The 72089-nt window shown below is 42.3% G+C and overlaps 1 protein-coding gene and 1 long non-coding RNA gene across 4 annotated transcripts in view; both read right to left on the bottom strand.

Moving 5' to 3' along the window:
- LOC311253796 (uncharacterized protein) overlaps window positions 1-1169 on the bottom strand; it is a 3824-nt gene extending 2655 nt beyond the window's left edge. For both annotated transcript variants that reach the window (XM_084384271.1, XM_084384270.1), the window contains exons 1-4: window positions 660-1169; window positions 366-524; window positions 141-185; window positions 1-31 (exon numbers count right to left, since the gene is read on the bottom strand). The exon at window positions 1-31 is cut by the window's left edge and continues 62 nt beyond it. In XM_084384271.1, coding sequence (XP_084240397.1) covers window positions 1-31; window positions 141-185; window positions 366-524; window positions 660-788 — 364 coding nt within the window. In that variant the 5' untranslated portion in view covers window positions 789-1169. The remainder of the gene's footprint in view (window positions 32-140; window positions 186-365; window positions 525-659) is intronic.
- Window positions 1170-8176: 7007 nt separating this feature from the next.
- On the bottom strand, window positions 8177-55968 carry LOC311253801. 2 transcript variants are annotated; one of them, XR_014621919.1, is made up of 7 exons: window positions 55875-55968; window positions 51799-51961; window positions 50468-50575; window positions 31772-31928; window positions 24516-25171; window positions 23871-23999; window positions 8177-8958 (listed from the first exon to the last, which is right to left on the bottom strand). It is a non-coding gene; the product is annotated as an uncharacterized lncRNA (long non-coding RNA). The 2 variants fall into 2 exon arrangements; XR_014621920.1 differs by lacking the exon at window positions 8177-8958 and adding an exon at window positions 19139-21240.
- Window positions 55969-72089: the final 16121 nt, after the last annotated feature.

Genomic DNA, 72089 nt, shown 5'->3' on the forward strand with positions numbered 1-72089 from the left:
GAATGTTGTCAAAGTGAGCCAAACTCACAGACTGTGCAGTGGGGATAAAGATTTATAAGTGTTACTGTCTCCTACCTTTGCTGAGGATGTTGTGTTTGTTCAGAATTGACAAAAGCATACACACAAGTACTTCATATTACCTTACTGCAGGCCCGTGTAATCTGTGCCACTCTGAAATTGACAGCCTGAATAAAAAAGATGGTGATATCAGTTTTTGCAGGATTTAGCACATAAAAATTGTCACCACACACTTGAGTGCACACTGACATGAGCCACAGCATTTATCTTTAGTCAGACTGCATGTCTGACTGTAAACATATACGTCTTAATAGATTTAATAATGTTAACAGTACTGTCATACTCACATCATCTGTCAGCCACGGCATCGTCCATGAGGTGTCGTCCAGTAAATCCAGAGGGCAAACACTCTTAATGTCTTTTATTGAAATCTGGAACTTTCTCCCGATTTTAGTCAAAACTTGATTTTCGTCCCGAGATCCAGTTAGAAGACTTTTCAAAGTGCTCTACAAACAGCAGTGTTTTCTATTAGCTTATACAATTCATAATCATTATGGAAGTACAAAATGAGAAAAGTTATGTTCACATTGTACGATTTTCAAACTGTTTTTATGTGAAAAACATCAGATGCAGCTACTAACCTTGTCCTCTTCAGATATGCTGTAGTTGCTGGCCTGAAAAGTGATGTCTTGGACCTTGTCTGCTGGAACAGCAATAGGTGGCGGTGGAAGTGGCAGTGTCCCACTGCGGTGGAAGTGGCAGTGTCCCATATATTGTTATTTGGTCTTTACACATGTATAAAGGCACTATTCCTTAACAGCGGTGTTATTTATAATGTAAGGGTGTATTGCATGTCCTCGGTTGTTAAATAATGGAAGAGCAATGCAATAGGTTGCATCCTGTGTGCTGTGATCACAGAAATACAGAATTTTAGTTTTTCACTGTCATAGTTGTGCGGGTGGTTCATAGTGTCACAATGTTTTTTATAATACAACTCCTATATTTCTACTCCCATATACTAAACACACCACTTGAGTCTCCAGCTGGTCCAGAATGCTGCAGCACGTGTACTGACAGGAACTAAGAAAAGAGATCATATTACTCCTGTATTGGCCTCTCTGCACTGGCTCCCTGTGAAATCAAGAATAGAGTTTAAAATCCTTCTCCTCACTTACAAAGCTGTTAATGGTCAGGCACCATCATATCTCCAGGAGCTCATACTACCCTATTACCCAACTAGAGCATTAAGCTCCCAGAACGCAAGCTTACTTGTAGTTCCTAAAGTCTCCAAAAGCAGAATGGGAGCCAGAGCCTTCAGTTATCAAGCTCCTCTTCTGTGGAACCATCTTCCTGTTTTGGTCCGGGAGGCGGACACCCTCTCTACCTTTAAGAGTAGACTTAAGACCTTCCTTTTCGATAGAGCTTATAGTTAGGGCTGGCCCAGGCCTGTCTTGGACCAGCTCTTAGTTATGCTGCTATAGGCCTAGTCCGGGGGACAAATGACACACTGAGCTTCTCTCTCCTCCTCTCCTCTCCATCTGTATACATTATGCCTGTATACATGCCCCATCTCTGCATGTCACTGACTTCACTTCTTCCCCGGAGTCCTTGTGCTCTCTAGTCCTACAGGCTCCCATGGATCCTGGCCGCGCCCGGTTCGTGGATCGTGGATGCGCCTACTGCTATGGCCCTGCCTGATTATGGATGCGCCTACTGCCATGGCCCTGCCTGACACCCACCACTACTGTCGCTAATATTAGTCATATCTCTGTTACATACGTTCCACTACTATTATTGTAATGCAATACTACATACTATCCTTACCGTTAACCACTACTACTGTTATCACTAGTAATCACATTTCCATGTGCATTTCATTGTTGTTGCTGTGATGCCTCTTTATGTGCTTTCATTCCTGTCAACCATCCATTATAATTGTATACATCGTGATCTCGTTGATCTGCTCTGTACATGCGACATCTATTGCACGTCTGTCCGTCCTGGGAAAGGGATCCCTTCTCTGTGGCTCTTCCTGAGGTTTCTTCCGCATTTTTTTTTTCCCCTGTTAAAAGGGCTTTTTTTTGGGGCAAGTTTTTCCTCACTCGAATCGAGGGTCGAAGGACAGAGGGTGTCGTCTCTGTACAGATTGTAAAGCCCTCTGAGGCAAACTGTGATTTGTGAATTTGGGCTATACAAATAAAATTTGATTTGATTTGATTTGACCACTGTTGAAAACATGTAAACAAACCTGAAGACCTGAAGGCCAGTGTGCCCAGCGGACCCAATGTCAGGGGCACGGATGACAGTTTTCTGATGTCATCAAGGAATTTGTTGTTAATGCAGCAGTTGTGCATCTCCAACAAAATCCTCACTGTCTGCTTGAAATGTACCTCGTTCATTTGGGTGAGCGAGTACCTGGTAGCTGCTAACTCGCGATTCAGCTGTTCTGCTACAGATGAATTTATTTTGGAGCGTAAATTGGGGCACAAGTTCAAACTCCTTAAACTTTCCTCTGGTCTCTTCTGGTGGAAACGGTCGTACAATGCGTACCTCTCAGTGGTTTTGGTAACTGGATGGGGCAGTATCCATCGGTCATCGTTTTTTGTTGGTGGTTGTAAGGGGGAATGTGTACTGAGGTTTTTTACCCAGGCCATTTCAATTTGGAGTTTCTTTTCTGCTGCACTTGCCAAATTGTCTGTGGTTGGTGGACACAATCGCCCTGCTTCGATTGTTCATGTGTCTGGCAACTTGGCCAGACACATCTGAGATATAGCATGTTGGGAATGCTTTAAAACTAAGCAAACCATCAACATGGTCCCTAGCGGACTCAGTCCAGAACAAAAAGTTCAAATAGTAGACGAGGGCAAGCGAAATGCAGTACTCCACCTGTAAATAATAAAAGAAAGCATAAACATAGAAAAAAAGACCAACGACACATAATCATTTTAAAGACATCTCATTTTGAAGTCTAACCTCCAGTCTTTTGCAGCTTCAAGAAAAGCTTTGGGTACACTTCCTTGAAGTTGACGAGCTCCTCCAATCTGTTCACGAGGTCAGTGACAGATCCCTCATCACTGACACCAAGTGCATTACAGGCCTCTTGCAGGTCTTTCTTTAGAGGCTGTGGGTGTTTTGGACAGTAGTAGTTTTTTTGTATTACATTGTTTAGACAATATAAATGATGAAAATAACTACTGACATTTTCAATATAACACACCTTCTTCAATTCAAGCAGGGACAGAATCGTGTCTTCATCCAACTGCTTTGCTGGCACTTTTGAATCTTCTTTTCTTTTTTTCATGCCTTTCTTTGCCTCTGTTTTTGGCAGCATGTCCCCCTTTCTAACATCCTCCCCCATCCAAGGAGCCAATGTTGAGTATGATGTCTTGGTCTCATATGGGTTTCTAGTTGATGTACCTGGGGATATTTTTAAATGATAAAAATAACTTTCATTAACATTAACAACATACTCTATGTAATTTATAGATATGCAGGCCTGTGTACTGCGTGTGATATGTATGTCCAATTATACTGTTTTCCGGTTACTCTGAATAACGTGTTTTTTCTTTAGCTCACTCACAGTCCTGGCTACCTTGACAAAACTTAAAATGCACAATAAGTGACTTTAAATGAGGGAAAACATACAAATCCCCTCAAAGAAATAACAACACAGAAGACAGCACCTTGGTCCCAAAAATAAAATGTAAATCAGTACATGTGCAGTAAGCCAACAGAAAAGTCCTATATTCATTACTACAAAATATGAAATTGGGCTGATTTTAAATGAGCATTTCTAGCAAAAAGTGTACTGGAAGCATTCATGATCGTTGTTGTGGACTGATGGCTGTGATCTGTATGCACTTTTTATATCAAATGAATTATGTGAATAACAGTTTACTCTGGACAGAACTCACTTAAGGGTATACTCCCTCTTGTGGCATAAGCGAGCAACAATGTGGTAAACTTTTATAACAGGTATGTATAGTCCTGTCCAGCTTTGATTATAATTTTGGCCACAGGCAAGTGATGAGAGATCAGTGTGAATTTTCTGTACAGGCCATTCAATTCTTTTGGATGCATACTTAGAAGAAAAATGAGGGTTGTGAGTGATAAAAAAAATTGAGTCTTATTCTACCAAATTCTATTGTATTTTGTGAAAACGCGAGGATATCTCCCTTTTTCAAATTAGATGACAAACCATAATTAAAAGAACACTCTTTTTTCCAGTTTTCGTTTCAGAATAGGCAATTGATTGATATGAAGGTACACAGATAAGCTAATAATTACCTCACAAAAGTTCACTTGGAGCTTATAAAAACAAATCAAAGTTATGCCAAAAGTGTTTTCAATTTTCCGTACAAGAACAATGTAAATCAAATGTTAACAGTTTCTGTTTGACAAACCCATCCCCTTTCCTTGAGCCATTTTTGTCTTGTCATGTAAATGTGGTTATGGGGCCTAGGATAGGAACTTTAAATGTCTAATGCAATAAACTAACCTGATATAAACCCCTCGGCGATCATTTCCTGTCTAGCTGTTCCCATGCGCTGTTGATGTTGATGCTGAGGTCTTCTTCTGTGAGAACCTCTGGATCAGGCCTCTTAAATGTAGAGACTGCAAAAAGTCATCATATTAGCAACAGCAGTGTAGAATGATATAAACAATAGCTGTTATTGATAATTAGCATAATTGCAAACAACACTAAGTTTAGTTAGATGTTCATGTATACACTGCAGGCTCACCTGGTATGTCAAAGGCTACCTTCCAGTTTGCATCTGCGATAATAACTGGAGGGCAGTCCCCACACTGGTAACAACTGAACATGAATCTGAAGTCTGTCAATGACAGAAAGTGGTGAAAAGCTCTTCGAACAGTTTGGTGGTGGAAACGGTTGTCATTGAAGAATGACAGGGTTGACGGCATGCGACCAGGAGCGGTTTTGTTCTGAGAAATGCATAAAAACCTGAGTCAAAAAAATACATCCAATTGCTGTTGTCACACACAACAGTCCTGAGACATAACTTTTCTGTTACCAATAACCTCAACGACTACTTAAAATAGAGAGTTAGTACATTTAATGATGTCATAACACGTAAAGCATTATATAGTGTCTAATTTCAATGAAAAGTAGCTTAAAATAAAGAACAAAGGCCCCTGGCAGTAGTTCATCATTATTTGCATGACAGATGACGTTCAATAAAGATTTTCACTCTAAACATTAACACTTACGGTCAATGCAGAAAGCAGAAGTTCACATAACGGGAGGGTCAGGAAGACACGGTCATTGAAATTGTGGAACCCAGACTTGTAGTCCTGAAAACGCACATGGTTCTTGCATAGGGGACACTGCTTGATGGCCACGGAGATACCTGTAGATCATTTAGGGTCAAATGAAAACAAGATGACAAACAAACACAGATGAAGACTTAATATGTACAGTATATGTAACATAATGACTGATAGACAGACAGACAGACAGACAGTCAGAAAGGACAGACAGAAACAGATGCATGTTTTTTAAACTATCAACATCACTTGCCTTTTTTAATGTATGTGTAGCCATAAACAGTTGCCTGAGTGGTAATAATGTTGTAGGGCAGTAGATCTGGTGGTATGGGTCCCGGACAATATGGGCAAGTGGTCTCTTCTGGAAAGAAAACATTGGGGGGATCCTTCTCTTTACTTCTGAGATCCACTGGTAGCTCCTGGAGTGGTGGGATTTTCTTTTTAGTATACAAATAGTTGGTCATTTGACATACATTTCTGTCATTTTCGGCATACGCTGAAATTTCAGCTTCCAACATGTGTATTTCTGTTTCCAGATCGTCTATGTCATTTATCAGGATGTCTGAATTAGGCAGGAGAAGATCTGGGGATTCCTGAAAGATCCACCACATTGCCAGCATGCGGTGGAGACAACAATGTGATTTCCCAGTCCCTCTACACTGGCAGTTCCACTTACCAGACACTGAGTCAAAGGTTACTCTAGTGCGCCCACATTTGCACCAGTTATCCATCTGGCCAGTGTATATAGAGAAGAACACCCATCTTTTGGAGTATCCCATGTCACCATAAAAGAGGTGTGTCCACTACATTTTCTAAGGCAGCTTTATGCATGCTCTCACACTGGTCAGACCACTCCTGTGATATTAATCCCTTGTCTTTCATTGCCTGCAATGACTGGAAGGTCAGGCTGGCAGGTGGGCTACAGTTGTTAGAAAAAAAAAAGCGTCGTAACCGCCATTACGCGTTTTTTCGATGGCACCATTTCTAAAAATGTTGAGGGGCCACAACAATACAACTGACCACCTATTTTAAGGCTTTTATGAAAAAGTGAACGGTTCACCTCAACTTATTGTAACGTATTATAATTCCAACTCGAACACAGCAACTGCAACTTGGCTGTAAACTTCGGTAATGGCTTCACGTAAGCTTGCTTGTAGAATTATGACAAGGTGATTCGGACTTTTTCAGTTAGAGTAATTCCATTGCCAGTCTAGCATACTACTTAAATATTGTAAGGAATACTGTAAAATCATGGAAACCACTTTTTTTTTTCCTTGTGAGAGCTTGTATGCGAGCAAAACTTACCAGCTATGTCTTCAAGTCATCAGGTAAACACTGTCTCTGGTATCAAAGAGTGGTAGACGTACTGACCTCACGCAACACACTTGAACTATGGGTAATGGCTTAGCGCTGATCTACTTTGCTATTGCCTACATAGCCTATGATTCATATCGTTTGTGGTATGACGTAAGGCAATTGATATTGGGGGTTGTATAGAGGCGGTGGATGAGCTGTATACACTACCCAGCAAGCAACTTTCTGTGTAATAAACATGTAATAGCCGTCAATTGCAAACCTGATGACTAGGCTAGAACAAGGCTAAATTTGGGTATGAGGATGTTGATTAAATCTTCACATATAGACCACATTTCACCAGTATTTGCAATACTGGCTTAGATGTGAGAAATTAGAAAAATGAGGATAAGATCTAATTTGCACATTTTAAAGGATAAAAGGTTTGTTTATGGCACAAAAGAAACAGAAAGTTGCATAAAGCAGCCCCTTTGGATCAGCGGTCTCGTGCTTAGTATTCTCCTGGGCGGGTGGTCACGCTATCTAGTACGCCACTGAGTCGAGAATGGAAAGCATTGTACAATTCTTTCACTCGTGTATTTTGCTTCGCAAGTACGGTCTCTGGCAATAAGTGCTCGTGTTTACAGTGTCTGTGCCTGCGCTTTCCAGCAGGAAGCACAATTGTTGTTTTACATTAATGTATGAAAATACTACCATGATCTCAGGGAAATGTGTGCCGAAGCAGGAGTGGTATATGTAACTATTGTATATATATACATACATCTCTAGTTTCTGACACGATTGAGGTCATTCAACATCTCCCGGACTATACTCAGGATGTTTTATGAGTCTGTGGTGGCCAGTGCTATACTATGCTGTTGTGCGCTGGGGCAGCAGGCTGAGGGTAGCGGACGCAAAAAGGTTGAACAGACTGATCCGCAAGGCCAGTGACGTTGTTGCGAGTGGAGCTGGACTCTCTGACGGCGGTGTCAGCGAGGAGGATGCTGTCCAAGTTACATGTCATCTTGAACAATGGCTCTCATCCACGCCATGACGTGGTGGTCAGCCACAGGAGTACATTCAACACTTTGTTCAACTCCTAATATTATTATTATTATTATTATTATTTCTGCATATTCTGAATTTTGAATGGGAGCAATTTCCCCTCGGGGATTATAAACTATTTCTGAATCTGATTCTAATTCTGAACAAATGCTGCTGCATAGACATGTGTAGAATAGCATGATCCGATAGATGAAAGATAGGAGTAACAATTAAATTGAGACGCTACATTTTCAGCACTTTCTTTATAACAACTAGCCAGACTGTAAACAGGTCTAGGTTCAGTGGCTGTTAGACCATGAATGAAAACAAGTCATCAAATGTCTACAGTGCCACCCTCTGGCAGATATAGGAACCTGCATCTGGACATTGGCAGCAGTGAACTATTCCAGGCGTAGTCAATACATTTACACATTCTCATTTCTTAAGCTCATGAGAAAAACACCCCGATGTCTACAACAATCCTCCAGTGAGCATTTTTCTGTTAAACAGAAATCACTAGCAACACAACATTCGACTGGCTCAGAAGTGCAAATGTTTTATTGAGTATATGAAGACAACAATGACAAATTCACATTTAGACAATATTTCCACCAGGATTTGCAATACTGGCTTTCAACTAAGACATTTCAATGTGTTTTCTTAGTCAAGCTCCAAAATTAAGACATGCTCTTATTTGCACATTGTACAGGATAAAGGATGTCTTTATTGCAAAAGAGGAAAAAAAAAACAATGGATAAATAAAGTTCACATGATCAGTTCAAACTCCTTTCACTGCAAGGCCGCTGCACTACTTACTGCATCATAACAATGTTACTTACTACAAAGGTGGAAAGCATCGTATAGCTACATGCATTTAGCTTGTGCCTTGCACACAGTCACTTATAAACATCACGTCTCAGCCTAAACAAATGATCCAAATGAGTAAACAAATTTAATGGTGACTTGTGACACATTCATTTTGTACCCACATCTTCAAAACAATATTGAAATCCCAGTTGGTGGCCACTGGCATAAAAACGACATATTCCTCTGGATCATCAGTGGTATGTCTATAACTAAAGGCTTATACCTTTAATTATGGAGTAGTGGTATGTCCATGCCTAAAGGCTTATACCTCTGGAAGAGTAGTGGTATGTCGATGTTGAAAGGCTTATTCCACTGGATCAGTGTTATGTGATGCAGGACACCATATGGTGCTGAAGCAGGAGTGGTGTGTCGGTAGTAGGGGTGCAGTGTTGGCTGAAGACTTGTGATATTCAAGGACAAGAACATGTGTAGAATAGCATGGTCCGAGACCTAGATGAAACATAGGAGTAACAATTAAATTGAGACACAAAATTTCCAACACTTTATCACAATAAGCCAGAAGTATACAGTAAAAGTAGCATCATGTATTTTGAAGGGTTTGGGATTCAAGGCTTCAGATAATTTAAAATAAATGTAAGCAGACAGACAGAACTGGACTGATCAGAGCCAACACTCACAGCTCTACTACTTTACTCTGCAGACCACACTGTCCATATGACTGCATTAAATCAGTCTGTATGTGTGTGTTTGTATGTGATAGTTTGGTCTATGACAGACGGGGCAGTCATAATATCCACATCAGTTTTATTTATATATATATACACATACATATATATATATATACACACACATATATATACATACATACACACACACATATATATACATATATACATACATATATATATATATACATACATATGCATATATACATATATATACATACATATATATACATATATATACACATACATATATACATACATATATATACATACATACATACATATACACATACACACACACACACATATATATATATATATACATACATATACATACACACACATATGTATATATACATATATATGTGTATATATACATATATATAGCAGTGGTGGCATGTACGCCAGAAGGGTAAATTCACGAGTTGAACCGATAAAAGTTATTTGTCTTCGTTATCAGTGACTTACAGCCGTAGCCTATCTGTTTTGTAGTGGTTTGTAGCATATCGTCGCTGTCAAGCAGAAGCCTCCTATCTTCAATATATGGTATTAAATTTACGTGTCACTGTACAGTGGGTACTAGTTTCATTTGGAGGATTTCACGCGTGAGTCACGGGAGAGTCACACAGATTTTTTTTTTGGAGGAGTAATTGTGTTTTCACCAGAAGCTGCAATGTGCCCAAACAACCGCCAGGTGGCATCTGTGAGCAGCAGGACGCCTCCATAAGACAGCAGCACGGAGCAGTGAACACAAATGGGGAATGCAATATAATAATAATACAGCATGGGCGAGCGGTCTTAATAAGCTATAAATGCAGTGCATGCCCAAGCCCTTCAATAAAAATAATTGAAAATATTAATCTGGCAGTGTGTTCAATTATACAATACCTTAGTTCTACTGTTTTGGTCTTAAATCCGTGCCTAATCTGTCCCGTTTTGCTTGCGAAAAGCTGGAAAGCTGACAGCTTGTTTCGCGCGTGCGCACTGTGACACAGAGTAGTACAGTTACTGCTAGAGGCTGTGTTTACTGTAGAAGAGCATTTTGAATGGCAAAAAAGCTGTCAGTGAAGCAGCTTATCTGCCAACGCGCATGCGCAAAACTGACTTGTTTGAATTGTTCAGCGGGAAACTGTCAGTGGTTCATTTCATCGTGTAGCCCGGTCAAAATGAGTGAAAATATTAATTCTATTCAGTCTTTGCGTTCAGTGCCGTTTTCGCGGAGAACTTTTGAGGAAAAGAAAACTATAATTTCAAGTGGACGGCCTACTCCTGAAGTAAATATCACAAAAACTGGCCGATCCCCCCTCCCGTCAAACGATCCGGTCTGACAGTGACATATTGCCTGTTCATTCATGAAAACCATCTCGAAACACTCTGTCAAACAAGTGTCAGATCTGTCAATCTGCGGCGCTACTAGCCTAGTTCGCTCATTTTAAAAACACACCGGCAGCAGCGCCTACTGATCTGAGACGTGTCACGTGAGTTACTGTAAATGCTGTGTGGAAAACCAGCTGTGGTCTGTGATTGAGGTGCAGAAGGGTGAGTTTGGAGCTGACGAGAGGATCGCGCTGACGACCGTTTCATTACATTTTTCTCATTGAAAAACTATACAACTGGCATTTAGATTATGTTCTGCACAAAAAAATAAGTGAAATAATAACAATTCGGTTTTAGCAATCAACCGCTTATAGTGATCAAATGTACTCTGGACCAACGTGATCACTATAAGCGGTTTCCACTGTAGTAGTTAAAAACCATATTATATTTTTTATTAATAAATAAATACCCCCCTTACGGGCGCGCATGCTATTGACACTTCAGCATGACCACAGTAAAAGGTCACCGCTCGCCACTGTAATACAGTATAGTTTTTCAATGAGACAAATGTAACGACGGCAGCTACAGTATACGTCTCACTCTTTTTCGGTCCTCAGTCTCGTCAGCTCGAAACACACCCGTCTGTATTTTTAAAATGAGCGAACTACTGTACAGTAGTGCCGCAGATTTCTCATTCCCCACCTTGTTTGATTGAGTGTGTTGCTGGATGATTTCTCATGAATGAACGGGCAATAGCCTGTGTCACTTTTTTTAATTTCAAGTCAAGCGGGGAGGGGGGGATCCTTGTACCTGGGTTACTGTTACCAAGGATACGGAAATAAAAGTAGCGAAGCTCCGGACAGAGTTGCGGTGATTGTATCCACTTTATGATAGGCTACTGTAGATTATGAAAACACATGAGTCTATCACAACAAGGGATTTTCCAGATCAAATCCGTTGGATTATCCATATGAGAGGTAGACTGCCGGTTCTCACGGCCCGGACTCCTGCCAATAGTTTTTTTTTGTGTTTTTTTTGAGGGTGTGTGTGTGCCGAGCGGACCCCTTTAGAGAGACACGCGTCTGTATGGGACAGGCTTTTATTTAATTTAGAACAAACCTTATGCTCAGCAAAAAAATTTTAGGTCGCCGGATCTGAACCCGATCGAGTTAGTCTGGGCTTCAATGAAACGCTACATTCGCTGTGAGGCCAAACCCAAAAACAGAGATGAACTGATCTCCGCAATAGAGTCATTTTGGAAATATAAGCTCACCAAAGAGGCCTGCAACAAATACATAGATCACTTGGACAAAGTCATTGAACAGGTCATAGCATTAAAGGGAGGACCGACTGGCATGTGACTGCATGGCAGACGGCGAAAAATGCCCAGGGCCGAAGGATCTCCTGCTGAAAGACTGATGCGCACACTACGCAGATCTGAGGACACACTCTGCTTTAAATTACCTACTGTATATCATACTGCACTGTTCTGTATACCTGTCGATTTTTTAAACAAAAATGTTTTATTTGAAGCACGTAGGCTACCATGTACAGTACAGACCAAAAGTTTGGACACACCTTCTCATTCAAAGAGTTTTCTTTATTTTCATGACTATGAAAATTGTAGATTCACACTGAAGGCATCAAAACTATGAATTAACACATGTGGAATTATATACTTAACAAAAAAGTGTGAAACAACTGAAAATATGTCTTATATTCTAGGTTCTTCAAAGTAGCCACCTTTTGCTTTGATAACTGCTTCGCACACTCTTGGCATTCTCTTGATGAGCTTCAAGAGGTAGTCACCTGAAATGGTCTTCCAACAGTCTTGAAGGAGTTCCCAGAGATGCTTAGCACTTGTTGGCCCTTTTGCCTTCACTCTGCGGTCCAGCTCACCCCAAACCATCTCGATTGGGTTCAGGTCCGGTGACTGTGGAGGCCAGGTCATCTGGCGCAGCACCCCATCACTCTCCTTCTTGGTCAAATAGCCCTTACACAGCCTGGAGGTGTGTTTGGGGTCATTGTCCTGTTGAAAAATAAATGATGGTCCAACTAAACGCAAACCGGATGGAATAGCATGCCGCTGCAAGATGCTGTGGTAGCCATGCTGGTTCAGTATGCCTTCAATTTTGAATAAATCCCCAACAGTGTCACCAGCAAAGCACCCCCACACCATCACACCTCCTCCTCCATGCTTCACGGTGGGAACCAGGCATGTAGAGTCCATCCGTTCACCTTTTCTGCGTCGCACAAAGACACGGTGGTTGGAACCAAAGATCTCAAATTTGGACTCATCAGACCAAAGCACAGATTTCCACTGGTCTAATGTCCATTCCTTGTGTTCTTTAGCCCAAACAAGTCTCTTCTTCTTGTTGCCTGTCCTTAGCAGTGGTTTCCTAGCAGCTATTCTACCATGAAGGCCTGATTCACACAGTCTCCTCTTAACAGTTGTTCTAGAGATGTGTCTGCTGCTAGAACTCTGTGTGGCATTGACCTGGTCTCTAATCTGAGCTGCTGTTAACCTGCGATTTCTGAGGCTGGTGACTCGGATGAACTTATCCTCCGCAGCAGAGGTGACTCTTGGTCTTCCTTTCCTGGGGCGGTCCTCATGTGAGCCAGTTTCTTTGTAGCGCTTGATGGTTTTTGCGACTGCACTTGGGGACACTTTCAAAGTTTTCCCAATTTTTCGGACTGACTGACCTTCATTTCTTAAAGTAATGATGGCCACTCGTTTTTCTTTACTTAGCTGCTTTTTCTTGCCATAATACAAATTCTAACAGTCTATTCAGTAGGACTATCAGCTGTGTATCCACCTGACTTCTGCACAACACAACTGATGGTCCCAACCCCATTTATAAGGCAAGAAATCCCACTTATTAAACCTGACGGGGCACACCTGTGAAGTGAAAACCATTTCAGGTGACTACCTCTTGAAGCTCATCAAGAGAATGCAGAGTGTGTGCAAAGCAGTAATCAGAGCAAAAGGTGGCTACTTTGAAGAAACTAGAATATAAGGCGTATTTTCAGTTGTTTTACACTTTTTTGTTAAGTACATATTTCCACATGTGTTAATTCATAGTTTTGATGCCTTCAGTGTGAATCTACAATGTCAATAGTCATGAAAAGAAAGGAAACTCATTGAATGAGAAGGTGTGTCCAAACTTTTGGTCTGTACTGTATATATCTTATATTTTTGGGAAGTCTGAATTCCAGTCACTACACATCTTATGAACGTGATGTAAAGTAATAACTTTATTTTTTTATATATATTTTTTTTAAATGCAGCCTCTAAAACTAGAATGAAAAATATTTTCCTATGTTCCACCTTCTCGGCTCTATTGAAAGTAATGAGCTTAATAGACATATTAGCGCCTCCATTTATCTCTGACCAATAGGTGTGCTTGTAATAATTGCTGTGACGACAGCTGGACACAATGTAACACATTAGCATCCTCCATTTATCTCTGACTGTTGGAGCCATTTTGTATATTACACATAAGGTGATAAATAATTTAGATTTGTTGGATTTATTCTGATTTTGTATATTTGAGGTTATAAGAGTGCCTATTAGTTAATAACAACTGCGCTCTTCTTATTGGCTGAGATGTGCGTAACGTGATGCGTGCGTACTTTGGTTCAGTGATGATTATGGAGGCGAGGAGAGCACACTAGTTTTTGACCGTGCTAATGATTATTGCCTGATTTTGGATTGCTACAGTTTTATTTTTTGTTGTAACTTGAATAAAGGTTTCAATAAACCCACGTGAGAAAGAAGAACTGTGGAGTTTTTGTGGCCTAAGACACGCGTCAACTACATGCTCACGCTCCATAATTTTAGTGTGTGTTTAAAAAGTAAAAAGAGATGGAGTCACACTTACACTGACCAATGGGTGTGTTTGTGGATACTTCACTCAAGTACATTGTCAGACAAAAGTCCTGCCCCCCACAGTACTTCACACAGCTGTTTGCTTTGAACAGAAAAACCGGTTCCTACAGTAGCTCTCCTCACACTTTTCAGTTCATAAGTGAAGAAATTTCGTCGTGTTTCATGTAATAAATTTCACATGTAAGGGGAGCTGAACATACAGCCTCCATTCAGAACTCCAAGACACATGTGCCAGATGCACAGAGGCATGCGTAAAACACAGATTGAGACCACTTCATGATGTTTAGTTATTTTTTTTAGTTCATTTTCGTTTCTTTTGGATTTTTGTGCGTATTACTGAGCTGTTTTGGTCCATGTTTGTAAGCCTTTTTTCCCCTGGATTATATTTTCTAAAGTTGCAACAATATAGTAATATATATTGTTTTCGTTTCATTTCGTTAAGTATAAATCAATCAATCCATTTTCTTTGAATCTATGAGATTGTAGAGCACCTAAAAACCAAAGCACCAGTTCACTGTAGCGATTTTCATACACACACCCAGTCTCGCTTTCAATAAAACACACTCGCATTCTATTACAATCGGTGAAATATATGAAAACACAATTTTAAAAATGACAGTTGTTGCTCTAGTTTTTTGTTTGGGTAAGCTTCATATTTAAAAGCGCAATGTTCAGCTGTCAGAAACTAAAAGCAGCCTCCTCTTGTTATATTTGCAGCAACACTGTTGCTTCAGGCTGTGATCAGCTTTTTTGTATCGCTCATAGCCTACTTTCCATTAAAACAACCTGCTGCTCTTGGCTGAAATCAGCCCGTTGTGGCTCCATTCTACGATTAAAGTAGTATCAACAAAGTCACTGTTAACAAAATTAACATCTAATCTGTCCCTTCAAATTGTGTGTTTGGAGCAGCTGCAGACAGATGTGCATTAATGCTCCGCTCGTGAGTCCAGCTGCATCGGGTCCAGGCTGCTGGCACGACCGAAGCAGCTTAGAAACTGTTTAAACGAGCGATCGTGGGCTATAAGTGGATTGTTACATTCACGAGAACTTGCAGAAAATAGATATGAGACAATTTGCTCAAACTTGGAGCCAGACCCGGCCAGGCTACAGGAGAGATCAAAAATATGGAGGGGGACAGGACCCCCATGAGAACCACTGATCCTGTTGAACGTAACCACTGTGAAACAATAAAAAACAACATTGATCTGATTTACCGGCGTAGCGCTCCCTCTCTCCATTCACTCTCTAGCTCTCTCGACCACAGCTGCAAATTAAGTAGCCTATGGCCTATGAACAGCGCCACTCTCCATTGCAGCTATGTTGTGGTCAAATGTGGAATTATCCCAAAATCTTTTGAGCTGCATTTCAGTATGATGCTTCCACCTAGTGGCTACAATGTGACCTACAATTTCACGCAACGCGTGAATCACGCTTTCCGTGAGGGAAACCTCTATTTGAAACTAGTACCAACTGTAGGTAGTAAGCTACAAACCTACGAGCAAATAGAACGGAAATGGACATATTCATCCAATAGTGTGCAACCAAAAAGTGATTTATTAAAATTCAAAGTTATTAAAAATGCAACAGATCTCGAATGACAACAACAACTGCGGTTGTTGTGAACCCAAGCTCTGCCGTGTATCATAACATGACAAGAGGCCGGCTGGAGATAAGCTCTTTGAATACATTCATTGGTTAATAATGTATACAGACGTGAAGGGTGGCCAGTAAAATCGATTATAAAAAAATAGTCGAAAAAAGTCAAATTTGCAAATAAGAGGTTTTTGTCTGACAGCAACAATATCAGTAATAATTCATGTGTAGGATATTAAATCAGTACAAAACAGTAATAATATAAATTGGATAAGACACTGAATAGTAAACCTCCACTTAATGCAATGATTTATAACAATAATAATTCATTTGTAAGATATGTAATCAATTAAAAACTGTAATAATTACTATCAGGCATGACAACGTGATGATGCATAGATTTCAGCTTCTTAAATGATACACAATTCTGTTTTGTTCTCTCTTTTAGTAGTTCCAGTGCCAAGAAAAGGCGTGTAGATGACCTTGTTGTCAGAAGAGGCACATGAACCCCTCCAATGGCTCAAGTCTTGACAGAAAGCATCGTCAACATGATAGTCAATGACATCAAATCAAATCAAATTTTATTTGTATAGCCCAAATTCACAAATCACAGTTGCCTCAGAGGGCTTTACAATCTGTACAGAGACGACACCCTCTGTCCTTCGACCCTCGATTCGAGTGAGGAAAAACTTGCCCCAAAAAAAAGGCCCTTTTAACAGGGAAAAAAAAAATGCGGAAGAAACCTCAGGGAGAGCCACAGAGGAGGGATCCCTCTCCCAGGACGGACAGACGTGCAATAGATGTCGCATGTACAGAGCAGATCAACGAGATCACAATGTATTCAATTATAAGCGATGATTGACAGGAGTGAAAGTACATTAAGATGTATTACAGCAATAATAATGAAATGCACATGGAAATGTGATTACTAGTGATAACAGTAGTAGTGATTAATGGTAAGGATGGTATGTAGTAATGCATTACAATAATAGTAGTGGAACGTATGTAACAGAGATGTGACTAATATTAGAGACAGTAGTGGTGGGTGTCAGGCAGGGTCATGGCAGTAGGCGCATCCACGATCAGGCAGGGCCATAGCAGTAGGCGCATCCACGATCAGGCAGGGCCATAGCAGTGGGCGCATCCACGATCCACGACCCGGGCGCGGCCAGGATCCATGGGAGCCTGTAGGACTAGAAAGCACAAGGACTCCGGGGAAGAAGTAAGTCAGTGACATGCAGAGATGGGGCATGTATACAGGCATAATGTATACAGATGGAGAGGAGAGGAGAGGGGAGGAGAGAGAAGCTCAGTGTGTCATTGTCCCCCGGACTAGGCCTATAGCAGCATAACTAAGAGCTGGTCCAAGACAGGCCTGCTGCAGCATTCTGGACCAGCTGGAGACTCTTTAGAGACTTGTTAGGGCAGCCTGATAATAGAGAATTACAATAGTCCAGCCTGGACGTAACAAATGCATGGACTAGCTTTTCTGCGTCTTTTTGAGACAGGATGGGCCTGATTTTTGCAATGTTACATAGATGAAAAAATGCAGACCTTGAAATTTGTTTTATGTGGGAGTTGAAGGACATATCTTGATCAAAGATAACTCCCAGATTCCTGACGGTGGTGCTGGAGGCCAAGTTAATGCCATCCAAACTCGCTATATCATTAGATAATGCATCTCTAAGGTGTTTAGGACCAAGTACTATAACTTCGGTTTTATCTGAGTTTAACAGCAGAAAATTGCAGGTCATCCAGGTCTTAATGTCCTTGAGACATGCATGGAGGTTGGTAAGCTGATTAGTTTCATTTGGCTTTATTGATAGGTATAACTGTGTATCATCTGCATAACAATGAAAGTTTATGGAGTGTTTCCGAATTATATTTCCTAGAGGGAGCGTATATAAGGTGAATAGTATGGGTCCAAGCACGGAGCCTTGAGGAACACCATGACTAACCTTGGTATACAGGGATGACTCATCATTAATTAATTAATTAATTAATTAAATGGGACATAAACCAGTTTAATGCGGGTCCTTTAATGCCAATTAAGTGTTCCAGTCTCTGTAGTAGAATGTGATGATCAATGGTATCAAATGCAGCACTAAGATCTAGTAAGACCAGGACAGAGACAAGTCATTCGTCAGAAGCGATGAGGAGGTCATTTGTAACTTTCACCAGTGCCGTCTCTGTGCTATGATGTGCTCTAAAACCTGATTGAAAATCCTCATATAAACTATTTTTATGAAGAAAGTCACATAGCTGGTTGGCGACCGCTTTCTCAAGGATCTTGGAGAGGAAAGGGAGGTTGGATATAGGTCTATAGTTGGCTAAAGCTTCTGGGTCAAGATTAGGCTTTTTAAGGAGCGGTCTAATTACAGCTAGTTTAAAGGATTGTGGTACGTATCCTGTTAATAGAGACAGGTTGATCATTTCTAGTAGAGATGTGCTAATTAAAGGTAAAGTTTCTTTCAGCAACCTAGTTGGGATGGGGTCTAGGAGACAAGTTGTTGGTCTAGATGAAGAAACCATCGAAGTTAGTTGGTGGAGGTCGATGGGAGAGAAGCAGTCTAAATATAAGTCAGAATTTACAACTGTTTCTGAGGTTCCTGTGTTTAAAGATACAATAGTGCCAGTTGAGGGCAAGCGATGATGGATTTTGTCTCTAATAGTTAAAATTTTATCATTAAAGAAGCTCATGAAGTCATTACTACTGAGCGTTGTAGGAATACATGGTTCAGTAGAGCTGTGACTTTCTGTCAGCCTGGCTACAGTGCTGAAAAGAAACCTGGTGTTGTTTTTGTTTTCCTCTATTAATGACGAGTAATAGCTTGCTCTGGCATTGCGGAGGGCCTTCCTATATATTTTAAGGCTATCTTTCCAGGCTAAGCGGGATTCTTCCAAGTTGGTGGAACGCCATTTCCTTTCAAATTTCCGTGATGTTTGCTTCAATTTGCGGGTATCCGAGTTATACCAGGGTGCTAACCTCCTGTGCTTTATAGGTTTCCTTTTCAGGGGGGCAATAGAGTCCAGTGTTGTTCGCAATGAGCCTGCAGTGCTATCAACAAGATGATCGATTTGTGAGGAACTGAGGTTAGCGGAGGAGTCCTCTATTATATTAAGACATGGCATTGAATTTAGTGCCAGCGGTATAATTTCCTTAAATTTAGCTACAGCACTATCAGATAGACATCTAGTGAAGGAGTTTTTGCCTAATGGTGTGTAGTCCAGTAATAGAACTTCAAAAGTTATTAAGTGATGGTCTGATAAAAGAGGATTCTGTGGAGAAACTGTTAGATTTTCAATCTCGATACCATAAGCTAGAACAAGGTCAAGGGTGTGGTCAAAACAGTGAGTTGGTTTATGTACACACTGAGAGAAGCCAATGGAGTCTAATAATGAGATAAATGCAGTACTAAGGCTATCATTAACGGCATCCACATGAATATTAAAATCACCTACAATAATTACTTTATCTGATTTGAGGACTATACTTGATAAAAACTCAGAGAATTCAGATAAAAACTCTGAGTAAGGACCAGGTGCTCGATACACTACAACAAATAGAACTGGCTGTAAAGTTTTCCACGTTGGATGTGAAAGACTCAGAACAAGGCTTTCAAATGAGTTATAATTTAATTTAGGTTTAGGAATGATTGACAGACTTAAGTCATAAATAGCTGCAACACCACCTCCTCGGCCGGAGCCTCGAGGAATGTGAGTATTAATATGACTGGGTGGAGTGGATTCATTCAGGCTGACATATTCTTCAGGATGCAGCCAAGTTTCAGTAAGACAGAATAAATCAATATTACAGTCTGAAATTAAGTCATTTACTAGTACAGCTTTCGATGACAGGGATCTGATATTTAGGAGTCCGCATTTAATTCTCTTGTCTTGTTTTGAGATTGCAGAGTTGCTGTTAATTTTTATTAGATTTTCATGCACAACTCCTCTTCTGTGGACTTTTGATTTGATTAATTTAATTAATTTAGGTGGTCGGGGGGCAGACACAGTCTCAATGGAGCAACTGATCTAATGGAAGCTCAGAGAAGCGTGTAAGACTGCAGCTCTGCCTCCTGGTCTCAACTCTGGGTTGTCAGGCTGGTTGTTGGCTAATGAAATGGGTTAAATTTCTAGAGATGAGAGCCGCTCCGTCCAAAGTGGGATGGATGCCGTCTCTCCTAATGAGACCAGGTTTTCCCCAGAAAGTCCGCCAATTATCAACAAAGCCCACATCGTTTGCTGGACACCACCTTGACAGCCAGTGGTTGAATGATGACATGCGGCTGAACATGTCATCACTGGTTAGGTTTGGCAGGGGCCCGGAGAAAACTACGGAGTCCGACATTGTTTTGGCATAGCTACACACCGACTCAACATTAATCTATCTTATAGACGTCCTTAAATCAACTAAGAGCAAGATTGCCCTGACAGCTGATGCCTGGACCAGTATTGCCACAGAGGCATATTTTGGCATCACTTGTCACTTTAAGTGATGACTGGGAACTCACTAGCTTCTGCCTCACCACCATGCCACTGGAAGAACGACACACTGGAGTTAACATTGCTGCATGGATTGAGTATGCCATGGCAAGGTTTGAGGTCCCTGCTAGCAAGATTGTGGCTGTTGTCCATGACAATGGCTCCAATGTTGACACAGTGCTGGCTGCAAACATTTTGAAAGAAAAGCATGGGTGGAATTCAGTCCGCTGTGCAGGCCACACTTGGCCACAATAGGTGATCGGTCATGCTCTGAAACATCCTCAGATCACTAAAACACTAGGAGCAGCGAGGTGTCTTGTAGAGCACTTCAAAAGAAGTGAACTAGCCTCAAGCAAGCTGAAGACCAAATAGAAACAAATGGGAATCCCAGAGAAGAAATTTATCCAAGATGTCTCTACTAGGTGGAATAGCACCTTTTACATGGTGACTCGTCTGCTAGAACAGAGATGGCCGCTGACTGCAACATTGTCTAACCCAAACAGTAACACAGAAAGGGAAACAGCATCTCGACCTGAAACCAGACCAGTCGGCCTTGCTTGAGGAACTGGCAAAAGCTCTTCAGGCCTTTGAAAGTGCCACTGTCTACCTGAGTGGTGAAACCTATGCTACCGCCTCTGCCCTGCCTCCTCTGGTCAGAGGGCTTCAGAAGTCCACTCAGACCACCTATGATACAGCTTCTGTTTCTGGCATTCCAGGCAGCTGCTTCACAGGAGACAACTGCACGCTGGTCCAGAGAAGTCACTGTCAAAGATGACAACACAAACACACAGATCATTGCAGCTGCACTGGACCCGCGTTTTCAGAAACTGAACACTGAACCTGGTGTCAGAAATTTCAAAGTAAAGTCCAATCTCTTGCCTTACAGTCCATGCAAGAAGAAACTGCAAAGAGGCAGTGTGCCAGTGAGAATGAGGAAGCCATTACATGTGCTAAGAGAACTTCAAATGGGTCTCTTGATTCACTGTTTGGATGTGACTCCTCAACAGATACTGACAGTGAGACTGCTGAACAGGATGCTCACAACCAAGCTATCACCAACGAGGCAAGATTTATGTGTTTAAATAAGAACAGTTCTTATTAATTAACATTTAACATCAACTGTAACATGCCATACTTTTTCACAAGCCTAATTTTCATCTGTTGTCCCATTGCAGGTACTGATGTACTTTAATCCCCTATCTTGGTGGAAGTCAAATGAAGCAAAATATCCAAGTCTTGCATCATTAGCCTGGTCATTCTTGTGCATTCCTGCCACTTCTACTCCTTCTGAGCGACTGTTCTCAGCTGCTGGGAACATAACCTCCAAGAAGAGAGCCAGCCTCACACCTGAGTATGTTGATATGCTCACATTCCTGCATTGCAATTTGAAGAATTTGTGAATTATACAGTCATTTGTACTGGATTTTTTTAATTTTATTTACATTTACTAGTTTTATTTGAAATTTTGGACTTGGCAGCACTATTTCAAAAAGCTATAGTTATAGTATAGTAAAGTTATTTGTACATTATGTTTTTGTTATCACAACTTGCACTTTAATGTATTATTTTGTCAATTTATGTTTCATTAAAATAACAATTTAAAAATGCAGTTGTTTCAAAATATTATGTTTTCAAATACATGTTTCATGGGTTTTTAATTTGCTCTGAGAATATGAGGTAAAGTCGAAAATAATTGTGACTAATCGAAAAAATAATCGTTAGATTAGTCGACAACCAAAATAATCGTTAGTTGCAGCCCTAGTGTTGGCCTTGTATGGCTATTTCCTGGGTTAAAATCCCAGGTGGCGTTGTTGACGACACACACTACACATACACACGCTCACACAAACACACACTCAGACCCGCTCTCGCCACAGTGGCATTAGCATTAGCATCTAGCTGCTCAGGTGATGGCTGGGGCCTGTCGCAGCCTGTTTTAGAAGCATCATTTCTCCCTCGGCCTGCCATCATAGAGTGTCCGCAAGTAAAAAAATAAGTTTACCTATAGTAAAAGGCTGCAGTATTAAGGCTTAAAGCTGGCAGAAAAAATACAAAAGTGTAATATAAAAGTGTAAAGTAAAAAAAAAAAAATATCATTCCAGCGGAGCCTCTGTGAAACGTGTCTTACATCTTCCTCGTTCCACCAGGGGTCCCCCCCACTGTTGAAATTTAACCGCCGCTGCTAAGGAGAGGAGAGGAGGAGAGGGGAGAGTGCATAGAGGGCTGTGTTTTACCTCAGACATTTATTCTATTAATTATTTTGCATTATGGACGTTTCTGAAGGGGCTATGCCCATAATGAGTCTTAGTGTGATCAGCACTCTACAGAAAATATCAGTTGAACAGGCGGTGCTTCAATCTGGTCCAGGACACATGTGCTTACACAGTGCTAAAAGAATGTGGTCACGTGTGGCCAAGACCACCACTGACTGCGGTCTGAGTCATAAAATCCTAAGGCATTCACACCTGTACTTGGAGCTGTCCACTTATGAACAGGCGCTCACAACAAATAATACCAGGCCTGACCAGCTTGTTTGTTTTAGTGCTGCATCACTAGACTAACAAGAAGCTTCTTTCCACAGGCTGTGAGACTCGATTCATCCTCAGCACTCCACCATGAAAAATAGTTTCCATTTTATGACTAATCTAACCAGATAACAGAAATTCTGACCCGATGACCGGCATTAAGAATGATTACAATAACGTAAAGGTAGGATTTTGTAATATTTTGTTTAGGACAGCAACCGATGGTTATTTTCATGCTGGTTGTTTTCTCCATTAATCCTTTGATCGGTAAAAATATTGAGAACTGTGGTCACAGTAAGCCAGAGGCCCAAGTGACACCTTCACAATGTCCAGTCCAAACCTGAACATTATAAATACAATGAAATGATTTAAAGGAAACGCAGCAAATGTCATACCAGCTGTAAAGCGGCAACCACATGATTTTACTGGAAAAATAACTGAAACCACTATCAAAATTGTTATCAATTAATTTTCTGTCAATCAACTGATTAATCAAATATAAGCAATATATGTAAAAACTGATGAATACTTGAATTTATAACAAACCATATTGTATAAGCCCTTCATTTTTGTGCAAAAAAATAATAATTTCCAGTGTAACTGGTAATAACTATAGCTGTCAGATAAATGTAGTGGAGTAAAAAGTGCAATATTTGCTTCTAAGATGTAGTAAAGTGGAACTTTAAAAGTAATATGAAAAGAAAAGGCTAAATTTAAGTACAAGTATCTCAAATTTGTAATTAAATACATTACTTGACTAAATGTACTAGGGTGCCACCAGACTGAGGCGTGCGTTTTTTAAATTTATTTTACACACCCAGATCTACTTATGTTACTCCAAATAAATGAAAATGTTTCAAAATTCACTTTTGGAAGAAGGTTTCCTGGCACCGACTCCAGATGCTCCATCCTCTGCTGATGGTTGTTTGCGTCTCTTGTGTGTTGGTGGGATGTTATCCCCCTCATCAGCTGCAATAGTTTACTCTGCTGATGGTTCTATGAAATACAAAATATTCAGTCAGACATGTGAGAATGACCACAATTACGGCTGGATGGTACAGCAAAAAATTATCCACAGGCAGGTTTAAGGTGGGTCACAGAGGTGGTTCTTTATTCCTCCACCTCAGCAAACAGCATAACACATCAGTACCACCTCCCCCAGGTTGTTAAAATGGCCCCCATTTATAGGGTGTCACAGCTAATGACCCTGGAAGATTCCATCCACAGGGATCCACTGCCTATCAACATGTTTAACCCACCATTTTTATTCCTATATTTACACCACCTTATCAGTAACAAATACACACCCTCATTTGCCTCCCCTAACAACAAAAATACACATCCCACTTTGTCTTTTTTCCTGGGGGAAGCCTTTTGCCTGCACACCCTGAAGACAAACACTGGTGAGTAAACAATACACTTGACTTCTTCACTGCATGCACTTATTGAGCAACACAATACACATTCTTAGCTTAGCTCCTTGTTGAAGGAATTAACACATTTAATATGCACCTTTAACCCTCTGTCCCGCTGCTCTAGGTGGAGCTGCGTGGCCCACACATCACCCACCTGTAAAACCAAGACCCGACCAAGGACAATAAACGTTCAATAAATACGATAAACATATCCATACAAATGTGCAAAAAACAGTGTTAAAATGTATTGTGCAAATCTCCAATAAAGTGCTGTTGCTCCTCTGCATATGTAGTCACACTCAGTCCATAGTGCGTGGTGCCATGTGTGCAAAGCCTGGTGACGATGTGCTCTTCGTCAGATTTCCTCCTCCCTCTCCCCAAAGAGAACAGTACCTCATTCCTCTGACATTCTGGACAGACAGTCCGCCACCACATTTGACTTCCCTGACCTGTAGTGCACCGTGAAGTCATAGGGCTGCAGGGCCAGGTACCACCTAGCGATGTGCATGTTGGCATCCCTCATGCGATAAAGCCACTGCAAAGACCGATGATCAGTTTCCAGGAAGAAGTGCCGCCCCAGCAGATAATATCTGAGGGTGTCGATGGCCCACTTCATCGCCAAGCACTCCTTTTCCACTGTAGAGTACCTTTGTCTCTCTGTCCAGCAGCTTCCGACTCTCCTTCCACCACCACCTCCTCTCCTTCCACCTCCTGCAGAAACACTGCTCCCAGGCCCACTCCAAAAGTGTCCGTCTGAATGAATGAATGAATGAATGAATGAATGAATGAATCTTTTATTGTCATTATACTGGGTGTACAATGAAACTTTGTTAGACTATTCTCGGTAAAAGACAATTAGTTAGACAATATAAAACATATATTAAAAAAAATTAAAAAACATAAAAGGCACACATGGAGATCAACAGAACAAGACAAGAGCAGCAGTATATATAAAATACAATGTCTGTGCAGCAGAAAGGTATCAGTGCAGCTTCAAATAATGATAATAATAATAATAATAATAATAATAATAAGTGATAGCAGCAGCATGTATAACATGCGTGTGTATAACAGTGACTGTTATGATAGAAGTGGGATGATGTAGGCAACAGCTCTGGGGTAGAAGCTGTTTCTTAGTCTGTTTGTTTTGGTTCTGATTGTCCTGAACCTTCTGCCAGATGGTAACAGCTCAAACATGGAGTGACCGGGTGTGGGGTGTCTCTAAGGATGCTGAGGGCTTTCTTGTTGAGCCTTTTTGTGTAAATGGTGTCCAGTTCGGGGAGCTTCAACCTGATGACGCGCTGAGCCACCTTCACCACACGATAGAGACTGTAGCGTTCCGCGGCTGTACAGCTGGCGTACCACACTGTGGCGCTGGTGGTCAGGATGGACTCGATGGTGCTTCTGTAGAAGTTGAGGAGTAGTTTGGCCCGCTTCAGTTTCCTCAGGAAAAAGTCTCTGTTGAGCTTTATTGACCAGCTGCATGGTGTTGTTCGTCCATGCCAGCTGGTTCGACAGTGTGACTCCCAGAAACTTCAGCTTTTCTACATCCTTCACCGTCTCCCCATTTATGTGGAGGGGTGCGTACGGTTCCACCTTAGTCCTACAGAAGTCAGCGATCATCTCCTTGGTTTTAGAGGTGTTGAGGATGAGGTCGTTTGCTCCGCACCACTGTATGAGATGATCCACCTCATGCCTGTAAGCTGTCTCATCCTCCTCTGAGATCAAGCCAACTACAGTCGTGTCATCGGCAAACTTAATGACAGTGTCTGAGGGGTAGATGGGGGTGCCTCTATTTTCTGCAGCACCTGTTGCAGGTGCACCATATGCTCCTCCCATGATTGGCTGAAAATAACTACATCATCCAAATATGCAGCCACACAGTCAGATAAATCCCTCAAAACATGGTCCATTAGTCTTTAAAACGTGGCTGGCGCCCCCTGGAGACCAAATGGCATGACCTTAAACAGATACATACCAAATGGTGTTCTGAAAGCTGTCATCTCCTTGGCATCTGGTGCTAAGGCAACCTGCCAGTAGCCCTTGCTGAGGTCCAGTGTGGTGATGTACCGAAAGCTGCACACTGTATTCAGGTATCTGAAATCAATACAAAATCTGAGAGTACCATCTTTCTTTGGGACCAATACAATGGGCCTGCCACTCACTGTTATTCCCAGCTCCAACATCAGCCTAATTTCCTTTTGCAGCAGAGGAATCAACCGCTCAGGAATCCTGTAGCTTTTCTACTGCACTGGGGCATCTCCCTTCAGCCGAATCCTGTGCTGCACCAGTCAGGTGAAAGCTGGTGTCTCCCTGAAGAGTTCTGGGTCAAGCAGGGGCTTCGCCTCTGCCTGCTGGGTGAGAGACAGATGTGACAGGTCCACTTCTGGGCCCTCTGCTGTTGTGGTGGTAGCTGGGAAGAACTTGTCAACAGTATCCTCCTCCTGCACCTCACGGACCAAAAGCTGCTGGTGCACAGGCTCTGAACGCACCTGGACCTCCTCAAGCAGGTTAACATGAAAAGTCTGGTATCTTTTAAACCTGTCCGGCATAAAAAGTTCATGTGTGACCTTACCCGCACGTTTGCTGATTTCATATGGTCCATGCCACTTAGTCAGCAACTTGCTTTCACTGGTTGGCAACAACAACAACAGTACTTTTTGGCCTGGATGAAAGACCCGCTCTCTGGCCTTTTGATCATACCACACCTTCTGGTTTTGTTGAGCCGACTCCATGTGTTCATGTACAAGCGCCATCATCTTCTCCAGTCTCTCCCTCATTTTTACCACATATGCTACCACATTTTCTCCTTCTGGCTTCGAACTCTCCCAGTAATCTTTCAGCAGGTCCAGCGGTCCTCTCACCTGGTGCCCATACAACAGTTCAAACGGAGAGAAGCCCGTAGATGCTTATGGGACCTCTCTGTACGCAAACAGCAGGTATGGCAGCCAGCAGTCCCAATCCGAACCTGTGTGAGACACAAACTTGCGCAGCATGTTTTTCAGTGTCTGGTTATAGCGCTCCATCAGCCCATCCGTCCCACAGTCTGTTAAAATCTCCTTGGGTATGCCTACTCTAGAAAAAAGTTGTAAAAGGCAATCTGCTACTTGTCTAGCTTTGAAAGACCTGAGAGGGAAGGCTTCAGGGTGCCGTGTGGCATAGTCGCACATGACCAAAATGTAAAGGTGGCCTGAGGAACTTTTCTCAAATGGGCCTACAATGTCCATGCCTATCCTCTCAAAAGGTGTATCAATGATGGGCAAAGACTGTAATTGGGTACGTGTAACTCCTCTAGCAGAGGTTAGTTGGCAGGTTTCACAGGAAGCACAGCACTGAGAGACTTGAGTGTACATCCCTGGCCAAACAAAGCAGCTTCCAATCCTGTTCAGAGTTTTCTGGAAAGCCAGGTGACCTGCCCATAGAATTGAATGCCCCATCTCCATAACTCTCTGTCTGAACTGTTGTGGCAGTGCTAAAGTCTCATTTTTTTCCCCTTTTCTGATAGAGAAGACCCTCATTCACCATGTAGGTGTCATCATCTAAACAGCTTGGGTTATTTTGTTGAACACCCTCCACATCTGTCACCTTTTCAAACTACTGCTTCAGTGTCACATCTTGTTTTTGCAGTGAGCTCAAATCTGGGGGAAACTCAAAATCAAGCAGTTCTGGTGGTTAAGGAGAGCTTTGTGCTCCTTGTCTAAGTGAACCCTTTAGCTTCTCCCGTCTTCACTGTGCTTGTGACTTGTGAGGTTTAACTGGCCCTGCTTCCCAGTCTACCTCAAAGAAAGGCAGCTCTCTGAGGACTCCCTCTGCACTCTGGTGGTGACACAGGCAATGTGACTGAATCACTCAATGGCTCACTGAAATCGGCTACTGAACTCTGATCCTCCTCACTGCTCCCGTCAGGTTTGCATATTGGCGGGGTCATAAGGTCATAGAGTGTGGGTACATCATCGCCTAGAGCAGCCATTCCTGACCCCAATTGGGGTCGCGAGATGATTTCTGGGGGTCGCCAAATCATTTTGGAAAAATATAAATGCGCAAAATAATGAGCGTCCAACCGGATGTTACAAGGACGACGAGCGGTTGGTCTCAAACAGGCATTTTATTACTCAAAACCAGTTGCATGTCTGCCCTTCTCATTCACACATACAGACACGGCTCTCTCTCTACCCCGCCTCTCACCGTGGGGGGAAATAAAAAAAGAAAAAGAGAGAGAAAAAAGGCGCGTTGTTGTTTTAGCCACAGCTGCAGCAAGTTTGCTAGCTGGAAAAATGGAGCGATGGCTTAAAAGAAAAAGTGTTCCAGCACAAGACAGTCAGCAGCAGCAGCAGGGGTCCCAAGATCAGCCACCAGAACCACCACCTGAGAAACATATGGCACTGAGAGCTTGAAGCCAGCAAAACTAAAAAGACATTTAGAGACAAAACACAGCAGCTTAACTTATAAGCCAATTGATTTTTTTCAGCGCAGGGAGCAAGAACTAAAAAGGCAAAAAACAGTGGTGAGTGAATATTCTACAGTCCCTGCTAAGGCCCTGGCAGCTTCATATGAGGTCGCATATCTGGTGGCTCAATCGAAAAAGGCTCACACGATTGCGGAGAGTCTCATCCGTCCCGCAGCTGTAGCAATCACAAGAGCAATGCATGGCGAGAAAATATCTAACACTCTTTAACCATTCCCCTGTCAAATGACACCGTGGGGCGCCGCATTCAGGACATAGCAAATGACATTAAAGAGCAACTCATTGACAGAGTGAGGAAGAGCAAATTGATGAATGCACAGATGTGTCAGGAGATGCGCAGCTGCTGGCCTTTGTGAGGTACAGCTACGAGGACATGTTGTTTTGCTCATCAATGGAGGGAACATGCACTGGACGGGACATTTTCAACAAGCTCAACAGTAACATACAAAAAGAGAGACTGAGATGGGAGAGCTGTGTCTCTGTGTGCACAGATGGAGCTGGAGCTATGCAGGGGGCAAGAAAAGGTTTGAGGGCCTGCGTGTTAGAGGTAGCCCCCATGTGAAATTTCTGCACTGTATGATCCACAGGGAAGCACTTGCTGGCAGGTGTCCTCCAAACATCAGTTAAGATTGTCAATTTCATTAAATCACGGCCACTGCAAAGCAGACTCTTTGCCACACTCTGTCATGAAATGGGATCAGACCACGAAGGACTTCTCTTTCACACAGAGGTCAGGTGGCTTTCTCACAGCAAAGTTTTAACGAGGCTCTTTGAACTGCGTGAGGAGGTCCGCATATTTTTATCAGACTGTAGTTCTCCCCTTGCTGACTATCTGACTGACCCAAAGTGGGTCACGAGCCTCGCATATTTAGCCAGCATTTTTGACAAACTAAACAGCTTAAACTTGTCCCTACAAGGCCCAAACACAAATGTCCTTATTCTCTCTGATAAGGTCATGGCATTTAAGAGAAAGCTGAAGTGGTGGGCTGTGCGAGTGCAAGGGGGAAGTGTTGAAATGTTCCCTGAGCTTGATGACTTTATGGAGAGTTACGACATAACCATTCAAACTATGAAAGGAATTATTGCCTCTCACCTCAGAAGCCTGCTTGAAAGTTTCAATAAGTACTTCCCAAATGATGACACGCCGGAAAAGTACGACTGGATATGCCAGCCTTTCACCACCTCCACCGCACATCACCTGCCATCAGAGCTGCAGGACGCCCTGCTAGATCTCTCCTCTGACCGCACGTTACAGACTGCTATCTCGGCATGCGCACTGGAAGAGTCCTGGTTGTCAGTAGCAACAAAGTACGCAGCACTGTCAAAAGCTGCAACCGATGTACTATTTCCATTTGCATCCACATATCTGTGTGAAAAGACCTTTTCTGCACTGACAACAAAATACAGATGAATGACAACAAAATACAGATGAATACTGAAAAACAAATACAGATCACGACTCCTCAGAGTTGAGAGTGATCTTCGCGTGGCCGTGTCTAACATAAAGCCAAGAATGCAGCTGCTCTGTTCAAACAAGAGGCAAACAAAAGGCCCAGCCATCACATTACATAGTGGTTGCAGCTATTTGGCTTTGTGAAGAAAAAAAAAAGAAGACAACGTTTATAGAGTTAGGAGTTTGTTTTAACAAAACTTGTTAAGTTGTTGTTATGACACAATGTTATGACGTTCTTTTTCATGTTTAAGCTCTCAGCAACATAGATGTTTAAAATGAAACATGGGCAGTTTTTCTCCCCAGTGTGTTTTGTTAAGGCTTCCTAATTAGCATGTGCTGGTTATCATTTTATTTCATTAAAAAGAAAAAAAGTTTGCGTTAATTGTTTACATTTTAACCGGCTCAACTACCAGCAATATGATGGGATGTAGCGACCATCGTCGGTCTGTAACTCACGTGAAAAGTCAGACTCTTGTTTGAAAATATTCAAAAGTGTTTCAAAATAAAATGATAAAGAAACTAATAGCTGAAGTGTGATCATAAGTGCTTGTCTGATTTGTAAATTCGACGTAGCCTACGGTGTATTGATTGTGTGTGGGTGGGGTGGGGGGGGGTCAAATCAATTCAAATTTTATTTGTATAGCCCAAATTCACAAATCACAGTTTGCCTCAGAGGGCTTTACAATCTGTACAGAGACGACACCCTCTGTCCTTCGACCCTCGATTCGAGTGGGGAAAAACTTGCCCCCAAAAAAAGGCCCTTTTAACAGGGGAAAAAAAATGCGGAAGAAACCTCAGGGAGAGCCACAGAGGAGGGATCCCTCTCCCAGGACGGACAGACGTGCAATAGATGTCGCATGTACAGAGCAGATCAACGAGATCACAATGTATTCAACTGCGGACAGCAGTGCATATTGAATTGGGGGTCGCGACTTAAAAAGGTTGAGAACCACTGGCCTGGAGTGTATGGCAATGTTGGAGCTAATGCCACAGGCAACATTAAAGTCTGCCCCCCCCCACAGTCAGATAAACTTCAGCTGTAGGATAAACATGCTCATCTCCATGAATACAGCTTATCCGTGATCTGTCTTTACTCCATTTATCTCTGGGGACCAAACCGGACAAAACTACAGTCTGAAAACCTGCAGAGTCAAGTAATGCTATTTCACGCTTTCAATTGATCAGAACTGGGGCTGCATGGCCTGCGTCCCTCACTGTACCCACTGTAGCTGGCCTTGGAGCAGAATAAAGGAAAGATGGTTTAGTGTGGCTCAAAGCTGGGCAAAATGGTTTTCTATGCCCTAAACCATTACAGTGGTAACACCTGACATCGACTTTTAGCATAGCTTGTGGCCTGGGGAGTAAACTGCCCATCACTTGAAAACCATCTACCTCGTGACTTGACCAAGCCCCTGTTTACCCCCAGAGGACTTACTTGAATGGACCTGGTGGTTCTCCCAGCCAAAGGTGGCAGCTCAGCTTCCTTTTCTGGCTGATGTGACGATGCCGGCCAGGCGTGCAGCTTCCTCTGCTGTCTTGGGGTCATGCTCTCTGATCCAGATCTCCAGCTCTGCATGGACCATCCTCAGGAACTGTTCAAGAATAATAGTGTCAACTAGTTCTTTAACTGTTGATTTCTCTGGCTTAACCCATTTGCAAAAAAGGTCTTTTAGATGCACATACAGCTCTCTTGGAGTTTCACCAGGCTCAAACTTGAGGGACCGGAATCTTCTGCAGTAAGTATCAGGTGTAATTTAATATTTTGCCAGAATTGCTGCTTTAACTTTGAATAGAATAGAATAGTCTTTATTGTCATTGTCGAGGCAATGACATTTTGTTGGAGTAGCCTTCCAGCTGCCTTGTACATATAAATAAATATAAAAATATAAAGAAAACAATCAACAATATAACAATAATTAAAATGTGTGCAAAGAAGTCCAAGCCTTAAAGGGACCAGTAGTGCAATGTGTGTGTGTAAGTGTGTGTTGATGGGGGGGGGTTTCAGTGTGGGAGGGGGGTGGAGTTCAGTAGTGTAACAGCTCTGTGGTAAAGGCGTTTTTTAGTCTTGTTGTGGGGGCGCTCAGTGTTCTGTAGCGCCTTCCTGAGGGCAGCGGGGCAAAGAAGCAGTGACCAGGGTGTGTGCTGTCTCTGGTAATTCTCTTAGCCTTCCGGATGCAGCGGGTCTGGAAGATGTCCTCTTGTCTGGGGAGCTTTTTCATATCTTTCAGATTCTTTCATGTCCATCAGAACACAAGCACTGCGGGCTTTGCCGGTGAGCAGAGGGACCAGACGCACAGCCCATCCATCTTTAGGCCAGTGACAAACCTGGGCCATTCTCTCAAATGTTGTTAAGAAATGCTCAATGTCATCATCTGGACATAATGGCAGTAGCTTGAGTTCCCTCTGTCTGACAACCCAACTTGCCTGGCTCATCATTTCATCTGGGTCATCAAAATCACCATAATTTTCATCATTTATTTGTGGGCGCTGACTCTCATCCATAGTGTCCGGCTCTGTTCTTTGTTCTTCTCTCCTCATGTTAACTTGTTGCTGCATTTGGGAGACTTGATACTGCATGCGTCTCCATCGCTGTTCTTGAAGTGAGGACTCTTTCTCTCTTTGCTGGTCTCTCTCCGTTTGTGCTCGCATGAGTGATTTCACCATACCTGCTAATTCATCCAGCTTGTCTTCTGTTTTAGCATCCGTCATGGTGTCTGGAGCACCTGCTCCGCAGGGCCCCTCATCTGGTTCTTCTTGGACATTTTTCTTCCCCTGCCTTGGCATCCTTTGCTGTAACGTGGGCCCCAGCTTCTGACACCACTTGTGAGAATGACCACAATTACGGCTGGATGGTGCAGCAAAAAATGATCTACAGGCAGGTTTAAGGTGGGTCACAGAGGTGGTTCTTTATTCCTCCATCTCAGCAAACAGCATAAACACATCAGTACGACAGCTGGTGTCACAGCTAATGACCCTGGAAGATTCCATCCACAGGGATCCACTGCCTATCAACATGTTTAATCCACCATTTTTATTCCTATATTTACACTACCTAATCAGTAACCTATATACACACCCTCATTTGCCTCCCCTAACAAAAAAAATACACATCCCACTTCATATTACATTTACTAAAATACAATACACACATCCACCACCCCCACACCAATTTACGCTTGGTTACCTTTTTACTGGGGGAAGCCTTTTGACTGCACACCCTGAAGACAAGACTGGTGAGTACACAACACACTTGACTTCTTCACTGCATGCACTTATTGAGCAACACAATACAAATTCTTAGCTTAGCTCCTTGTTGAAGCAATTAACAATTATTATGCACTGTTAACCCTCTGTCCCTCTGCTCTAGGTGGAGCTGCGTGGCACACACAGCACCCACCTGCAATACCAAGACCCGACCAAGGACAATAAACGTTCAATAAATACGATAAACATATCCATACAAATGTGCAAAAAATAGTGTTAAAATGTATTGTGCAAATCTCCAATAAAGTGCTGGTGCTCCTCTTAAAGTGTCTGTGCAATTATTAAACTGTAGTCACACTCAGTCCAAAGTGCGTGGTGCCATGTGTGCAAAGCAAGGTGACGATGTCCTCTTCGTCACAAGACAATACTTCAATTGTGCTGTAACAATGCGGACCATAAAAAAAAAAATTGTGTCAAAACATTTCAGTGCTATGAAAGATTCAAGTTTTAAAATTCTGTATTTGCATTCATCATTTGCAAATGCATTTGAATGTTGTAGAACTGATTTACAATCAACTTCTTCACTGTCACTGAATTACATCCAGTATTTACCTGAAAAAAGGCTCAATTAACCAATCTTTTAAACACTGTTTAATCTATTGAAGCTCACAGGGACTCAAGCTCTTATTTAGTCTGACGTGTTAATGTTGCTTACAAAAGGCATGTACATGTACATGCTGCACTGACTTTGGTTTATTACCGCAATACATCAATTTCGCCACCATATCAGACTGGGCAAGACTGGCCTGTAAATGTATATAAGTAAAGCTTACAGAGCTTTTTATGATTAAAAAGCACTATAACATTTGAATTTCTCAACTAATTTCAATGAGCCATTTTTATATTCAATGGTTTATTACTATTTTTTTACTACTCTCAAAACCAGTTGAGAAATTACAATGCTATAGCACTTTTCACCCAGAAAAACCACAGTTCCCTTGTTTATTTGTATTCGTGCACAGGCGAGTCTTTGCCAGGTCAAATATGGCGGCGACGTTGAGGTACAATCCAGCAGCCAATGCAGTGTCTATATTTCTATATTTTTGGTTGAAGTGGTGGGCGTAGTATTCTGATCTTTTACTTTACCTATACTTAAAGTAAAATAAATAATATCACACTTACAAGGAAATATCTTTCACTGCAAATGTTACTGAAGAATTTAAGCAGAATTGGGATAATGTAATTCAAATATTTTCAGTAAAAGTAATGGTTGCAGTAAACTATACCAGGTTGTGACTGTTTTATTCTACCTGATCAGCAACAATGCCTCTGCACCCCCAAACTCAGGGTTGAAAAGATGGAAGGAATCTTTTGTTTATTTTCAAACGCTTTTCATCTACTGATCTTGTGTAAAAATTCACCTTTGCAAGAAGGTCTTACAGCACCATCTCCAGAATATGCGCCATCCTCTGCTGATGGTTGTTTGCGTCTCTTGCGTGTTAGTGGGATGTTATCCCCCTCATTACCTGCAACATTATTTTCTGCTGAAATACATAATTTAGTCAGATATGTTCTTCAGTTGTGCTGTAACAATGCTGACCATAAAGTGTCAAAACACTTCAGTGCCATAAAAGATTAAAGTTTTAAAATTCTATATTTGTGTTAATTTGCAAATGTATTTGAACGTTGTGAGGAAATGTACCATAAAAGACGTCATCTTGAATATGAGACAAAAATAAATGGTACAACAACCTACTTAAAAACTAAATAAAAAATACCATCAATAGAAGGTGAATGGTTTCCTTCCTCTCTGCACCCATCTTTATCAACACTACCCAGAACTTTGTCTGCAGGAGACATACCAAGCTTATAAATCTGGTCAAACAAAAAGAATGGTAGACAAAGGAGAATGGAAATCAAACATACTATTTGGATCAATTGTGATTTCATTCAAATTCTTGTCATGGAACTCGACCAATCTTTCCTGCTCAAGTGCCATAAAAACTTTGCTGATCTTCGCGAGTTGCAGCGTCTTCTCAGCGAGTCGATAGAACTCACGATGTAGTCTGATGTCGTGGAAAGTTGGCCAGTTGGTCCATCTCCGTGTCTGTCTTGTTCAGGACTGTTGAAAGGGTCGCAGAATGCTTTCACAGTTTGGTTGATGTCAATGCCTTGGGACACTTTGCACCACACGCATTTGCAAAGCCACGAATGCAGTCTGAACCATGGAAGTGTGACATAGCTGCAGGTCTCGCAAACATGTAACAATTGTCTTTAAGAACCCCTCAAGCCTCTCAAGGATGTCTAATGCACAGAGCATTTTTTAAGTCAGAAGAATTGGAACTGGTCTGCCTCGCTTTCCTCTGATGATAATCGTTGAGAAATGTCTGAGGTGGAAAAAAGCTCTGCAGACAGTGCCCAGTTCAAATCCTCATGGGGCTCAGATGTGTCCCTTGACAAAAATGCATCCTTCCCTGCATCTGTTGAATAGCAGGGTTTGTTTTAAACAGACCTTTGCCAGATCTATCCAGGCCTTTGTAGAAGGACGTTCGGACAGCGCACCACTGCATTCACCTTGGAAGTCATTTAGAAACCGATGCGTTTTTTGAATTTCTTCAGTAAAGGGAATTACAGTTGGTGCATTCCACTTGGCTTCAACAATGTTCCTCAGTGCTGTTGCAGAAACCATTGCATTCCACTTTTCACTGTGCACTTGCTGGAATTCTGTGGCATGCTTCACAAGTTCCTGATCATTGGATATTAGCGCCTGAGCTTTGATGAGCTTACTGACTTTTACCAGAGAGTTTCCAAGTTTAGTTGCAAGTAACGGAATGGCAAAAGTGTTTGTGCTGCTCTCATAGCCGCATGTCACTTTGACAGCTCTGACCAACTCTAGGTATAATTAATAAAATCCTCCATCTTTGTTATTGTAAATTGTGTAATGTAAATATGTAAATTTCCTGGCATTAGCCAGCAGTCGTCCCAGTTCACACATTTTTTCTCAAGTGCACTGTTGATTTTTTGCTGTCATCCCACCTTTATTGAGCATGTGCTCTCCAAACTCACGCGGCCATTTTTTTGTAATTTCTTTGAAAGGACTGGGATTCATAGCACTGAAAACTTCCCACAAGTGCCTGTTCATATGCAAAAGCACAAGACCTGTGTATGTACACAGAGCCTGAACACGGTTCTTTCCGGGCTTTGGTTTGATTGACCCAGGCTTGAGTTTACAAATTTGCACATGTCGCCACAGAACCTCTCTTGTAAAGAGTCCTTGGCAGTACGCACAGCTCATGATATCAGTTGCCTGCACTTCTTTTGGTGGCTGTTTCAATGGGACAAGTTGCCCCTTCCCTGACTCCATGACAGCAGCATTATGAACATAGTTGCCTCTGTGACGAATATATTCTAGCTGTTGTTTTCTCTCTTTGGATCCCTTTGGAAAGCTAAGAGCTCTTGACACATCCATTTTATCTTGGTGTGCACTTTCAAGATGCCTTGCAATTTTGGCATATGGCTTACTGCAATAGACACAGAAGTGTCTCTTATTGTAGACTCTTTTGCCATTTTTTTTTGGAAAGCACCAACAACTACGCTGCCATTGGGGTCCTGACTTGAGCAGGGTTCTTCTTCAATAGTGGTGACAGATGCGATGTAGTTGATGTCCAAGTCAGGTGTTGTGCCGTCACATATGGTGGGACTCTCCATACCGCAGTCATCCAGTAAAACATAAAGAAAGTATTTTCTTTGTTTGGGATCATGGCTTTCATCACTGTCTTAAGGGGGGGGGTGGATACGGTACGGCACAGTGTCGCTGCACACAGTCTGTCAATCCGTGAGAGCGCGCGCACACACACAGCCTTATGGTACATGTATGTATAATGTGTGATGTGGTTAACACGGTTAAGTCCACTTCTGTGTGGCCCTATGAGCCTATCATGCCACTACAGCTGCAGAATGGTTTAAGCTACAGATTCTGTAGAGAACAACATCAGACCTTATAGAGCAGAAGTGTATTTTCTGTTAAGATTGGTTTCATTTCTTATCAGCAGCAATACACATGAGTTAGTTGGCTGACAGGAGGAGCAGGCATAGTGCTGCAGTTATGCAAAAAGATGAAGTCAAATACAGAGATGATCTGTTAATGTGTCATACTGGATTGGATTTAGGTTTCATAATGCAAAGACCTGATGTTTAGACTTGTGAGAAATTAAATAGTTTTCCATTGAGTAAGAAATATACTGTAAACACCATATCAGGATGTGAGAGCAAAAGGGGAGAAACCCCTTTTGCCGTAAGTGTCAGAGTCAGACGAGAGACAATTGCCTCTCGTCTGGGGTGTTACAGGAAGATAGATGGTAGATGAAATTTACATTCTAATGAAGTATCAAAAGGGTCACTGTCCTGGGAAAGAGACGATCCACCAAACATCAAGGGGTCATTGTTCTGGGAAGAAATGTTGTAACCCCCCACTCTGTTTTGTGTTTAAGTCAGAAACATTTGGAAGACGGGAGAGAACACTTCAGGTCTTCGCTCCATGCTGCATGTATTAAAGAGATCCGATTCATCACGCTGAGTCTACAATTCTTCTGAGATTTAGCAACTCTCAACCTCACAAAGGAGAATTTCCCTTACAGACTGTACACTTAATTTTCATATCACTTGCAAGACAGTTGGTTGTGGTTGAATATGAACAGATGTCTTACAGATGTCTCTTTCCCTATTTTGCAGGTACTTGGAGTACAAAGCAGGACCTGCATCACTGGCAATGGCAGACACCACACAGCAGACAATACCTTCCTTTGCACAAAGAATCCACTTATATGCCCATTCATCCAGGCAACAGGCCATTACACAAGCCATCCTCCAGGACCATGTCATTGGATGCTCTCTGCCCCTGTCTCTAGTAGAAAATCCAAATTTTAGACACTTTCTTTCTGTCATAGACTGCAAATACACTCCTGTGTCTAGGACCAGCTTGACAGAGAAGCAGATACCTTATCTAGTCAGTAAGGTTAAGGATGACATCATCAAAGCGGTGGAAGCTCAGGCAAGTGTTGCGCTTACAACCGACCTCTGGTCTGACAGGAGGCTTCGCTCCTTCCTTGGGGTTACTGCGCATATTGCCTGCGAAGACAAGGACTCCTACAGTTAAAAATCCTTTCTGCTGGATTGTCGGCATTTCACAGGGAAGCACTGTGGTGAACGAATTGTAGTGAGCAGGTTTGGATATGTAATGAGCGCGCATGCGCGAGTGTTCAGATAGGAAGTGATGCTTCAGTAAAGAGTCAACTACACGTCTTGGTCTCTGGTCCGTTTGTTGTATTACGAGGTACAAATAAGTACAAGACATGGTGTCAGAAGTGACCGTCCTCGCCTCTGATAAGAAAGCAACTACCCGACGCAAGTAAACGGAAGGTTCGTTGCAGTTTACCGACGGGAAGAGAACTTTTCGCCAACTCCAGTGAAGTGAGTGAACTAGCAGAGCTAACGTGAAGCTACGTTGACACAACATCGGTCAATGATACAGAGGGGAGCCTTCGGAAAGTAAAACAGAATGGATTCTCTATTTTCGATTAGTCCACCAGAAGCATTTGACTTCGGAGACTTTGGTAGTTGGCCACATTGGAGCCGACGCTTTGAAAGATTCCGCATAGCAGCAGGACTTAATCAAAAAAGTCAAGAGTATCAAGGGAACTCCCTAGTGTACACTATGGGAGATATGGCGGATGATGTTCTGAACACGTTAGCACTGTCGGATGGGGACAAGAAAAACTATGACAAAGTAAAAGAAGCGTTTGACAAGCATTTCATTTGCAAGCATAACGTTATCTACGAGAGAGCTAAATTCAACAAACGTCGCCAGGAGCCCGGAGAAACGGCAGAAGCGTTTATTACAGCTGTGCATAAAATGGCTGAGCATTGCCAGTATGGAGTTCTCAAAGATGAGATGATCAGAGACCGCCTTGTCGTAGGTATCAAAGACCACGCACTTTCAGAGAAATTACAGCTAGATTCTGAGCTAACTCTTGTGAAAGCTACGACGAAAATCCGACAAAGTGAGGAAATTAAAAAGCAACAGCCTGTATTAAGAAGTAGCACTGATGCCACTGAGGCAAACATGGATGCAGTTGGATTCAAGTTCAAACAGAAATTCTCCCCACATGGGAAGAGTGGCTTTAAGCCGAAGGAAAGAACAGTGCAAAATTATGCAAATGATAAATGTGGCAGATGTGGAAGGATACATGAAAACTCATTCAATGCATGTTCCGCCCGCACTGCTGAGTGCAAGAAATGTAAGAAAAAGGGACATTTCGCCGCTGTCTGTAAAACTAAAATGAGAATGGAGGAAATTAAAGAAAGTGACTTGGATGAGAGAGTTGAGTCATTGTTCCTGGGCACAGTGAATTGTACAAAATCCGACACATGTTGGCAGAAGTCAGTTGCAGTGAATGGCCAGCAGATGGTGTTCAAGTTGGACACGGGCGCCGCAGTGACAGCTATCCCAGCACGCTTGTACTCAAAAAAGCTACACGGGGGGCTGTTACCGACAACCAAAAGACTGTGTGGACCAAGCAACGCTCCCATAGAGGTGAACGGACATTTTACTGCAGAGATTAGCCATAATGGAACTGTAGCAAAGCAGCAGGTGTACGTTGTGCCAGGTTTAGTGACTCCTTTGCTGGGATTACCTGCTATACAAGACCTTGACCTGCTCAATCCAGTACAGGCTATCACAACAGCGGAAACAAGCTACAAAGAACAATATCCCAGAGTTTTCACTGGCTTAGGTAAGCTACAGGGAGAATACAAAATTAAACTAAAAGACAATGCCTCTCCCTTTGCCCTCGCTGTGCCACGTCGCGTGCCATTGCCATTAAGGGGAAAAGTCCAAGAAGAGTTAAAAAGGATGGAGGAAATGGGTGTTATTTCTCCCATAGAGGAAGCTACAGAGTGGTGCTCAGGTATGGTTGTAGTACCAAAACCAAATGGAAAAATTAGAATATGCGTTGACCTAACCCGCCTGAATGAAAATGTGTGCAGGGAGCGACATATTCTTCCAGCAGTTGATGAAACACTAGCTAAACTAGCCGGAGCTAGAATTTTTTCCAAACTGGACGCCACTGCTGGTTTTTGGCAGGTGCCTTTGCACAGAGCTTCAGCCCCACTCACCACCTTCATCACGCCCTTTGGTCGTTATTGCTTTAATCGTCTCCCTTTTGGTATATCGTCGGCCCCTGAGCACTTCCAGAAGAGATTGACGCAACTGCTGGACGGCCTGGAGGGAACCTTATGTCATGCAGATGACATCCTGATTTTCGGTGCCACCCCCACAGAACATGATGAGAGAGTGCATAAAGTGTTGCAAAGACTGCAGCAGCATGGCCTCACTCTAAATGACAAATGTCAGTTTGCCGTGAAGCAGGTCAAATTTCTTGGACATGTTGTGAGTGCAGAAGGCACACATGCAGATCCAGAGAAGATCAGAGCGATTAGGGAGATGCCACCACCGACAGACGTGTCCGATGTGAAGCGCTTCATGGGAATGGTCAACTATGTGGGAAAGTTCTCACCTAACATTGCAGAGCTCACAGGACCTATTAGAGAACTCCTGAAAGCAGAAAACATGTGGATGTGGGGAGCAGCGCAGCAGAGTGCATTTGATAGAGTGAAAGACGAGCTCAGTTCATCTGCTGTCCTTGCCCAGTACAGCCCAGACAAACCGACAAGAGTGTCAGCAGACGCCTCTTCGTATGGGTTAGGAGGGGTGCTGTCTCAGCTTCAAGACTCAGGAGATTGGAGGTCAGTGGCTTTCATATCCCGCAGTATGACTGAGACAGAGCGCAGATATGCCCAAATTGAGAAGGAGGCCCTTGCAGTCACCTGGGCTTGCGAAAGATTTCAGACTTACCTCCTGGGTCTGCACTTTGTGATGCGAACAGATCACAAACCGTTGATCAGTCTCCTCAGCTCAAGGCCGCTTGATGACGTCCCACCTCGCATCATGCGATTTAGGTTACGACTTATGCGTTTTTCCTACACGATCATACACGTACCAGGAAAAAACCTAGTGGCAGCCGACGCTTTATCAAGAGCGCCACTACAGTCGACAGCAACAGAGGATGACCTTGTGCTTCAGAATGACGTGAACGCTCATATCCAGGAGGTCATTCAGCAGCTCCCAGCCTCACCTGAGAAGTTGCTACAAATAAGGAGAGCTCAGGAGGAAGACCCCGTGTGTAAGCAGCTGTCCTCCCTGATCCACACAGGGTGGGAAAGAAACAGTTCGGCACCACAGTTAAAGCCCTTCTGGCAATACAGAAATGACCTGCTGATGGTAGATGGCCTGCTAATGAAAGGAAACAGGATACTGATCCCATTAAGCATGCAAAACGACATCTTGGACAAACTACACCAGGGTCATCAAGGCATGGTGAAATGCATGGCCAGGGCGCATGAATCAGTGTGGTGGCCAGGGCTGACCACACAAATCAGAGAGAAAGTACGTCAGTGTGAAATTTGCGCTAAAGAGTGTCAAAATGCCACAGAACCTCTGATAACCACACCCTTGCCTTCACGCCCTTGGGAGCGGCTAGCAGCTGACTTATTTGAGTGGAAGAAGGGTCAGTACTTAGTTGTCATTGATTATTATTCACGTTACATTGAAGTTGTCAATCTTACACGCACTTCAGCAACAGCTGTGATCGAGAAGATGAAAGCCATCTTTAGCCGCCACGGAGTGCCGGATACACTCGTCACAGACAACGGACCACAGTTTGCTGCCACTGAGTTTGCAGATTTTGCTAAGGATTACAACTTTCAACACGTAACCAGTAGCCCCCGTTACCCACAAAGCAACGGGGAAGCTGAACGGGCAGTAAAAACTGTCAAAGCCTTGCTGCAGAAGAGTGAGGACCCTCACAAAGCACTCATGACGTACAGAGCAACTCCTCTTGCTCATGGAGTATCACCTGCACAGCTCCTGATGGGGCGAAACATTCAAACACCCCTTCCGGTGAGTCCAAACACCCTCACACCAGCCTGGCCGGACTTAAGGGCTTTTGAGTTGAAAGACCAGGAGCTGAAAAGACAACAGGCTGAGGGATACAACAGACGACACAGAGCACGGGAGACACCACCTCTCAAGCCAGGTCAGAAGGTTTGGATACGGAACACAACACACACAGGAGTCGTCTCTGGCTCAGCAGGGACACCACGCTCTTATGTGGTTCAAACCTCCACCGGCAGTCTCCGGAGAAACCGTTCTCACCTGAGAGTGGTGCCTTCATCGTCTAAGGACCAGCCAGACTCTGCACAACACACCAGGGCTGGCAGGGAAGTCAAGCCTGTGAAAAGACTGAATTTGTAGTTTAGTGTTGTGTGTATACATGGAGCAGAATAAACTCCATACCACAACAGAGAGGATCAGGCAGTCTACCCTACCTCTCAGTTAGGTTATGTACTTACCTTAATGTTCAAAAAAAAAAAAAAAAAAAAGAGAAAATGAGATGTGATAAGTGATGTAACATTGAAATCAACCAGTTAATCTAACCAGTTTACATATATGCTCATGTTTACAGTGATGGTTAACATGTCATCTGTTCCCCTGCGTAGAAGGTAAAATCTGCATTAGGCTTTAATAGCATATGATTTCAGTTTTCTATAAAGAAGTGGAAAGTCTCAGTTTAAAGGGGGAGATGTAGTGAGCAGGTTTGGATATGTAATGAGCGCGCATGCGCAAGTGTTCAGATAGGAAGTGATGCTTCAGTAAAGAGTCAACTACACGTCTTGGTCTCTGGTCCGTTTGTTGTATTACGAGGTACAAATAAGTACAAGACACGAATCACCTCAGAATTTGATGAAATTGTTGAGGAGTATGGCATTAGCAACAAAATAAGCTTCATTCTGACGGATAACATATCCAACATGAAGCGGGCCCTTAAAGTGAGATTGCCAGACTCAGAGCAACCTGAAAGTGACAGTGATGACCTTGATGATGAAATGATGTGGGAGGACGTAGAAGACTTTGAACAGCCGTGGTCATCAGGTGAACGCTTGTCTTGCTTCGCACACTCGCTCCAACTGGTCGTCAGTGATGGCATGAAAGAAGTGAAGGTAATTGCAAGAGCCATTGCTAAGGCCACCAAGTTCACAACCCTGCTTCACAGCAGTTCTAAGGTCAGAGACATGTTTGAGACCCACTTTGGGGCTAATAAATCTATCCCGGCAGCTAGCAATACCACAGGGCTGTCACAGAAATGTGCAGCGAATGTGATACAGAAAATATTGCGTTTTCAGTCCGAGAATGGGCCCAAGCTGAAAGACCTTTGTACTGTGCTTGAGCCTTTTTCTGAGGCAACAGACCTCACAGAAGGAGATATTGTGGTTACCATCAGCATGTTGGTCCCCACCGTCCTGGAACTTACCTCAACAAGATGGAAGTGCAGCTGCCGCAGATTGTGACAATAGTTAGAGCACTAAAAAAGTCTTTAGAGAAGAGGTTCTCAGGGATCTTCAGATGGATCAACATGGAGCAGGGGGATCCCGAGGAGCCATTTAATCATCGGATCTACTTCCTTGCCGCCACCGGCATAACTTTTTTAAATGATGATGACCCTTGCTGCTATTGTGTCACGTGATTTGATTGGCTGGTTTCGCACGCAGACGGCACGTTACATTTGACCTTTTGACGTTGCTTGGCGTAGGCTATTAACCGCTAGCTTGCGAGTTAGCATCATGGACCGATTTACTTTCGTTATCCCAAAAAAATGAGTGAGAGTGGACGATGGCGGTTGCGGCGATTCACACACACATTCCAGCGCCAGCATGGAGGATAGAGTGATGGTGCCAAACGTGGAGAATGAGAATGAAGGGGAGGATGAAGACAAGGAAGAGGCATTAACTGGAACGGCGTCAGCGGAATCAGCGGCGACTGCTGCATCCGCAGAGGGTTTATTTCCAACAACAACAGACTCTGACTCTGAGACCAGAGGTAATGCTAACAGACACGAAAATGAGAACGGTGCCGAGATGGAAGGGCGTGCTTCAACGAGCGGTGAAACTGTGGTCACGGGCGGCAGGAATCTTGGTGGCCCTGTGGATTTGAGCCAAGACCCAGCAGAGGGACCGAGGCGGCCTCAACTCCAGTCATACATGCGTCAGAGATTTGGATCCTATTCCCAGCCAACTTTAAGGAGTTTTAACTACTTGTGGTTCAAACAGTATTCGTGGCTGCAATACTCGCTGTCAATTGATGAGGCCATTTGCCATGCCTGTAGGCATTTTTTCCACCACCTTGGCCATGGGCCGAGTCACACAGAAAAGAGCTTCACCCATGCCGGGTTCACAAACTGGAGAAAAGGAGCAGAGAAACTGGCTCAGCACAATGCAAGTGCTTCTCACAGACTAGCCATGGAAGGATGGTGTGAGTTTAAGGAAAAACAGAAAAGCGGGTCGAGGATTTTGACGCACCTTGATACTGGACATAGCAAGATTGTACAAGAAAACAGGCAGTACATGCAAGCAGTGGTGGAGTCACTGCAGTTTACAGCTTGTCAAACGATTGGACAGAGGGGGCACAGAGAGGATGAGCAGTCCACCAACAGAGGTAATTTCCTTGAACTGTTAAATCTGCTGGGGAAATTTGACAGTACTGTGTCAAAGAAATTATCTAGTGGACCCGGTAATGCTAAATATGTGCACCATGATATTCAAAATGAGCTGATTGATATTATGTCCAGCATGGTGAGAGAACAAGTAAGCAACGAGGTTAAGCTAGGAGAGCACTTTGCTCTAATGGTGGATGAAACAAAAGATGTGAGCAAGAAAGAGCAGATATCTGTTGTTCTGCGTTGCCTAAATAATGACAACATTCATGAGGAGTTTCTGGACTTTATCCCTGCAGATGGCTTGGATGCACAGTCTTTACTCAAGTCAGTTAAACAGACATTGGCTAAGTGCAACATAGACAAAAATGCATGCATTGCACAGTGCTATGACGGGGCATCTGTCATGTCCGGGTGCAACAACGGTGTCCAGGAAAAATTTCGCCAAGAAGTGCCACATGCACTTTACATCCATTGCGAAGCGCACAGACTAAACTTAGTTTTAGTTGACTGTGTGCATAATGTGAAACCAGCTGCAGAATGCTTTGCAACAGTCCAGATGCTGTACAACTTTTTTTCTGGGGCAGTGACACACAAGGTGTTCATGGAGAAACAGCAAGAACTCGAGCCCACTAAACGAACAGCAGAACTGAAAAGACTATCAGATACCAGATGGGCCTGCCAATATTCTACACTGTGGGCAATAAAAAGAACAATCCCTTATATCTTAGCAACTCTTGTGGATGTGAGCAACCAGACGAATGCTCATAGAGCTACTGAAGCGAAATCACTGATTGGACTTATTGATGCACAGTTTGTTCTGCACATCTATATGCTGGAGAGCATATTTAGTCTCACAAAAACCTTATCTGATCATCTACAGGCCACAGATTTGGAGCTGGCATCTGCCATTGACCTGGTCTTTGCAGTTGTTGATGCCCTCAATGACAAACGCAATGCTGAAACATGGACAAAAATCTGGGACTGTGCCAGTGACATGTGTGAGTCACTTAGCATTGACATGCAGCGCCCACAAGTGAGGAGAAAAAAACAGCCCCGCCACCTGCTGGAGTTTGTGGTGAACAGCCAAACAGGATCAAAAGAGCCACTGGAAACTTCAGATGACTATTGCAAGCACTGCTTTTTCCCCAGTAATCGACAGATTAATCAGTGAATTGAACAGGCGATTTTCTTCTGAAAGCTGCCACATTCTGAAAGGAGCAGCAGCTGTTAACCCCAAACACAAGACATTCATGGACAAAAATGCCCTTTTGCCCATGGCTAAACACTGTAGAGTCTTGGAGGAAAACCTTGGAGCAGAACTTCACCAGGTAAAAAGACTTATTGTGAGGAAAAAACAAAGTGGGGACGTTGTCAGCACCACCCATGATGTGCTGGTGCTATTGAGGACATACAAGGATGCTTTTGTCGACCTGTGCAAACTTGTGTGCATCTCCATGACACTGCCCATCACATCAGCTGCATGTGAGAGGAGTTTTTCCTGCTTACGGCGTTTAAAAACCTACCTCAGGAACAGAAGTGGATATGCCCGAACCAGCAATCTGGGTGTGCTGGCAATCAGCTCCAAAAAGGACCAAAGAACTGGATGTGGATGCAGTCATTGACCGCTTCGCAGCTAATCACAACAACAGGCGGATCATTCTCTTATGACTAGTGAGTACACAATTCTTTTTTGACAGGTCTGAATTATGCTACTTATTGTTTGTTAGTTTCAGTGGAGCCCTAAAAGGAGGGGAGAACAGAGGAGGATGGGAGTGGAGAGGAGTTTATAGGACACACAAGAGGAGTGACACACAAGTTATGTAGCCTGTAACAGTTTATTTTGTTAGATGGCTTTGTATATTTAACTATATACTGTGCTACATTTGTTGCTGCTCACAGTTGCACTATTTTGTAAATCTACAGATGTTCTCTGTGGTGCTTGTTAAAATAATTCACAGTGCTTATGATGTTACATGTTACAGCCTGAAACACAAGTCGGACAAGATCTGGAACCCTTTCTATTTAGTTTTGGAGTGATGGTGATCAGCTGCTGTTTTTGTTTTGTGCCGTCATGTTATTTGGTTAGGGGACATAAATACTGGGTTGATTGTATGATTGTTTTGATAATTGAAGTAAAGCAAAACACAAAACCCTTATGTACAGTATATTAATCTGGGATCAATAAATCTTATTATTAAGATTATTTTTTTGGTGTTTGTTGTGTCAGAATTCACTAGCACCTCCTATAAACAATCCGGCCCCCCCCCATGGACCCCCCAGTAATAAATCTCTGGAGCCGCCACTACTTGTCCCCAGTTTGGTTTGAGCTGGGTAGATTTAGATGTCCATAATGGGGACATCTGTCTGGTAGCTGAAGTCCGTGGTATAAAGTGTGACGAGGAAAGGAGAGAGGACAGTCCCTTGTGGAGCCCCGGTGTTGCTGACCACAGCATCTGACACACAGTTCCGCAAGCGCACGTACTGTGGTCGGCCAGTGAGGTAATCCACAATCCAGGACACAAGGGGGGGATCCACCAGCATCGCCGTCAGCTTGTCACCCAGTAGAGCAGGCCTGATGGTATTGAAAGCACTGGAGAAGTCAAAGAAAGTGACCCTCACAGTGCTCCCCGGCATGTCCAGGTGGGCGTGGACACGGTTCAGCAGGAAGATAATGGCATCCCCGACTCCAATCCGGGGCCGGTAGGCGAACTGGAGGGGATCCAGGTGCGGCCTGACCATAGGCCTGAGCTGCTCCAGGACGAGTCTCTCAAGGGTCTTCATGATATGTGACGTCAGTGCCACCGGTCCGAGAAACCACTGGGCTGCGGCGTCTTTGGCACTGGAACGAGGCAGGACGTCTTCCATATCACAGGGACCTTCTGGAGGCTAAGGCTCATGTTGAAGACACGATGAAGCACTCCACACAGCTGTTCGGCGCAGGCTCTGAGAAACCGTGGGCTGAAACCGTCAGGGCCTGCAGCCTTACCGGCGGGGAGTTTGCTCAGCTGTCTCCTGACATGAAGCGGTGTAAACAGTGCAGGTCGAGGAGGGGGAGAGTTGGAGTCCACAATGAGAGGAGGCCAGGTAGCATGGGAGCCAGAGTAGGTGTGAGGAGTGGGGGATGGGTGTGAGGTGCTCAAGAAGTTGGATGGGGTGCTAGCAGGAGGAGGAGGGGGGGTCTGAAGCTGTGGTGGCTGGAGACAGTCAACAGGAGAGCCAGCAGGGGCCAGGGCTGCAGTGTCAAATCTATTGAAGAATAGATTTAACTCATTGGCCCTAGCCACACTACCCTCAGCTCCACTGCTAGTTGGTCTGAAGCCGGTAATGGTCCTCATACCACTCCAGACCTCCCTCATGTTATTCTGCTGGAGTTTCCACTCCAGCTTCCTTCTGTAGCCGTCCTTAGCCTCTTTGATCTTGACATTCAGGTCCCTCTGAATGTCCCTCAGCTCCTCCTCTTTTGTAAGTCAAGGCTTGTTGTTTGGGTAACAGCGCACAGTCCTTGCTGGGACAATGCCCTCCACACAGAAATTAATGTAGTCCGTAATGCACTCAGTAAGGCCATCAATGTCCTCTCTGTGTGGCTCACAGAGTACATTCCAGTCAGTCACCTCAAAGCAGCCCTGCAGTGCCTCATAGCAGTCCTCTGACCATGTCCTCACTGTGTTTGTGGTCACAGGCAGCCTCTTCACTAGAGGCACATAGCAGGGGGTGAGAAGCACCAGGTTGTGATCTGATCTTCCCAGTGGGGGGAGAGACGTGGAGGTGTATGCGTCCTTTACATTAGCATACAGCAGGTCCAGGGTCTTCTCCTCTATGGTTTTACAGGTCACATACTGGGTGAATTTCGGGAGTGTTTTTTTAATGGAGACATGGTCGAAGTCACCCGAGATTATAATGAGAGCACTCGGGTGAGCAGTCTGTAGTCCGGCTATTGTCGAGTGGATGACGTCACATGCCGACATCGGGTTAGCGGACGGTGGAATATACACAGCCACGACAATAGCATGTGAGAATTCATGGGGTACATAGTAGGGACGGAGAGCCACAGCTAACAGTTCAATATCCGAGCTGCAGATGCGGTCTTTGATAGTAATGTGACCAGGATTGCACCACCTGTTGTTCACATAAACAGCAAGCCCCCCTCCTTTGCGCTTACCGCTCATAGTGCAGTCCCTGTCAGCCTGGACAGTGTGGAAACCCTCCATGGAAACATTGTGAAAACATTGTGAAACATTGTGCTTATAATGGCCTTTGAATAAATATATGGCATCATTGGCCTTTGAATAATATTTGCATATCGTTGTGATTGATTAAGCATTAGGCCTATGCCATTTCAGTGATGCTGATATTATACGGTGTAATTTGGCTACTATAATTGGAAATAATGCAATTTCAAGTTGATAATTGTGTGTATCTTTTATATTTAAAATTCACGTTTCATCTACAAATTAAGTACAATTTAAATCATATTTAATTTAAATCATAACATGTTTCCCATAGACTTTTTTTGAGGTGCAGGGTGGTGTTGGAGGCTTGTTATTTTGTTAGATGACTTTGGGACTATAGTCATGTCAGTCCTTAACAGCACTCAAGAAGTCAATCCTCAAATAGTGTAGAAATAGCGGTCATGCAATTGCTACACATATTTGATGCATTATGATACATGCACTGTCTCTGTATTATTGTGCCTGTAGTTGAAATAATACAATCTCATATTTATACTAAGCAGCTGAACCCAATATGGTGCTTATGTTCTACAACTCGTGCAAAATGGCAAAAAAAAATAGTTTTCTTTTGGTCTCGGTCTTGAGCTGAACTAGTCTTGGTCTTGACTTGGTCTGCCTTGGTCTTGGTACTCGATACTCTCTGGTCTTGGTAGTGTCTTGGTCTCGGTTTAGGCAGTCTTGACTAAAAGTCTAGTTGTCACACATCTTGAGAACAAGAAGCTTAGTGGGGACATTTCACACACCCCGTTGTCATCATTTATGGGGACCAGTTGTCTCCAGGTCATCAGAAACCTCACACAAAGTTTGTACTCGTACACCAGAGTAAAAGTGCATTGTGGGGACGTCATGAATTTCCCTGATTAGAGCAATATTTCTGTCCAAGGAAAATGTCTACTAAAGTTCAGATCTATCCTAAATGTCCCTTAAATCATCTGCCTTATGGGTGCAGTAGATCAAACTGTATGGCTCACCTGATTCACAATAGATTTCCCTCATATTGACCTTACTTGTTGCATTTACTTGCTTAAAGATAACAGCACTAAAAGAAGACTCAGAGACTCCAGAAGTTAACATCAACTATGAACGTACCTGTTGATAAGTGTCCTGTGGACAAGAAACATCAGTTATCTCCATCTCTGTAACGACAGCATGGTTGGAGCCTGTGACAGGAGGAACATCCCTTGTGGTTGTGGTCGTCTGCAATGATTTCATGGAAGAAAAAAAATAAAAAATATGTTAAGCAATTGGTCAATTTGATGTTAACACTAATAATATTCAATTAGAGTAATACATTTCCTTAAGGACTTAGCTCTAAAGATAAAGACATGCCTACACACCAGACTTCAGAGGAAAACAAACACCCAATTCTACTGCATTTTTTCCTACAATTACTTCAGCTATTGTGTGCTGTCACACATCTTGAAAACAAGAAGCTTAGTGGGGACATTTCACACACCACGTTGTCATCATTTATGGGGACCAGTTGTCTCCAGGTCATCAGAAACAAAAAAAGTTTGTACTCGTACACCAGAGTAAAAGTGCACTGTGGGGACGTTGTGAATGTCCCCGATTAGAGTAATATTTCTGCCAAAGGAAAACATGTCTATTAAAGTTCAGATCTGTCCTAAATGTCATAAATTCGTGAAAGTATTCATACACAGATTGATTAGATTTCATTTATTTTTCAAATGACGCTACATTCAACCACCATGTTATTCTGAGACAATAAACCCTACACACTTAAACACTGTGCAGTTGTGACACAAACTTGCATTCGCCATGGGCAGTCATCTCCTCCATAGTCATATGTAATTTCCTCACCTTCCTTTATGTCACATAAGTGTGGTCTTCCTTCCACATCAATTTTTTTCATCTTACAATTTGGATGTCTGTGTTCATTTTTATTTATTTATTTATCTATTTGATTAGGACAATGCATATTAATCAACATATCAGCGAAAAGCATCAATGTAAATATGCCGGAGTTAGCACAGTTGCTAAATTTTATCCGTTGTCCTAAGGCAGGATAAAACATGTAGAAATCTTACAAAAAATAAGTCTTGCTTCACATCAAAGTTAAAAGTCCATACACAAAGTAGAAAAGAAGAAGTGGTTACCCATGAGAGCATCATCATTAACTAAACACCCAAATAAACCGTCTTCTCTGGAGGCATCAATACTTAAAAAGGATAAAAAAAACAAGTAAAGGGAGGGGGAAAATATTACAGAAATGAAAATAGTCTCCTACAGGTCCTATACAATTATTTGTTTTAACTTTGATACATTTCGAAATGTATTTCATTTACATTGCAGGATCATATTAGCAGATGGCAAAATGGCGATCACTGATTGTGCAAGCCTGTATGTCAAATTTAACAATGTATATAACTATAAAGCAGTATAGTAACTGAAAATCTTACCACCATGTTTTCCCTCTCCACTTGAATGCAAACAAAAATGCAGAGCATGAGGAGTGGTAAGAGCTTCTTCTCCTCTGGGCTTTGTCATCATCAATCAAATCTCCCCTGTATTCAACTACAAAGTCTCCTTTGCAGAATGAACCTTGGGTGAATAAACCACGTCCTGTAAGAAAAAAATAAGACAAAAAAAAAAATTATGTCCACTACAATTGTTTTTTGATCTGTTGCTTAATGTATTAAAAAATACACACTGTAGATAAAGAGCGAGAATAATGACTAATTTGAATTTATGAAAAAGTGGTAGTGGTGTGCTCATGCCCTGTCTTTATACTGTCAAACTCAAGAAAATGCTGGGGCTCTTAAAGAAAAGGGTCAACATGAGAAAAAAATGTTTTCAGCCACGAAGCTGCTGCTGAGGTGATACATGCAGGCAGTGCATCACCTCAGCAGAGGGAGGAGGACAGGGTGAATGGCTGTTACTGACTGACGTCTGTATTCTTTATCCTTTCTAAACTTCACTCAATATTATGATTTTAAGGAATATGTATTTATGTTTACCTACATTTTGACTCATTTCCAGTGATATATTAGTTTATATAGTGATGTTCCTGCTGTTAGCTTTACTGTTGCTGCTCTAGAAACAATAAATAATAATAGATAAAAAATTCTTATTATCTGTTTAGCACATAAACAAAAACATGAGTTCACTCAAGCAATACAGGCAAAGGCACCGAAGCAACAAACACTCGTGGATACTTTCCAAAGGAAAAAGAAATATCCTCGAGTCAGCGACATGGCAACAAATATTACAGAGGTCATTGAATTCATCGCTCCGGATAACCAGCCCACCTCTGTGGTAGAGGATCAGGGTTTACTTACTGACTTTGTTTACTTGTTGTTTTTGTTAAACTAATGAAAACCAATGTTGCAATAGGGTATGCAGAATAAGAAAGAGCCATATGAAAGTATTTACTTTGTTTCAACAAAATAAAAAAAAGCTATTAAGAACAGCTTGGATGCAGGTGTTTTTTTTCGTAATGCAGCTGTATTATCTAAGAAAATATTGGGCTAAGTATCGGATCGGGACTTGGTATCGGCAGATACTAAATATTAAATGACTCAGATCGGGATCAAACTGCAAAGAAATTAATAAAAAATGAGATAGCTTAGGCATCAGTTCTAGTAAAATAAGGTTACAGGGTTTTAAACAATATGTTACCCAAGTAGCATATGGACTCTTCCCCTTAGCAAACTGAAAAACAGCAAGCGTAAACATTCCATTTTTACCATCTCTTTTTTTTTTTATTGTGCTATTCCAGCTCAATTTCTGTTAAATCCAGTTTGAACTTAGTTGTGAAATATTGAGTTTATTGTGTAATGAAATCAATCAGTACAGTGGGGCCCCCAAATCCTTCATTTAACATATTGTTCATTTATTATTTTCTTCTATGATATATATATATATATACACATATATTCTCTGAATTTGATTTCCACTGGCATGATTTAGGTTACACATCCACTACATTCTTAATTAATATTCTAAGCGAAACCTGGCTTGCTACACTGTTTAATGACTATAACCAACCAACACTAAATCTTCGATATTAACCCGTTTAATCCCAAATTTTTCCCTGCAAAATAAGTGCATGCATTTCACTCCTTAGACCTCCCTAATATATAATATGTATGAATTTTTTCATTTCATGTTGGTTATGTTAGTGAAAATGTAGGTTTTATACTTGGCAACAATTGTTGCCGGTGGGAAACCGCATAGTCCAAATTTACACAAATTCTTCAATTTGACCTATTTACACATGTAAAGATTAAAAATAACATGAACATGAGTAACATATTATAACTAGGCATGGTTACAAATGTGTTTAGAACTTTATTAGATACATTTAGATATCATTTCAATGCATACTGAAGGGAACTAACAAGGACACAACACAATTACTGTATTTCATAGTCTTATAAAAACGGTTAAATAACCGTAGAGCTAAGAGTGTTTGAACTTACAAAATAAGAACTGATATTAGTTTGTAAAAAATGAAATCAATTATCTCGTCAAAGTGGTTCCTTCTTATTGCATTTGAGATGGCTTCATTGTAGACATCAGGGTCATATGGCCAATACATGTGCCTCCGTGGTACTGAACTGTAGCCAGATGCGAGCAGAACCCCATAAAAACGCAGCAACTCATCCATGCTCAGATCAAGTGCCTTCCCTTTGGTTTGCATTGAGTAGAGGTTTGACATCTCAACAGTGAGCTCCCTCAGAGTAGGAGGATATATCAAAAAGGAACAAATCAACAGGGTCAGATTTAGTTTGTTTTATGCAATCTGCTGCAGTTGGACCATAGGTCACAAAATCTGGTATACCGGATGTGGCTGGGCGTTGTGATCTTTTAAAAATCCTGTCCCTATTTTGTTTATTTTGAAGCGTTTTTTTCTGGGTTCTTTTTTTGTTTGGGGATCTCATTTTCCTCAGGGCATCATCTTTTTCTGGTGAGTGTTCTGGGTTTCTGGCTGGACACGGTGGGAGATTCACCAAGGTTACACCCTGCCTTTCCGAAACCCTGCTGTTCCGAAAATAGACTTCCATTCTTCGTAATGGCGTGGTTTCCCATTTTTTCTAAAGACCCCGCTTTTCCGAAAAGGCTATTGGGGTACCCCTGACCCTAACCCCTAACCCTATTGGGAAGTAATTGGAACTTGAAAGTCGGATTCGGAACAGCGTTGTTTCAGAGTGGAGGGGTTTCGAACTGGAAGGCCGTCCCCATTCACCAACTAGCTGCAATGGGTTTTCTTAAACGCCAAATGCTGCCGGAGCGAGAGATGAGGGAGTGGGGGAGTTGTGGGGGCAGGGAGGGTTCTGGGGATAGTTCTGGACTTATCAGGTTAAAAGTTTTCTCATCCTCCAGATGCTTCACCATTCAGCAGTCTAGCAGGCCTGTTTCGCCTTGGTACTCTCTATCTGAACAGTCACTATCACAGTCACTTTCAAATGCATCTTTTTCAACTGTAGGGATGACTGTTATGTAGCACACATCACTTTGGGGTTCTTTTAAGTCTAGAAGATCCAAAACCTCTGATAGTTTCAAGGTGTGTATAGAAAAACATAGAAAAAATAGAATAAACAGATAAAACTTTTGACACCTAGCATAACGTGATGACTATGTGTTATGCTAGCGGCAACAAATGTTGCCGTGGTTACATTTACTCATTTTATGATCAAAAGATTTATGCAGGCATATAATTCTCATTATATATCAGTAGTAGACCCTTTAAATAATATATGTGCAAAATATTTCACTTATATCTGTTAATTAAGGTATTTTAATTACTTCCTCTTGTACAAGTTTGAGGCAGACATTTCCCGCCAGCGGTGCAAACCGGAAGTGAAGAGGCCTGGTCATGTGACCATTCACACTAGTTACATGACATTGGTACAAATTAGAGGAGACAACCTATTCTTTCATTTAAAACTTGCATTAGCTGCCAAAACCAAAACAGCACTTTTTAGAGCTTCCAGAAGTACAAAAAAAAGAGTGGCAACAATTGTTGCCGGTGGGATTAAACGGGTTAACTGCGCCTCGTCTGAAAAGCATGGCTCTAAAAACTTTGCCCACTTCAATATGGTTGGATTATCGTAGCCCACATAAGCATGACTTCCGGTCAAATTGTGATCAAGTCAAGTGCATTGTGCTGCGAAACCAACCACCCATCCCCCCACACCAGGTGTGACGGACTCAGTGAATATAGCCGCTACATTCCTACCGTGGCAAACATAAAATATAAAAAATAAATAAAATAACTGACACCCGAACATACAAATGACCTTAATTTTAACGAGTCAGTCCACCCTGGTGACCGAAAACTCTGATAACTGTCTTAAGCTGACTGTGACTGTTAGCAAGTGCTAATTTATGATACACCTGTGTTCGGCAAGCGACCTTTAAACAAGAAAGCCGACAGTTTTAGTAAATAAAAAATGGCTACACAACGCATCAAACTGTCATGGCTTGTCATGGTTACGCTACTGTATATTTTAATGAAATACTTAGTACTTACTGAACACGCTGCTTGTTATACCCTGTTTCATCGACTTCAGCGGTGGCACGGCGCTGTAACGCCGGCGGTTGTATGATAGTCCACTTCCTGTTAGATTTCACATTAAAAGCCTACCGGCGGAAGTGACAATGTAATGGCGATTTAATGAAGGGAAGGTAACGTGCTACTCAGCGAATTAAACGGGTTTCCTAGTCTGGTCTGCAGGGGCTTTGTCACAAATCATTTTGCTTGCCATAAGAGCAGATATTGAGATCTCATATCTCCCATTAACATATATAAATATATATTTGTTTTCCCCTTTTCATTGCTTTTAGAAATGGAATCATGGACAATATAGAAAATATATACAAAACAAAAATATATAACAAAAAAAACCTCTTCAGTGTCAAAGTGAAAACAGATTTCTACAAATTGATGTAAATTAACTGAATATATATAATGTAAAATAAGTGACTGCATAAGTATTTGCCCCTTAAAGTCAGTATTTAGTAGATGCACCTTTGGCCTCAATACAATCACTGAATCTGTGTGTGTGTGGATAGATCTTAATCAGGCCTGCACATCTGGACACTGCAATTTTACTCCATTCTTCTTTGCAAAACTGCTCAAGCTCTGTGAGGTTGAATGGGGGTCGGGTGTGAACAGCCCTTTTCAAGTCCAGCCACAAATTCTCTATTGGACTGAGGTCTAGGCTTTGACTGGGCCACTCCAGAACATTCACCTTGTTGTCTTTAAACCATTTCTGTGTTGCATTAGCTGTTTGCTTCAGGTCATTGTCCTTCTGGAAAATAAATCTTCTCCCAAGTAGTAGTTGCAGACTGCATCAGGATGTCCTCCAGGATTTCCCTATATTTTGCTTCATTCATTAAACCCTCTCCCCACAGCATGATGCTGCCACCACCATGCTTCACAGGGGGGATGGTATGTTTGTGGTGATGTTCAGTGTTTGGTGTCTGCAAAACATAGCATCTAGTCTGATTCATTTTGGTCTCATCAGACCAAAGAAACTTCTTCCAGTTGACCTTGGAGTCTCCCGCATGCCTTTGGGTGAACACTAGTTGAGGTTTAATGGAGGATGTAACTACAGGTGTGTATCTATCGCGAGTCTCGTTGATTTTGTTTGGCACGGCTTCCGTAGTGCAAACGCTGTGAGGGAGACTAGCGTGAACGCGGGAGCATGCCTCCAAACAAATATAGTATAGTGACTGTTTAGGCTAGAAAAATGTACTAAATGACGTTGTTTCGAGTAAACTCTGGATGTCACCACTTCAGGACACTTGGATTGCAGCGGAAGAGCAGTATGGAGGAGCGTTAATGGCGTTTCGGACGCCATTAACGCTCGTTATATGGATTATTGCTGCCGGAGGGTACCCCCGCGGGTCTCCAGCTGCACTTTGAGGAATAAGAAACTACACCGGACTTAGAGTGAACTTTTCCTTTAAAGGTTTCAGTAAAAAGAAAGGAATATTTTTATCATCTCCCTAGTTTGTCAATGGACACACCATAATTAATAACTCATTAAACTGCTAGTATGGATGTACGTTTGATTGTGTGATTTTCTCCCTAAATCTAAATAACCGCAGAGTCTGACACTTAATTGCTCGACAATCTGCTCTAGGATTGTTGGACAAATGAAGACAAGCATACTGTGTATTTAACACTGAAACCATGCTTAACTGTAGCCATCATCCTGGTGTTGTTGTGCTCACATCACACGAGGCACCATAATGTAGTGCTTCATGCAAGAGTTTTGGGTTAAATTTGGCTATCAATAATAATTAATGATTATCAGGGACAATTATTAATTATGATTACTAATAAGATCCAATTAACATTAGATCACCTTGGGGCACCACCCTTGAAGAAGGGAAAATAAAGCCAATTCACCAAATCAGTCTCAGGAAAGGTACTAAACTGTTTGTAACTCTGATTAATAATTAATTTAATAACTACAACCAATATCACCATAACAGCTAGTAATATTCGAAGGATTTTGGAGCTCTTGACAGAGTAGAGGTTGGCAACATTCACTCTTGTACAATATTAAATAGACAACATGTGGGTTAAAAAGTCTTTTATTCAACACAAAGATGAAAACACACTAACTAACATGTACTATATACAGGTGTGTGTGTGTGTATGTGTATGTGTGTGTGTGAGTGTGTGTCTGGCAGAACAAAGAAACAATGGTGGTCACTGATATCACATGTGGGTGTGATATGCTCCAGGCTTAAGGAATGTGTGTGTGTGTGTGTGTGTGTGTGTGTGTGTGTGTGTGTGTGTGTGTGTGTGTGTGTGTGTGTGTGACGTGATGCCAGGTTATAGAAGATGGTTTGTTGCATGCAAAGACCCTGAGTCTGTGTGAAGCATCATTCGACTAATGTCAAATTAGCCGTCTAGGAAAGCAAACTACCAATAACCTGACCTGAGATCACAATAACACTCAAACAGTGGACACACATAAATTGAACACATTTGCATTACATCAACCAGAGTTTAAAGTCCTGTGCTTAGCCGTGCTATGCTATGCTATCTAAGCCCAGTTCAACGTTACCAGTCTTTGAAGAAAAGGTGCTGGTGGTTGCAGGAGAACGTTGAGATTCCATTGTTGAATGTTGTTCTTGCTGTGCAAGGACTGATGAAAGTCGGCAGAGGAGGAAACGGTTCGCTCCTTTCCTTTGCAGGGATAGCGGCTCAGTGCTAACTTGCTTGATGTTCCTCAGATTGTGAAGTTAGCTGGCAAGCTTTGCGTCGCAGCTGCTGGTGCTAACTGATCAGGAATACTGGCAGGACCTCGTGTCGCTGCAGTGAGGAGAAGTTCTTTGGGCCTGCTGCAAATGAAGCTTGCAGCTCTCCGCAGCTGTTAGGCCCAGAAGAGATCTTGAGGGCAGGCAGCCCCGTGGGGGGGGGGAGATGGAGAGGAGCCCTTGAGGATAAGAAGTTGGAGGAGAAGAGAGGCGCGAGGAGAAGAGAGCTTGTGGAGAAGAGAGAGAACAAAGGAAGGCGCTGGAGTTTTGACTCTCTGATCAGAGGGGGGTCTGTCACCCTGACCAATAGTAGCTCAAAGCTGAATTTTGCACCTAGGTGTGAAGAATGGGGAATTCTGGGACACTGAGTTCAGTTCAGAGTCCATTTTGAAATCCACAATGAATGACTTCATCTGTGGGTCCCAACAGTGTTTATGCAAGTATCTGTGCATTCTTAACTAAATTTGTTATTGCTGTTAAACATAAACATAGCATAAACATATAATTGTTCATGTAATGGGTCATATAGTCTTACTACGCCTCCTGCCCCTCTCTCTCTCTTCATAATACCTAACACCCTGTTGATGATACTGCACAAACTAACAAAGTCAAGCCTGTGCTTAATATGCTTAATACGAAGTGACAATAGAGAGGATTTCTTTTCCTCCTTATTCATCCTATCTCACCACCTCTCTCTCCAGAGCTTCCTGAAAATCCTTCTCTCTCCGCTCCTGGTACAGCTGCTTTCTGAACAGGCGTCACAGCCCTGACTGCTGCCAGGAAGAGCAAAGTCTCCAGGCAAGGGCTGACCACTGGAATAAAAAAGATTCTAATCAAACATAATGTCATGTTTCTAATGTATGATTGTAAATATTGCTATAAAACTCCTTAAACTAAATTAAAAAAATACATAATTCTACTTAAATGTTAACATGGAAATGTTTTTTTTCTCTTTCGCCTTGATGAGGAAGCAAAGCCATAAGTAACCAGTTTCTTCCTGTTCATCTCAAACTGGGCTATTTAAGTCTGGACCATCTGCATGGACAAAGTGGACAGACTTTACAATAATAACAGCAAGACAAACAAACTCATGTCACTCATTTGTTTTCTTCTTTGTTTGACATGTGAAACAAATGTGCTGGGAGAAAAGTTTGTTAAACTTTAGTCAAATTAATCAATTTAGAGGGCCATCAGTTGGAATTCCAATTACATCCTGACAGAGAAAGTGACTCAGAAACAAAATCCCCTCTGTGAACAATGACAGGTGTTGAGCAATAACAAACTTGAACTTCTGCTTGCCTAGATTTAAGGTCCATTGTCAGTGAGCATTAGCCTACAAAACACCGTATATCTCATCCTGTCATCAAGGCAAAAAATATAAACGATCAATATTTAATGTGGATCACACCTGAGCTTCTTGTGCTAAGCGTTGCTTCTGATGGTGACGCCTCTCTCGGTTGAGCTGTGAGGTGTACAGAGGAGGCTTGGGAACCTGGACAAGAGTGGCCTGGTTACAAGTCATGATGTCATTGTGCTTCCAGTGGCACACCTGCAGCTGCAACATACACACTTTCCAATTGTTGGTATGAGCTTTACTAATTCCATCATCATTATCTGTGGTTCAAGTGTAGGTTTATCACTCAGTACTGGTCCAGTATTATTATACTGGTTATACTTATTATTATTTTATTTTATCAATTACTGTATACAGATATCTTTCTCTAGGAAATTACAATTTCAAGGCCTTTCGGCATTCTGAGCACAACGTCATATGAAATATAATGACTAACAGGAATACACTACAAAACTCCACTTGTAGAAAAAGTAAAGAAAAACAACAACACAGTAGTCAATTGATCTTCTACACTCTGTGCTACACTAAAACTTTCAGGGTGATGTTCAGTTGAATAAATAACAATGTGGGATATAACAGTATATTTGAATTTAGATTATTTATATCAAACAGTTTATGATACCATGGAGTTATAAACTATGTTAGTGACAGAGGAGCAGCTTCAGGCTTTACAACTAAATAATACTGTTTGGGGAAACAAAACAACCTTTCCATAGAAGAATGGCACAACACAGGAGGGCCAACTCCTCAGGTCCAGACTCTGCTGTCCACTTACATCTGAAGGAGAAAAATCATTCCTTTGAGGACAACAATGTAAACATCCTGTCCAGAGAAGACAGATGTTTTGAAAGAGGAGTAAAAGAGTCCATCTATGTCAAACTGGAACAACCATCTTTGAACAGAGGAGGTGGTCTACGACATTACCTATCACCCACCTACAATGCAGTTCTGAGTTCCCTCCCTAGACAGCTTAACAACCGTTCACAGCAGAAGTGCATCCCATTTCACCTAAATTGCCAGCGCCGCCCCTCCCTAAACGCAGAACACGCGCTGTGCGTAGGGCCCCATGATCCGTGGGGGGCCCCATTTTGCACAAGGGGGCGCATTCTCTGCAAATGTGCAAAGGATGCGCATCGCTGCCATGAGGCACATAGAGCACCGAGTCAGCCCGAGGCAGGAGAGAAAAAAAAGAGACGAGTAATCTGACATGGCGCACGTTGCCGCAACGATTGACAGCACGCAGCATCTTACCAATCAGCGGTCAGATGCTCCAACAGGCAGTTGTATGCAGGTGGAGAGATGGCCTCCAAATGGCAATATGAATCGGGAGCAAGCAAAAGAAAGACAAAGTCTAAACAAGAGGAGGCTCGTGCTTCACTTGAAGGTGGGTATGTTGTTGAAATAAAAAAGAAAACTTTGTGGCATAAACACCCCAGCTGCTAGCATGCTAATCATGAGACAGAAGAGAGGATAATTCAAGTCAAATCAAATCAAATCAAATCAAATTTTATTTGTATAGCCCAAATTCACAAATCACAGTTTGCCTCAGAGGGCTTTACAATCTGTACAGAGACGACACCCTCTGTCCTTCGACCCTCGATTCGAGTGAGGAAAAACTTGCCCCAAAAAAAGGCCCTTTTAACAGGGAAAAAATGCGGAAGAAACCTCAGGGAGAGCCACAGAGGAGGGATCCCTCTCCCAGGACGGACAGACGTGCAATAGATGTCGCATGTACAGAGCAGATCAACGAGATCACAATGTATTCAATTATAAGCGATGGTTGACAGGAGTGAAAGTACACAAAGATGTATTACAGCAATAATGATGAAATGCACATGGAAATGTGATTACTAGTGATAACAGTAGTAGTGATCAATGGCAAGGATGGTATGTAGCAATGCAGTACGATAATAGTGGTGTAACGTATGTAACAGAGATGTGACTAATATTAGCGACAGTAGTGGTGGGTGTCAGGCAGGGTCATGGCAGTAGGTGCATCCACGATCAGGCAGGGCCATAGCAGTTGGCGCGTCCACGATCAGGCAGGGCCATGGCAGTGGGCGCATCCACGATCAGGCAGGGCCATAGCAGTGAGCGCATCCATGATCCACGACCCGGGCGCGGCCAGGATCCAAGGGAGCCTGTAGGACTAGAAAGCACAAGGACTCCGGGGAAGAAGTAAGTCAGTGACATGCAGAGATGGGGCATGTATACAGGCATAATGTATACAGATGGAGAGGAGAGGAGAGGGGAGGAGAGAGAAGCTCAGTGTGTCATTGTCCCCCGGACTAGGCCTATAGCAGCATAACTAAGAGCTGGTCCAGGACAGGCCTGGGCCTGTCCTGGACCAGCCCTAACTATAAGCTCTATCGAAGAGGAAAGTCTTAAGTCTACTCTTAAAGGTAGAGAGGGTGTCCGCCTCCCGGACCAAAACAGGAAGATGGTTCCACATCTGTCTAGATGTGGACTGGAGATTAAATTTTCCAGCGGCCCTGATTATCATTCATTGAATGTCTTGTTAACTGCATCTACATTCACCTCTGTTGAAAAAGGAGCGGTTAATTGACCAGTTGGTGGTCATATGTTGGCTCAGGTTTATAGCCTATCAATCTATGCTATCAGTAGAAGTTTTGGGCTGTTTTTATGGAGGTAAAATGTCGCCATCTCTTGGTGAATTTAATTCATAACAGTATAAGATTAGATAAAATAAGATAAATTAAGATAATCCTTTATTTGACCCACAATGGAGAAATTTAAAGCGTTACAGCAGCAAACAGCAGTGTGAATATAGAACCTAATTACTAAATGTATAAATAAGTACATAAAAATATTTAAATATAGAAATATCATCAAATCAAATCATAATGCATATTATTATTAGTTGTAGTCGTATTTGCATTAATTGCATTTGGCTAGCACCATTGCAGTAACTCTCCCTGTTACAGTTGCCTTTGCTGAGCAAAAACTGAAGCTCATCAATGGCGCAAGAACGCTTGAGTGGCCTGGCTATCATAAGCATCAACTCAGAAGTGGCACAGCAGCTGTCATATGATGACCTCATTGATGACTTTGCATCCAGAAAATGCAGACGTGTGCATCTGTAAAAGGCTTGTTCCATTGTTGAAAGAGTCATTTTGTAATGGGGAGGGGGGGCCTCAAAATAAAATTCTGCTTAGGGCCCCAATTTGGCCAGTAAATTGCATCCACGTTTCACTCACTTGCGTCCTTTCTTGCGTCCTTTCCTTGTGTCTTAGTCCAGCCCCCAAGGATTCAGGGAGAGACCCGAGGAAACCACAGGAGGAGAGAGGACCAAAGAAATCTGTTTGAATACAAGTGAGACGTCCTTTCATCTGCAGCGTCACGTGAAGCAATGTCCGTTTCTGATGACGGCTGTTTTATGACCTCGACAGCCCAACACCGATTTCCTGCGGTGTCCATGGATATGGCCTACCTGTGATCAAATAGTAGTGACAATAGTGATAAAAGCAAACACGTGTCTGCAATTTAAGTGTAATCAGTTCAGACATTTATGTGATTAAATATATAGTGAATATAGTTTAGGCCTACTGTTGTGACCCTGAGTCATGATTGTGTTTTGTTTTTTTTTCATTTGCTGCTGATCTTAATCTCCTCCTCAGTGTTGTGTGTGAGCAGTCTCTGTGTGATTGTGTGTGTTTCTGATTGAGAGCAGGTTGGACCTGCTGATTGGCTTGCTCAGCTTGATTGCTGACATGGGATTGGTCAAGAGGGAGGAGAGCAGCCCTTTTTAAACCACCGGCTTACTGCAATCTCCCTTTCCACCAATCTTCCACTTCCAACATGGACCAGTGTCTGGTTTGACCAGTGTTTTGTTTGTGACGTAAACCAGCTGTAAGTAACTCGGCTGCACTACAATCTGGCATTTCAGGGTGAAAACTGGCTTATGTCAATTTTGAGCGTTTCAGAGCAAGAGAAGCCTCTTTTTGCACTGTACAGTAGCATAAGCTGCATTTGACTGAAAAAAGGTTTTTCAAGCAAGTGGCCTGAACTGGCCTGAACTGGTTGAATTTGGATCCATTTCATGACAAACAAGGTTTTACCTGTCCTTTAATTCATTAAGGGTGAAAACTGGCTTATGTCAATTTTGAGCGTTTCAGAGCAAGAGAAGTCTCTTTTTGCACTGTACAGTAGCATAAGCTGTATTTGACTGAAAAAAGGTTTTTCAAGCAAGTTTCCTGGCATGAACTGGTTGAATTTGGATCTTTCATTGCAAACAAGGTTTTACCTGTCCTTTAATTCATTAAGGGTGAAAACAGGCTTATGTCAATTTTGAGTGATTCAGAGCGAGAGAAGTCTTTTTGCACTGTTCAGTAGCATAAGCTGCATTTGACTGAAAAAAGGTTTTTCAAGCAAGTTTCCTGGCCTGAATGTTGAATTTGGATCCATTTCATGACAAACAAGGTTTTACTTGTCCTTTAATTCATAAAGGGTGAAAACTGGCTTATGTCAATTTTGAGCGAGAGAAGTCTCTTTTTGCACTGTACAGTAGCATAAGCTGTATTTGACTGAAAAAAGGTTTTTCAAGGTTTTTCAAGGTGTTTCATAGCCTGAACTGGTTGAATTTGGTTTTACCTGTCCTTTTTAATTCATTAATAGACTACTTGTGTGTTAGCATAGTAGGAGGGAGAAGCCTTTTTCTTTTGATAACCCATTTTTCTCCTGTTTATACTGATTTAGGAGTGAGGGAAGATTTTGTCTTTATATTTTTGATTTGAGGCAGGAAGTTAGGGTAAACGGATTTTGTTTGTTGTATTAGCCTTGTTCTCCCTCTGAAGCAAAATAAATGCTTCTTTAATGTGACTCCTCTGTGACACTGACTTTTGGAGTGAAAAGAATGGGTAGATTCCCATCCAGTTATGTCCTGGGTTCCCCTAGACCAGGGGCATAACATTGCACTTGGAAATCAACTTGATTCAGGGATGGCTTAAAATATGATTTATTTTCCAGTTAGTACTTTGCATTATTTCAGCTACTGTCCTACATTACAATCCTGTTCTTTATACCCGTTTTTAAAAATCTTTGAAAAGACGACAAAGTTTTGCTTGACTGTTGTGCTTGCTGTGTATTTTGTGCTGCAGTCTGCATATTGTGTGCTATGTGCTGTGGGCTGTGTATTTTGTGCTGTGGACTTAATAGCAGCATAAGCTGTATTTGACTGAAAAAAAGGTTTTTCAAGCAAGTTTCCTGGCATGAATGTTGAATTTGGATCAATTTCATGACAAACAAGGTTTTACCTGTCCTTTAATTCATTAAGGGTGAAAACTGGCTTATGTCAATTTTGAGTGAGAAGTCTCTTTTTGCACTGTACAGTAGCATAAGCTGTATTTGACTGAAAAAAGGTTTTTCAAGCAAGTTTCCTGGCATGAACTGGTTGAATTTGGATCTTTCATTGCAAACAAGGTTTTACCTGTCCTTTAATTCATTAAGGGTGAAAACTGGCTTATGTCAATTTTGAGTGTTTCAGAGCGAGAGAAGTCTTTTTCCACTGTTCAGTAGCATAAGCTGCATTGGACTGAAAAAAGGTTTTTCAAGCAAGTTTCCTGGCATGAACTGGTTGAATTTGGATCTTTCATTGCAAACAAGGTTTTACCTGTCCTTTAATTCATTAAGGGTGAAAACTGGCTTATGTCAATTTTGAGCGTTTCAGAGCAAGAGAAGTCTCTTTTTGCACTGTACAGTAGCATAAGCTGTATTTGACTGAAAAAAGGTTTTTCAAGCAAGTTTCCTGGCCTGAATGTTGAATTTGGATCAATTTCATAACAAACAAGGTTTTACCTGTCCTTTAATTCATTAAGGGTGAAAACTGGCTTATGTCAATTTTGAGCATTTCAGAGCAAGAGAAGTCTCTTTTTGCACTGTACAGTAGCATAAGCTGCATTTGACTGAAAAAAGGTTTTTCAAGCAAGTTTCCTGGCATGAATGTTGGATTTGGATCAATTTCATGACAAACAAGGTTTTACCTGTCCTTTAATTCATTAAGGGTGAAAACTGGCTTATGTCAATTTTGAGTGAGAAGTCTCTTTTTGCACTGTACAGTAGCATAAGCTGTATTTGACTGAAAAAAAGGTTTTTCAAGCAAGTTTCCTGGCATGAACTGGTTGAATTTGGATCTTTCATTGCAAACAAGGTTTTACCTGTCCTTTAATTCATTAAGGGTGAAAACAGGCTTATGTCAATTTTGAGTGATTCAGAGCGAGAGAAGTCTTTTTGCACTGTTCAGTAGCATAAGCTGCATTTGACTGAAAAAAGGTTTTTCAAGCAAGTTTCCTGGCCTGAATGTTGAATTTGGATCCATTTCATGACAAACAAGGTTTTACCTGTCCTTTAATTCATTAAGGGTGAAAACTGGCTTATGTCAATTTTGAGCGAGAGAAGTCTCTTTTTGCACTGTACAGTAGCATAAGCTGTATTTGACTGAAAAAAGGTTTTTCAAGGTGTTTCATAGCCTGAACTGGTTGAATTTGGTTTTACCTGTCCTTTTTAATTCATTAATAGACTACTTGTGTGTTAGCATAGTAGGAGGGAGAAGCCTTTTTCTTTTGATAACCCATTTTTCTCCTGTTTATACTGATTTAGGAGTGAGGGAAGATTTTGTCTTTATATTTTTGATTTGAGGCAGGAAGTTGGGGTAAACGGATTTTGTTTGTTGTGTTAGCCTTGTTCTCCCTCTGAAGCAAAATAAATGCTTCTTTAATGTGACTCCTCTGTGACACTGACTTTTGGAGTGAAAAGAATGGGTAGATTCCCATCCAGTTATGTCCTGGGTTCCCCTAGACCAGGGGCATAACATTGCACTTGGAAATCAACTTGATTCAGGGATGGCTTAAAATATGATTTATTTTCCAGTTAGTACTTTGCATTATTTCAGCTACTGTCCTACATTACAATCCTGTTCTTTATACCCGTTTTTAAAAATCTTTGAAAAGACGACAAAGTTTTGCTTGACTGTTGTGCTTGCTGTGTATTTTGTGCTGCAGTCTGCATATTGTGTGCTATGTGCTGTGGACAGCACCTGTGATTTTCTGTCTGTTACCTGTTTAACAAACAGCTGCACATGAAGAACAAGCTGCAGTCTGTGTTTATGCTGTGTACTCTGTCTTTATGCTGTGTATTTCGTAATGTGGTCCGCGTACTGTGTATTTTGTGCTGTGATCTGCGTGCTGTGTACTCTTACTGTATATTTGTACTTTGGTCTGTCTACTGTGGTCCCTGGTCTGTGTATTTCGTGCTGTGGACTGTGTACTCGGTACTGTGTATTCGATATTCATACTGTGTACTAGTTCTTTGGTCTGTGTACTCGGTATTTGTACCGTGTACTTGTTCTGTGGTCTGAGGTATGTACACTGTGGTATGCGGTGTACTGTTTACTGTGGTTGGTGTACTCCTTCTGTGGTAGGTTTACTTGTACTGCGATTTGGTGTTCGTACCCGTGTACTCGGTCTGTGTAGTCATACTGTGGCCTGTGCATTTTTATTGTGGTATGTATACTATGTTCTGTGGTATATAGACTGCATGTACTGTGGTCTGTGTACTCCTACTATGGTCTGCGTGTATGCTGTGTACTCGTTCTGTGGTCTGTATGTATGCTGTGTACTCTTACTGTGTATTCCAGAGGCTCCGAGCCTTTGCCGCTGGCCTCCAGTGGGTTCCTGCCGGTTTCGAGAGGGTCCGCGCCTTCGCTGCCGGCTTCCAGAGGATTCGATCCTTTTTACTGTGGTATGTATACTATGTTCCGTGGCATGTATACTGTATGTGGACTGCATGTACTGTGGTCTGTGTACTCGTACTGTGGTCTGTATGTATGCTGTATACTCGTACTGTGCTCTGCATGTATGCTGTGAACTCATACTGCGGTCTGTGAACTTGGTATTGTGTATTTGCACTGTGTACTCAGCATTCGTTCTATGCATTTCCTGCTGTGTATTTTGTGCTGTGGACTCGTACTTTGGTCTGTGCACTCGTACTGTGTATTTGTTGTTTGTACCGTGGTCTGCGTGTTGTCTCCTCTGTATTCGTACTGTATACTTGTTCTGTGATCTGTGTACTCATACTGTGGTCTGTATGTATGCTGTGTACTCATACTGTGTATTCCAGAGGTTCCGAGCCTTCCCAGCTGGCCTCCAGTGGGTTCCTGCCGGTTTCGAGAGGGTCCGCGCCTTCGCTGCCAGCTTCCAGAGGATTCGATCCTTTTTACTGTGGTATGTATACTATGTTCCGTGGTATGTATACTGTGGTATGTGGACTGCATGTACTGGGGTCTGTGTACTCGTACTGTGCTCTGCATGTATGCTGTGAACTCATACTGTGGTCTGTGAACTTGGTATTGTGTATTTGCACTGTGTACTCAGCATTCGTTCTATGCATTTCCTGCTGTGTATTTTGTGCTGTGGACTCATACTGTGTATTTGTTGTTTGTACCGTGGTCTGCGTGTTGTCTCCTCTGTATTTATACTTTATACTTGTTCTGTGATCTGTGGACTCATACTGTGGTCTGTATGTATGCTGTGTACTCATACTGTGTATTCCAGAGGTTCCGAGCCTTCCCAGCTGGCCTCCAGTGGGTTCCTGCCGGTTTCGAGAGGGTCCGCGCCTTCGCTGCCGGCTTCCAGAGGATTCGATCCTTTTTACTGTGGTATGTATACTATGTTCCGTGGCATGTATACTGTGGTATGTGGACTGCATGTACTGGGGTCTGTGTACTCGTACTGTGGTCTGTATGTATGCTGTATACTCGTACTGTGCTCTGCATGTATGCTGTGAACTCATACTGTGGTCTGTGAACTTGGTATTGTGTATTTGCACTGTGTACTCAGCATTCGTTCTATGCATTTCCTGCTGTGTATTTTGTGCTGTGGACTCGTACTGTGTATTTGTTGTTTGTACCGTGGTCTGCGTGTTGTCTCCTCTGTATTCGTACTGTATACTTGTTCTGTGATCTGTGTACTCATACTGTGGTCTGTATGTATGCTGTGTACTCATACTGTGTATTCCAGAGGTTCCGAGCCTTCCCAGCTGGCCTCCAGTGGGTTCCTGCCGGTTTCGCCGCCGGCTTCCAGAGGGTCCGCGCCTTCGCTGCGGGCTTCCAGAGGATTCAATCCTTTTTACTGTGGTATGTATACTATGTTCCGTGGTATGTATACTGTGGTATGTAGACTGCATGTACTGTGGTCTGTGTACTCGTACTGTGGTCTGTATGTATGCTGTATACTCGTACTGTGCTCTGCATGTATGCTGTGAACTCATACTGTGGTCTGTGAACTTGGTATTGTGTATTTGCACTGTGTACTCAACATTCGTTCTATGCATTTCCTGCTGTGTATTTTGTGCTGTGGACTCGTACTGTGTATTTGTTGTTTGTACCGTGGTCTGCGTGTTGTCTCCTCTGTATTCGTACTGTATACTTGTTCTGTGATCTGTGTACTCATACTGTGGTCTGTATTTATGCTGTGTACTCATACTGTGTATTCCAGAGGTTCCGAGCCTTCCCAGCTGGCCTCCAGTGGGTTCCTGCCGGTTTCGCCGCCGGCTTCCAGAGGGTCCGCGCCTTCGCTGCGGGCTTCCAGAGGATTCAATCCTTTTTACTGTGGTATGTATACTATGTTCCGTGGTATGTATTCTGTGGTATGTGGACTGCATGTACTGTGGTCTGTGTACTCGTACTGTGGTCTGTATGTATGCTATGTACTTGTTGTATCTACTCTGGTTAAAGGAATCACTACTCTTACTGATGTGCACAACCAATTTATTTTCTCTCTTTGAAAGTTACGGAGCACTGTGAAAACTGCAACAAAACACATTTTACATACATCACTTTCAGAAATTATTTTCCCAAACAAAACGTACACAAATGTATAGAATAATTACCGTGTGCACCTGATTAGCCAGTAGTAGACAGTTTTCTCTCGTCTTTCTCTCTTCCCCAATTCTCACTCACAACTTCCAGCTCACATCTTATGTTAGTCCGACAGGAAGTAATCTCTCACCACTATTTTAACTTAAACATTTCATACATTTCAAGTCTGACAGCAGAACCATGAATTAAACTGCATTTAGGTTTCATCATATAATAATAATAATAATAATAATAATAATAATAATTCAGAAGTCAAATGTGATATCAACCCAACTTCGGTGTTGCCATGGTAACACATAGATGCTATGGCGAGCGTCAGCTACACTCCCACCAAATTACCTTTGATTAGCACAAATGGAGATGTGAAATACACTTACACTCTTCATTAGATGATTAATGGTGATTTCTGAGTACTGTTCTGTTGTGTCCTTTAAAGGTGACTAAATGGTCTAAATGAAATGATAGTAACATGCTTTGGTTGAAAAAAACGTAGGATTAAGCACAGCAGGGTTCTTTACACACCAGTTTCACAGGCCTGCTCTAAGCGGCCGGTTTGAGTGCCTTTCCCTACTGCATGCGCCTCCCACCTCTTCCTGCCAGGAGGAAGACGTGAGGATGGCATCGCATGACCATGGCAACGAGCAATACACAACGCAAAGCAACTTTTCTGTGTCCGTGCCTGCATATAACTGATAGTAGCACAGCAGACATGTAGCAGGTGTAACCCCTGTCTCCGGCTCCAAAACAAAGTAGTGATTGCTTTACTGCAGATAACGTTTTGGTGCTCTCAGGTCTGGTCTCTCATGCCAGCAGCTAAGATTACACACTATGCCAATTACCTTACAAGTAAGCGAGTAAGGTAGCTGGCATAGTGTGGGAGGAGATACCCAGCGCGAGGGCTGGAGTATTCAAATCAGTCCGGGTCGTTAAGAGACTCAATTCCTGACTCCGATAGGAAGGTAGGAAAGTCCCGTCCGGGCATGTAGGTTCACCAGAACCCACACGCCTTGTTAAGAACAGTCTGTCAATCGCATTCAGTGACCAGCTTAGCAACTCCATCATGGACCAATTGATTCTCCTTAGTGTCTCGATTTACAGGAGTCAGCTGAGTTCTTCACACAAGTTGACATTTGTGCTTTCAATGTCAGCTATTGTTTGGGTACAATTGGTTTATTAAATCATATAATTTGAGTATTTTTGATTTGATAAATAATTGATTTGTATGTTCCCTGTAATTGGCATAATGTAGAATTCTCAAAGCTCTTTTTTGGAGTATTAGCAGGGCATGTGTGTTGCCTTTATAAGTGTGTCCCCAAACCTCTGTACAGTATTGTAGGTGTGGAGAGACTAGTGCGCAATACAACAGATAAAGTGCTTTCTGATTTAGTAGTTTTTGTGCCTTCCAAAGTATGGACACACTCCTGGCCAGCTTACTTTTTAAGTGTCTTATGTATGGCTTCCAACTTAACATGTCATCGATAATCACTCCCAGCACTTTGTTCTCACTAACCCTTTCAATATTCACTCCATTAACTTGAATGTTAATACTCTTCTTGTAGCCTTTTTTCCCATACAGCATGTATTTAGTTTTCTCTAGATTTAGTGATAGTTTATTTATATTAAACCACATATGAAGCTTGGCCATTTCATTATTGACTGTTTCCACTAATTGGTTCAAGTCATCCCCAGAACAGAAAATATTAGTATCATCTACGAATAATATTAATTTCAGAATATTGGATACTTTGCATATGTCATTTATATATAGTATAAACAGCTTTGGACCCATAACTGACCCCTGTGGGACCCCATAAACTATGTCCAAGCAAGTTATTGTGTTATCACCCATTTTAACATATTGGGATCTCTTGTGTAGGTAGCTCTTGACCCATTCCAGTACTATACCTCTAATACCATATCTCTCCAGTTTAGCTATCAAAATATCGTGGTTAATGTTGTCAAATGCTTTTTTCAGATCTATGAAAATTCCTATTGAATGTAGTTTTTGGTCAGCAGCATCAGTAATGATTTCCACAGACTCAGTTAAAGCTAGAGCAGTCGAGTGGTTTCTTCTGAATCCATATTGGCTATCGTATAGCAGATTGTGTTTGTTGATGTAGTTGTCTAGCCTATTGTTAAATAGTTTCTCTAGAGTTTTTGACAGTTGTGGCAGTATTGAGACTGGTCTGTAATTAGTAATTTCGTGTATGTCACCTTTCTTG

This window comes from Pagrus pagrus (genome assembly GCF_965226575.1).
Source record: "Pagrus pagrus genome assembly, contig: HAP1_SCAFFOLD_45, whole genome shotgun sequence".
Taxonomy (NCBI): domain Eukaryota; kingdom Metazoa; phylum Chordata; class Actinopteri; order Spariformes; family Sparidae; genus Pagrus; species Pagrus pagrus.